Genomic DNA, 72,089 nt, shown 5'->3' on the forward strand with positions numbered 1-72,089 from the left:
CATCCTTCAGTCGTTACGCGACAAAAAGGTAATGTGGTACCTTCCACGATTAGCATTCGCTTAGTGAATGTAAGAGCAGTATTTTCGGCTGCAATTAACGTCCTGCCAATTTGCGGAATTGGTCCGCGTTTTCGCTTGTACGCAGACGCTGACAAATTAATACATTTTCTTAAGTTTTCAATGGCGCCTCTCTCGGGACAGAGGTGAAAAAAGTCCCGAGAACTCTCTGTCCTCTTTGTTCTAGATGTGCGACGTGAAGCTCTTCAGAGAGGCAACTTCAATAATTGCGACCGTAACTTATCATTGTCTTTAATTCGACTGCCTTCCTCCTCAGCTTCTTCGACTCTTCCGACGATCCGCAGGCGAGATTCCGTTCGCGAAACTTTCTTGTTCCTTGATTACGTTCTCTCCTTCTCTTTCTTCTCCGTGTTTTTGCGCGCGTGCAACTTGCGCGCACCGGAAGCCAAGTGTAGTCTCCAAATAGAATACAGCGCGTCTCTTCATAGAGATATAATTATTTGTTTGTCCACAGAGTCACGTCGTCGACGTTACGTCGGTTGTTACCACACCAAGTTATATTACACTTTACAGATCTCGTTAATCTCTTGCGCTTACGGTTAAAATAGCAGAACGGTTTTCATAGGATCACAATTAAAACTTTAGTGTCGCCTTTGAGGTATTTATCTTTTTTTATCTTCAGGTTTTTAGTTAGCCCGAAATTACATTCTTCCTTGTTGATATACCTACATTATTGTAGTATTTCACCGAGCATGCTCGTTAATGAAAATTATACTGTATCCAATCAATATTAACTTATTTGTACACCAACGGACTTTAAAGTATTCGGTGTTTATTATCGGACTTTATCGTAAAATAAATTTTTTCAAAATAACGCCCCATCGTACGTCGCACTATAATGGCCATTTTATATTTATATTTATCTGAGGACTGCAGTTGCAGATCTACGGTGCGTTTATGCATTCCTTTGGCATTCGCGTCTCGGTGATGACCGATAAAAATGTCCATTTGGAAGCTTACGAGCATTTCGTCCGACATTTTGTGTCGAATAAGAACTGCCGATGATGTATGCGCCGCTTAAAGCAGTATACGTATCAGCTTCACGTACGGGATGCGAATCCAGCATGTACTATGCACTGAAAATGCCAGCACCGCAATATTGGCGCGGCGGTTACATCGGGGAAGGCGGTCAGCGCGGCGCATCCACCAAGATTTATACGCGAAATTGTGAATTTGGTTCCGCGAGGATGCTCTGCGGATAATAGTGCATGTATCATAGGCCGTTGCAACTTTTACAGCGTCATACGTTTATCTTTATGACAATGCACAGCCCATTCCGCCCGCATTCATTGTATCTTTCTATTTCATGCTGCGCGATTTCAATTGAGAAACGATGCGCGTGATCTAATGCGATTTTGAGTATTTTGCGATGACTCGTGCAACTCGAAACGTTCAACTGTATATAAAATAAATTTATCACCCGTGTAAATTTACTCGACTGTTAATCCTCTAACATAGGATGTGATCTACTGGGCGCTCGTAACGCTCATGGAATCATTTCATCCTTGTTTATCAAATTAAACAAGGACAAATGATGCTCGCGAGCATTGTAAGCGCTGAATGGAACGTACCTATGGCATAGAGAGCCTGGGAACCGTTACTGATGACGTGACCATTGCAGGTATCCTGTGATGAGTCAGTTTCTTGTTCTCATGAACCAATGACTACGTTCAATAGATTCAACAATTGAGTGAGCGCTTTTTGCTATTGTCGTATTCTTCTAAAAGTCTGATTGGATGGTCTAGAAAAATACACAAATAACAGCGAGCGCTCACTGTTGATGATACTGAACGCAACCATATGGCGTAAAGAACTTGTACATTTTTTTCTTAATAGGCGCCAACTGATCACGTCATTCTCTATATTATTGGCTGAAATAATTTTTGCTCAGAGTGTGATTAGCTGGTCTTTCTCCTAGGTTTTCTACTTTAATGGTACGATGGATCTTCAGTATTTTACCAAAATAAGGTCGAATGCGGCTCGATGTTTTGTTTTGTTCATTTTTCATTTAATCGATAGATATTTAAATAGGTAAATAATAACATGAAATTTCTTTCTCTGTTTAGCTAAAAAAAATACAATACTGTTTACTTATACGTTAAAAAAATAATATTTTCGAACTTAAAATTTTTGCGGTAAAATAAAAATGCAGTGACTGACTAATCCGTGAGGTCACATCTAACACATCTATCATTAGAGGATCAATCTCATATCCAGAACAAGTAAAATTCCTATGTGAATCTTAACGATTCTTAATTTTATGTAAATTATATGTATATTTATAATGCGCGAGTGATTGAAATACACTTACGAAATGAAGTTAATTAAGACGTTTCGCTTCAGGTGCTACGCTTTGGGCGCTATAAGCTTCATTCTACCTTCCTTGTAAATGAACGCTTGTAACGAGCGATAAGGATAGAACGAAGCTTATAGCGCGTGAACGTTCAAAGCTAACGCAGCCTGAAATAGTTTTAGTTCTCTTAGTGCTGTTAGAAGGTCGAGTACAAACTGAAATGAATTTTAGTTTGTACTCGATCTTATCAATTATCCAGTCAAATGTCTGCAGTTAACTTTATTTTGGTAAGTACATTTCAATTGTTTATGAATTATATCTTATCGCCTTATGAATATATAATTTATATTATTAACAACCACTTATACATACACAGACATTTTTTTGTATTGAATTTATTCTTGTAGCCACAGGGTTGGCAGGAAAAATCCAGGGTAAATTCCGGATTTTACCGGTCCGGAGTTTATCCACTGGAATAATAAACTGGTAAAAACTATAAAACTGCTACTTTAAAATATAAGAACATGGAGGTGATTCGGTATCGATGCATCTCTCTTCTTTTACTTGATTTATTCATTTCACTCTTCCTGTCTGATTCACTTTTACTTGAATTATCATCATCGTTCTTTTCAAACTTACTACACTTTTGAAGATGTTGTTTCAGTCGTGGAGCTTTTCCACTAACTAATGTTTGACAAGCATTACATTTCTGCTTATTAATGTTGTCAACTGTACAAGATTCAAAGCAAGCCCATACAGGGCCCTTATGTCTTCCTCTTAATGTATTTTTATACTCAAAATAATCAAATCTATTTATTTGATTATTTTTAATAGAAAAGACCAGGTTTTTTGCCGGTTTTTCCCGGAAAATACCGGTTTTTACCACTGGCATGGACTTTATCCAAAAAATGTGGACTTTTGCCAACCCTGTGTAGCCACAAATATTATTAAATTATTTTAATCTCGTATCTCAAGCAGACCAAGTCACGTCGAAATGACGTTATAATGATTGAAAAGTGACTTTTAGTGCTTTTTTTGGAGTCATTTTGACATTACTTTGACTTCATGCATGATGATTCGTGTTCTGCTTAAAATTGTACGTACGAATGGATTTGAGTTATTTTCCGTTGTATCAAATTTGATTTGACAACCGCGTTGTGATCGGGAACAAAGACTGTGCGGTGTATACAGGCTTTGACACCGGAATGAGCGCGATTCTAGAGGAAGAGCGATCCAGTTACGCAGCTTGATAATAATAATGACCATTCCTCACCCATTTCGTATCGTATCTCGAGGCCGCAAAGTGGTATTTACACGAGGCGTATTATTTGGTCAAGTGCACTAGCTTTGTGCTATCACCCGCTTTTAGTTACACTCGGTCCTTCGCTTCTATGTTTGTACGGCTCATTTCTACTCAAATGCACCATTACGAAAACGCTGGTTGTTTCGGCTTGTCGTCATGTCCCTGCCTTTCTCGGTACGTATGCTGAAGGCTTTCGAGAGTTTAACAGGTATATGTCGTTTCGTCTTCTCTTCTGCATGTCTATCGCGAAAAGACAGTCGCTTTTGCTCATTAAAAATAACGTAATTATCATTATAATTTTATATATATTCACGACTTACCTTCCCTGTTTCTACCGCGCGCGTACAATCGAATATATTTCGAGGAATTTCCAAGCTAATAAAATTCGCGGTCGTTTTCTGCGGATTTCCATAGACGTAAGCTCTGTGATCAAAAGACGACGAAAAGGATTATCTCTTTATCTGAATTTGACTAATCCTCTTTCTACTGAATGATTATCTCTTTGTTTTACTTAAAATGATTATTTTTAAAATAATATTCTGGTTTTTTAAAATAAAGTCTCGATTAAATTTTTCAGTGCTATATTTATTAATTGCATGTTCTACATATTTAATTACTATAAATATTTTATTATCCTGTTTATATATATATAACTAAATGTATAAAATTTTTATTCGTCTTCTGTATTATATTTTTATAAATATGCGCTATAGTCATTAATCGATGAGGTCAATGAACTCACACTTTCCTTTTTCGCGCAGCGTAACGTTATAAAAGAGTCGATAAAAAAAGAAATGAAAAAAATATTCATCGATAATCGGAAATTAATGTTCAAGAAATTTTCTATACACAGCTGCAGCTGCTGTTATTATTCATACTTTTTTAATCTCTCAATACATGCAAATCATCGTCAGTTGTGTATCATCTATACGTGTAGTAAGATAAGCACACTATGTTTTCTTTTTATTTCAATAATATATTTTTATTGAAAGTTAGAAAGGCGAAAAATAACTTCGAGCTATAAAATACAAGGTAGATAGTCGACATGACGTGTTATAAGCTATTTTCTCAAGAAGTGTTAGCGAATACTTTTTTTTTTGATATCTTGGAGTTCGTTGAGGCTATTTATAAGACAAATGGGGTACCGTTGTCAGAACTTCCGGATGAATTTCCCTCGTTTTTTTCAATAGAATGACATAAATTTTTTACGTTCAATATATGATATAATGCGAGCTATATGCTGTAACATATATAAAATATCAACAGCAATAGCTTATATAATGAATTACGGTACATTGTATACATATCTGATTAATATAAGACAACACGCGATTTTTTGTTATTGGTAAAAAAAGAGTATTTTTGTCAGAACCTTTGGCTGTTCATGCACGATGATATGGATCGACTGTTGGGTCATGAAGTGTTATCGGGTAACGATAGGCGAAGAGGCAAAGAGGTAGATCCATGGATACGATACGCATAGCGGCGAGATGCAAATACGGAATAAGACAAAGGCGGCGCCACACAGCTGTATAGGTATATAAAATACCATTTTATCGGTTTTCATCGTCTCGGCCTTCGCGCTCTTTTGGAATTCATACCTGCGTTCCCCGTCGGATTTCCTCGATCCTTCCTTCCTTCCGCATCCGTGACGCCAAGAAACTCAAATTTCCGTTTACCTTCTCTTGCCACGGTTCGGATCCTTTGCGTTTGAGGAATCCCTTTCGCGCTCCATGCGCGTGCCTCTCATATCTGACACGTGGCACGTGGTGAAGGGGCACGTATTTTCAACGCGCCTTCCACCTTTGGCGTAGGATTATTGCAAAAGTTCAACCAGCAAGAACCCGCGAACTCGAAAACTTTCGAATTTCGAGAGTATAATGTTGCAAAAGCTTATGATTCTAAAAATTTCTAAGAATCATACAGAACGAAAATAGAGAGAAAAATTTGATAAACTTGAAGTTTAAAAAAAAACGTAGGAATTTATATAAAAGAAACTAAGATTCCCGAAAAATTCTTGAAAACTGTGCTCGAAAATTGGAAAAAAATTATATTGTTTTATTTGTTAAAATAAAACAATATAATTTATATCTAATAATATTTCGTAACATAAATTATACGAGCTATATTATATAACTATAAACTAAACGAATGGAATTTTTGAAAAATATAAATGTTCTCTTACGCTTATTCATACTATACATTTCGTGACTATTTTCCTCATCTAGTTCTGTATGAAAACGTTGAGTTTTGCAGCATTACTCTAAGATCCTAATAAGAAAGGACTATGCCCAGTTTGGGCCCCGGCTGAACAGTATTGAGATCTAGCTAGGATTATAGAGCATAAAAAAGGATTAAAAAGTTCCATATGCACAACTTTGTAAAATGAGTTGCTTAAGTTGCTACAGCTGTTTAAAGTTCGCTATTATGACCATATATTGTGTACCATGTAGGACTGGTTTTATTCGATTTCTCGAATCATTTAGTATCTGAAATATGTCCAATTTTGACGAAGACAACTAAAATCTTTTTTGGATCCCAAATAAATAATTATAAGTGATATATATTAATCGATGAAGAGAGGGGAGAGGGACACTCAAAGTATGAAACAAAAGGTTTTAATTGACTTGACAAAGAGGTTGCGGTTCAATATTTTTAACTATAATGTTTCCATCTCTCGTTTCAGTACGTTTTCTTTTATAATGGCACCAACAGGCATGACATATACAGGGTGATCCGTTTTAATCTATCGATGCGAATATCTCGGAAAGTACGCATCTGATTGAAAAGTTGTAAAGGGAAAATTTCTTTGTTTAGATGGGGGGACATCCGATGACACCAAACTCGGCCCCCCACCCCCACCCCCGGGGGTGGGGCGGGGGTCAAAATTGAAATTTTAAATGGGTATCCCGATTTTTTATTACAGATTCTGATTCTGCGTCGAAAAATATGAAAGTTTTGTCTCAAACATTTTTTTTCGATGCGATTTAATATTTCTATACAATCTAATTATGGATATGCAATTACGAAATGTAATTTAATACGAATGAATTGCATCGATGAATGCATAATCAAAATTTCTCTGAATTTTGTATAACTTATTTCAAGAAAAGTAATCTTACGCATTTGATTCAATCCGTACTCTCTCTCTCTCTCTCTCTCTCTCTCTCTCTCTCTCTCTCTCTCTCAGATAACTTCTTACAATTTTCCGTTCCTTTGAATGCTTTCACTTCGTTTCTGTCTACAAGTTGTCATCAAGGATAAATAAAATTGAGAAAATAAGAGGGTACTAATTACTGCAGAGCTTGGAAAGGTCCTACCTAAAGTTATCTTTCATTTTAAAACTAATGAGCAGACTCAAATAACACATTGAAAAGATCTAGAATGTTTGAGAATAAGAAACGAGGGGAAAACGATGCAAATGATTTAAATAAATCATAATTAAATAGTTTCTTGTTAATATATTGATAAATGATTTAGTATATACAGTGAAATCTTAAGAATTTGAAGAAAATTCAAGAATTCATGTTATCTAATAAAACCCTGAGAACTATTAAAAGTTAAAATAATATTGATAGAAAATGTGTATATGTAGAACAAAACGATAAAGAAACATTTTCGCTGATGTAAAACAAAGAGATATCGTTTACTATTTAATGATAATTTATGTTATGCTTAAATATAAGCAATTGTGTGGTATGACTAGTAACAGGGTCTGATAATAACATTTGATATAACATAACGCATTACCGAATGTTAAATCAGGCAATTATGCATCATTATAGCATGTGCCAATTTGTGTAATGATGTAGCGAGTCGCGTAATGAGTAGTATCTCTTCGTTAAAGTTGCTTGGTTCGATTTTCCACTCCGCGCGTTACCGTGAGTTTCATTGCTGAAATTTCGTTTCGTTATGAGGATTCCCGCTTTTGATCAAACAGTCTATCGTCAGAAACTGCTTTTATACATTAGCTTAATTATTTGCTTGTATGAGTATACGAACAAGTTACACATATACATATATTATATATATGTGCAATAGTACGTTTATCTAGGCTTTTGGGACTGTAAAGCCTTAAGGCGCTTAAGCGCCAGGGGTGCCACAGCTTTAATAAATTAGTAAATTAGGTAATTTAAATGATTACGTCTATGCGGTTTTGCAAATCGTTGAAATTATAGATAGCAATTATCGTTCACAGTACATTGCACGTATTTGGCGAGGTTGTCGCTTTCTTAACAAGATATGATTAATGACATGATTAACATAATATTTATCATCGGTAAGATTAATATCTCATCGATGTATTTATAAATCTAGTTATAATCAGAGCATGTAAAGAATTGTATTCATCAAGGTGGAGAGAGGAGGTGCTAAATTTAATATTAACACCAACATGATGTGGATTTCAATCCTCTTGTGTTTCAACATCAACACCATCATAGTGTGGATTTAAAACCTACGGTGTTAAATCCACATCATTTGTTGTTAATATTAACATTAATACAATGAAAGTTATATTGACACCGTTATTTTTTACAATGAAATAAAAGAAAAACTGGAACTGCGTGCAGCTTTGCGAGCAAATTTAAGTTCCATAAAATGATAAAAAATTAATTTCTATAAAATATTTTTAAATTTTTTTATCGACGTATATTCAGAAACTAAACGAGTGATGCATACAAATATTGTACATTTCAAAATAAGTGAATCGGCTGAATATTTTACTACTCCAAGGAACGTAATTTGCATTACGTTGCGTAAAAGTATATATCTCAGAAACTAATTATTTCACGAATTTTATATTTATATAAAATATTCGCGATACTTTTTATACATTTTAAAACATTGATTTATATAAAATTGTACGAAAATATTTATATTTATAAATATTTTCTCTTCTTTGGGTATTCGCAAGAGAGAATTGAAAATATTTTTTATTCTGAAAATGGAAATAAATGGAGATAAATTTCGTGAAACAGATGTATTGAGCGAAACATAGTAAAAATCTGTTACCAATAGATTTACTATCTGTTACTAAATAGAAAAAATCTGTTATCAATTCATGGGATAAAATATATAAAATAAAATAGACAAAAAGAGTTCTAACTAACTCTGTTAAAATTTCAACAAAAAAATTCAATTGAAATTTTAATTGGAATTAAATATAAACGTCCAGTGACCTCAAATAGACTTAGAATAATTGTAACTTATATTATAACATGTTTCCGAGAAAAAGAAGAAAAGATAAATCAAGAAAATTTCAAAGCTATAAGATAGATATATGTCAGCTGTCGGTAGCCCAGTTATGACAGTTGGACGTTTTACGCGGCTTTGACATCAATGTATATCGATTGGAAATGAACCGTATAAGCGTAGGGAGGAATCGTCAAATCTTCCTAACTCCACATGACAATTGGATATTCTCAAACAGAATAAGTTAGAACATCGCACTTTGATAGTCGAGCACTTGCGTAACCTCGGGAGCACACGTCAGGCGAATCGCCTGCGAAACGAGAATGTAAGGATCGTTCTCGTTTCGTACACTCGCTCTATTCTTGCTCGATTCTCGCACGGCTTTAAGGGACACGAGAAATACGGGCGACTCTGGGATCCCCGGGCTTAGTATAATCGCGAAAATGGAGCGCCGTGTTCGCGCGATATTTCTTTTCTTTCTTCTCTTTGTCTCTGCCACTAGCCGATCCCTGCGCGCGACGGTCTGGCTAACGTGTACGCCATCATTTCGAAAATTTAGAATTACAAGAGCGACGACGATGATGACGACGACGACACGTGTGTGACTCGCGTGACTCGCCCGCACAATTGAACGCGTAGTAAAAGATATGGCCGTTTCAAAAAGATCTCCTAATGTTTTAGCCAATGTACGCTACGTGAGTCGCATACTCGATCATTACATGATCTTTATTTTATATTCTTGAGAGTTCTCGAATCCGATTTCTTGTGCAACGAGGTCTTGAAAAATATGATGACATTGAAAATGTATAACGTACACTGAGAGAAAAGATATAGTATTGATAACAAAAAAAGAGAATTATTCACAAATGGCCGATTATTATTGGATTACTTTGTTAAAATTACAAAATACAATATTTTTTTGTAAGATGAACAACATTTTTTTATTTAAAGTACAAATTTATCCGGTTACTCACATTTTGTAAATACCAATGTAAAATTTGGTTGCCATTACAAAATAAGTATTCTTTTAGTAATTTCAACAAAATAATTTACTATGGTATATATTTTTGCTAAACTAAGGAAATTCAAAAACACCAAACAATAATCACTCTCTAGAAAGTGAGAGATACTTATATATTATTCATTTTATTCCGATCACAAAATGTTCTATTTCTAATTGCAAAAGATCTATAAACATACAAAACAGTTTTGTACCATTAAATGATTTTTAGGTTTAGTTAATAAATTCAACAAATTAATATTGTCGTGGTAACCAACGGTTTGATTGATCATATATCAAATAGTTTTGTGTCAGTAACAAAACTTTGGTTATTTGTGCAAAACATTTCTCTCAGTGTAATTGACCTGCAAAACAGTAGATGCTTGTTGACTCGGATGAATTATATTTTATTTAATGACTTTATTATGCGCTAAATTATATAGCGTGTTACTAAAAATTGAACTTTCATCAGCGATAGTATTGAATTATGCAGGGTTTATATGTATTAGAAATAAATGTGAACGTCTTGATATTATTAAATAAATATTATTAAATAAATATATCTAATCAAAACATCAGTTATCTCTTTAATATTAAAAGTATTGAGTGATCGTTATTAATCTATTTTTTTTTTATTTTTTAGATTAATATTATAATATATTCTCGCATATATAAAAGATAGGATTCTAAAATTTTGTGATTTTTCAATAATTATGCTTTTTGTATGATGAAATATTAAATTTTTCATCATCTTTTTACTTTTACAGTAATTTATTCACTCTCTCTTTTTTCTAGTGTTGACATTATTTCACATTTATTTCTAATGCATATATATGAATCCTGCATAATTCACAATCAGTATTATTCGCGATAGAAGTTAAATTTTGTAGTAACACGCCACATAATTTAACATAATGACGTCATTAAATAAAAATATGGCTCGTCTGATTCAACGTACAGTTTTACTGTGCGATTCGGTTATACATTTTCAATATCAATCTGAAAATGCGTTGATGTATGATTTAATCTATTTGATGGAAGCTGCGCAGAACGGGCAGGAAAAATTCACAGCATGGAATAATAAAGTCATGGAAGTAAAATCCATGCAAACTCTCAACAAGTTTTCGATAATTAAATTGAACATTCAGTTTTAGCCGGCAACTTATATTCTATTTTTACAAGTTATATAACATTTTACATAACAGTGGCGTTTAGATTTATATGTATATTTATGTTATGTTATATTTATTATATTTATTATTTGTTATTTTATATTATATTTATTTATATTTGTATTTATACTTATCATGGGGCATAGCATGGTTGTATCTATTATTGCATAACTTTTGTCGCATTAAATTGTCCTTACTTAAACGATTATTATCGTGAAAGCAAATCAAATTACCGCTCTTATCAACATATTGATATAAATGTAGAATATTGCACCACTTCATGCTGAATTAGATTTGCTATGCAGCTTGTCATCCACGTAATTGCAAAAGTGTTTGCACAACGTTTGCTGTGTGCGACAAAAATCCGTCCGTATGAAACGTTAATAAAACGTTGAGAATTCCCGCAAAAAGCGTTAATTATACACGTCTAATTTCTTATTTAACAGCACTTCCTAGTGGCTTGGATAAATCCGCGGTCGAACGTTGATAAATATAACATACTCACGCGGAGAATTGCATGCTGCTCCTAGCGCAGTGGAAACTATCGGTAGGGTCAGACACACGAGTGAAGCCGGGGAAGCCTTTCATCGGTGCGATTAGTTAAGTCGACGTCCACCTACATAAAGCGTTCCATGGTAGATCGAAGCTTTCAGTGGTACGACTCGAATTTCTGTTAGACGAAACGTGACTCGTTATTTTTGTCCAACGAAATATTGCACCACTTACATGATACACCGAATATTGTGTTACAATTGTCAGTGTATCAGTGTTCTCACTTACAAAACGTAGCTGAAAATTCAGGAATCAATTTAAACAATATGTTTATTTACGGTATCAGAATCATATCGTATTTTATTATTGATTATGTGCAGTTGAATTAACATGAATTGATAAATGAAAGATAAGATGAATAATTCGTGCGTCGCAATAATATTAATCCGCTTCTCTGCACATATGCTTTTTCTCTTGGCAATGATATAAATTTACGCTGGTAAAAACGAGAAATAACGTAGGCGGAAAAAACGAGATAGGTCGTTATCGTGTCCAGAGATTCGCTTCACCAGGCGAATAGCGCGTGCACGTGGAATAATGCATGAGACGGAAACAAATGATCGAAGTCTGAACATGCGTTGCGGAAGAACACTTGCACGAGTGAGCAAGTATATATAGTTCATCAAATGTTTCAGTATGCAGCTTAATCACATAAATGTGCAGCCGCTATTATGTTGCCATCTGCTCGTTTTTATTTATAATTTATTCTATACCGAATACAAAAAGTCCATAAATGCGAGAGAAACAATTTTGATAACATTTTTTTATTTATAACGTATTCTACTAATATTTTAATCATATAAAATATTGCTGGAAGATAGATTTGGTTAGTGCTTGCAATCATATTCACCATTTGTTGGACACAAAACAAATATTTTTATTGGATTTTATTTTGTGCAAACGTTAGAGTGTCGTGGTTCCGAAATAGCTATAGTCAGCAACAATAAATATTTCGACTGTTTTTCCACGACAAATATTCAAGCACCTGTCTCCGACAGTTACTGAGCGACATTCTAGTCCGGTGTTATTCTCCTTTATCTAAAAATATCTTTACATTGTACTTTTGTTGTTATCTGTTTTATACATTCAGTTATACAATTTAATTTCTCTGATTACATGTAAAAATAGTAAGATAATATGGAATATTTAGAACCGGTTAAAAAAAAATGTTTTATTTTCTTTTATAGATTCATCTACTTTCTTCGCGTAGTTTATTTATAATCTTTTTTATAGCAGAGAAGAAAATTGTGGAAAAGTTTTCTCTCTCTTTTTTATTTTATTCCAGTATATTTTTCTATGAATAATATTATAGATTACAATACTAGATAAATTGTATTATAGAATTTGCCTTTCAAGTTTCTGTTCTTCTCTTGAATAGAATACTTTATGTAAATTGTGCATTGGAAAAAGAGTACGGTTGTGCATTAATTATAATTCTGGTTGAAACTAGACAAATCAGAATTTTCGGTCGAATTTATTATAATTCTATTTGAGATAATTAGAATTCTAATTGATATAATCAGAATCTCTTGGTGCGTTCATTTTTAACCAGAAATTTTTCTTGTATGGAGAATATTTGATGAATTATAAGAAAATTTCTTTAGAATCTTTAGAATCAAGTTTCCCGAATGTCGAGATTTCTCTAAACGATTCCGTACCGAGCTGACTTCGTACTCACGTGTGGATGTACGGTTCATTCGTACGCAAAGCCGTACAAGATGCGCGGCAAGTTACTTGGAGTAACTCGCATTACGAGACCGCACTCTCAAGAGTACTGTGTCCAAGTCCAGTCGGTTTCGTATGTAACGTACGAACTATCCTGGGATCTTGGTATGCGTCTTAGAAATTTAAGCCGATGGAAACGGTAAGGGTCCCTGCAACAGGAGCATCTGTCAGTTGCAGTCGCCGCCGGTGGGGCGAACAGGCTCGAAGTGCATTCGAATTCCGGATGCAGTTGCGACGACGATGAGTGGAAGAGTCGGGTCGTCGAAACGGCCCCTTTGCCAATTTATGTTCTCGAGGACGCGTCCTTGTTAGATCGCGTTGCTAGAATTTAAGCCCCTTACACGTAAACGGATATACATAGGAGGTGAGAATTAGACGCTCAGTCAGCGCTAGTTGGACTACATTGATTATGTGCCATTGTTTCAACCACACTGTCTCGAAACTGAGCTATCCATTTGTCTGTCTTTTTCTCATGATTCTGTCGGATAGGTATCTCATTTATTATCAGCAACAACGGCTTCCAGCCGTTGTATTTCGCTCTTTTTAGTAAATGTATTTGATTACGTGTGCCACAATCAATTACATTTAATTTTTTATGAGCTTCTTTTGTTGTGATCTAATTTTCTAAAAAACGTTAATTGAGTATCAATAAATTTATGCAAACGTTATAGGTTTACAATTGCGTATATTGCATATTATCTATTAATTATTATCGCGCAGAAAGCAATAATAGATAATATTCACTATGATGAAATGCACAGAAATAATTATTCTTTTGTTAAATTAATCCTTTATTCCACAAAATTGATTCAGGTGCTTTTATCGATTGATTATTACCTTAAAATAAATTCGTTTCGGTTTTCAGCGATATTCTTGTTTTGTTTGACTATATAATTACACTATTATACTCGATTTATATTAGGCAATTCTATTGCATAAATGTAATTCAATCTGCCATTTCCCTTTGCTAGCGCATTAGTAATTCTATAAATTGATTCCATGATCATTATCTGTAAAGATTTGAATTGCAAACAAAAGGGCAAACTAAATACGTATTCATACGCAAACATGCATATTATACTTTTGACGATTTTCAATAATGGTGATATATGGAGCAAAAGGGAAACAAAAACAAAATGGCTATTGTAAACAATTCAAAAATTTATTTAAAGCTGTTACAGTTTGAAGAATTAAAAGAAATATACTTTAATAAACAATTAGTTTTTATTAGAAAAAACTTTTTATCGGTTAAAATGTTATCGTTGAAATTACATTAAAAAATAAGACTTTTTAGATTCATGAGATGTATACGCTTTGTATATGCGTATTTGTAACGAATAAATGACGACTGGATTCTCGAAACGACGATCTTTTCTACTCCATGGATAATTTCCTGACAAGAAATTATATTATCTTGTCATACTTTCATCACCGATGTCTAAAAGCTTATTCCAGAGATGTCTGACTCATTCGTGATTCGAGAGGAGGCTTTAATACAATTTTGCTCTACCACGATTACCAGCTAGCTCGTTTCGTGTCCAAATGTCCTATGTTTTCATTGTTTCCTTCTTTGTTTGTGACGTTAAATGACGTTTATGTAAATCACATGGCAATATTTTTGAGAAAATATTTAATTAAAATTTTATGAACGCGTTTTTAAACAACGAAAATGCTTTTGCTCTATATGAATTTTTACTGCGTAAATTTTAGATATTACAAAATTGCATTTATCTTTAATTTGATCATAAATACATAAATATATATTTTCACATTATGAATGCATTATTTATTTTATTATCTGATATTACATGGTATTTTCATGGAAATATTTTCACTTTACGTTAGTAATTGAAACAGGATATAATTTTTCATTAATTATGAATCTTATTGATTACACATTTACAGTCATTATTGTAACAAGTTACATTGCTACACAATATTGCACATATGCATGTTTAAATTTAAAATATAATAAACTTACTGCTTTTTATTTTTCGAAATTTTTGTTTAACTGTTTATTTGTTCAAAACAATATTAGAATTGTAATTTGCGTAATTGTCTGACAACGAGCGAATGTTTCATCTAAATACGCTGTGTTATTATGCGATTTTCTGTTCAATACAATATGAAAGAGCGACAGTAATATGAAATTCTAGTGCTACGTTATAGGTGAGCCCCAATTTCCGCAACGACTTCGTGCCATTAGGCGCGAGTGCATCGTGTTAACGGACCATCCAAAAGTTCGTGCCAAATTTTGCCGTTCGTTGCGCGACGGATGTCTATCCCGTTGTCAAAGAGATAAAAGAAAACAGAGCAAGTGAGATAGGGTCACGCTTGCGTGCGTTTGAAGTTACGTTGAATCTTTATATTCATTGTCGGCGTGATACACTATTAAAAATCTGTAATATCAAGTTTTTTTAATCTAATTTATTATAAGTCGCCTTTAAAATTAACACAAAAATATTATTCACTCTCTAAATCTGAATCAGTGGATAATCACTAATATCAGTGCCAAATATGCCACTGGTAATCAGTGAATTAAATTTGAGATCCCTAACCTAACTAAATCTTTATTATGTGATCTAACTAACTTTGTCTTAATGTTTAAATTCAGTGAATACGGTAGTGGAAGATTGAAATTAACGTGAAAATTTCAGTATTTTAGTTATATAGTGCTCAAACATTCTTCCTTTTTGAGTTGAATTTCACCGATTATCAGTGCTGAGTATGCCACTGGATAATTAGGGACTACCCACTGGTTCAGATTTAGAGAACACATTGAATTATTTAAGCATTAAAGATTCAGCTTCGACCGTTATAGGCATTTAATTTCTAGTTTATCGATTGTATTCACAAAAATATTAATTTGAACATTTTTGCATGTCTCAGAAAGTGCACTATATGTCTTATGTTAAAATTAATATTTTATTTTTTACAGTGTATAGGATTAAATTGATACTATACAGCGTCAAATTGATACTATACAGTGTCAAATTCAACCGTTGTTTTAGTATGAAATAACGATATATTGATTAAAAGCAGTGGCGACTCAAATTAGATTAAATTTGACACTATAGATTTAATAGTGTTATACACGTCGTTATCGCTGACCGTCTCGAGATCAAACATGGGTGTTTTGCGTCGTAAACCGTGAGTTGAAAGCAGAATCACGACTAAAAATGCCACGTAGATGATATCAGTCATGATCCACGCTGAATAATGCACACGACGAGCGGGAGAGATGTTACTTGAGAGCGCGTTTGATGAAACTCGCGGTCGTTTCCGGCACTTTGACCGCACCGGAAGACTGCGTAAGCGCGCATAAAACGTGCCGTGAGAGCACCAACGTTGGTTTAGGACCGCGTCAGTTTTACAGGCCTGTTTACCGCGCCTCCACCGAGAAATTCAACCATGTCTTAAAGCTTAGGTAGAAGGTGTCCGCCATGATATGTCCGGGATTTCCTTGGGGGATTTTCGATGCGGCACTGTTGAATCTCTCCCGGAAGCTGGGTGCAATCAGTGTGTTACAAAAGCACGCTGTGGAAGCTTCGAACATACCCGGAGGAACGTTTATAATGCATCGATATTCGTATAGGTACGCATAGCGATTATGTTTAAGCTGGAGATATTTTATTCATATAAAACATTTAAATCAAGATTAAAATGAATTTTTTAATTTAATGTTAATTGATTTTGCATCACAAACTTTAGAAAGTGGGCGGATTTATTTTTCAAATCTTAGAGTTCTTTAAAGTATATAAGATTTATTATAATTTATTATATTCCTTCCCTCAAACACTATATTAGACCCACTACAGTGATTTTCTAGCCGTTACAACGTAATGCCAATATTTAAAAACGGACAAATCTACATTGAGAGAAAATGTACTAAATTTTAATAAATATTTATTTAAATAATGTCTACTAAACAGTTATTTACAATAAATAAATATTTATTCAGAAATGATTGTTGAATAAATTAATGGTTTTTGTTCAAATAAAAAAATCTTTATATTTAGTAAATATTTAGTTGATATTATTCAAGCATAAAAGATTTATTAAAATTTAGTATATTTTATTATTAAAGATTTGTTATAAAGGATTTTTGTGGGTTCACTAAATTCAAATTTGGTATCCGAAATTTGAAATTCCAATAACAGTTTGACAAACGAAAAAATAAATTTTCGTGAAATTAATTAATATTTTTGATGTTGAAAGATAATAATCGAAAAGTATGTATGAAACTTGGAGAATGTGAATGAAATAAATCGAATAAGATATTATATGTATATAAACTAGTCACTTGAGGAAAATGCGGATGAAATTATTAATCTAGATAAAAATGAAGCAAAAAAAAAGTGATTATATTTGCGAGTAGGTATATATAGTATTAGTAGTTATCTATAACGGTTAATTTTAGTATATAATTTTAGGAGTTTGGCAGAACAAATATCAATACGAGCAAATATAGAAATTACAACAGCGGCACTATAATGCCGCTCCCGTCATGTGAAAGCTATATATTAATTAATTACATAAACATATAATTAATTTGCTTTTAAAAATATTATAACAAATTTATTCACAGTGAATGTATAGTATTTTTTACATTCAATTACAGAAAAAGGATTTATATATAAATATATTAATTTAAGTTTGATTGATTCGACTTGCTGTAGATATACCTAATAATACATAAAGAATAATACAAAATTCTCTTAATTAGTATCTAAGAGTTTCCAGCGGTATTAAAAATTAACATAAATGGTAGAATGTAATTTACATTACATAGCATATAAATCACATTATTATTACCTGAAAATGAAAGGTTTGATTCCCTATGGATAAAGTTCATTTCTGTTCTATATCTGTCGATTCACATTTGTTATCGCTGAGATGACTGATTCACGCAGTCATTTGCGCTTAGTAAATCCGAGCTCAATACACTGTAAATACTCATGTACATCATATCCATTCATATGCAGATATTTTTGTATTTTGGGCGATAGTACAATAAATTTTTGAGGGAAAGTGGAAACAAGTTACAACTTAATAAATATGTAATAATCGTAACGATAAAGAAAAAATTCATATACATGTTGAATGTGGGAGAGAAAGTTTTTTTCTATTTATATTATTTAATTTTAAAAAATTTAAACAGTGTTGCATAATAAATAATGATAACTGTCATATTACGCTACATAATAAAATTTTAATGGGCGAATATTTTACTGCGTCATTAGACGAAATTTATTTATTATCCTATTATGCAAAGTAATATTATATGTTATATAAATGTGTAATTCCTATACATTTTTATTTTTATATTTTACTTTGTATATTATTATATAAATACGTATGTGTTCATGTATGTGGTGAATTTTTTCTACTTATTTCATAGTAAATATTCGATTACTTGATAATTTGTGTGGTTGCTCTAGTAGTTGTTAGAGACATTTCTGAGCTATGACAATCAAATTATCCGATAATAAGTTTGACAATGTTAATTAAATACTTAGAAAAACTGCAAGTATATGATGTATTTTTTCCAACATTTTCTTTCGTTTATAGTGGGCTATTTGTATTCCACTTGCAAACATTATTCAACTTGCAAGCGCAAAATTTAAATTCTATACTTGAAAAATTGTGTGTAACGTTATATTATCTACATCAATTTAAAATAAAGACGGTTGTATAACGCAAGTTGACTCCAAATTATTTCGACAATGAGAGGTCTTACTTTAGGTGCATCGGCTGCGGAATTTCCGGCACTACACGTATCATTATTAAACCTTTATTTTATATATATTTCACTTTATCAGTTTTTATAATTACCAAAAAATTAACAGGTAATTACATGCCTTTAACTAAAAAATTTTTTGCGGATTTTGAGAGCGCATAAATAGCGCATTATTATATAATTTATTCATTAAGATTTAGTTAAGTGGAGGGGGGGGGGCAGCTAGGCAGACGTCAGATAATTGAATAGCAAAAAAAATAAATATTAGATTATCTTAAGTTTACTATTTTTCTTAATTTGCTTGTGCTGAGTTTATATAATAGTGATAAAAAAAGAGAAATTTGATATATTAAAAGTATACTTATGTATTTTTATTTCTGGATGCTTGTCCTTATATTTTATACGCGCATATTATATTATTATAACTTTTGGAACTGTGTGTTATTTGTTGGTCTGTTAGACATTGATTAATCACTCATTGGACATAATAATCTGTAGATCAATATCTTTGGTACTACTAGTATATTAGTCTATAAATACCTAGTAATGGAACTATACTTGTATATCTAATTGTTGCAAAATGTTTGGGAACACTTACGTCAGTTATTATGTAGCAATTATTATACGTAATTAATTCGTTTTTCATTTTATAAACTGTATGCAACAAATATATTCTCTTTCTCTGTAATATGCATACATCTACTTTTTCTAAAATATTCTAAAAATCTCAATTCTATATCTTCATATAATCAACCAAAAAAGCTAATATTAACAAACAAATTTCGTGAATACGTCTTGAAACTAAATAACTACGAAAACAAAACAAATTATTTATCTTATATAATGCTTATACAATTCAATGATCATTTTTTGCTGTAGTTTTATAATATATAAATAACTTTTAAACAAGAATAAGTGGGACCCTAATAAATATTTGTCCGAATAAATTTTTGGATAAATATTTATTAGAGTTTTATAAAAGTTAGTGACAAAAGTCGCTCATTTTTCCCGCGATTATGGAACTTAATTATGTGTCAAATAAAATCTTATGATGAGACATCAATCCCAAAAAAATTTCAAGTTGAACTGAAAATTGATTTAACAGATATGGGTGGCCAAAATAATTGTTTAAAAACGTTAGCCCATACGCTTTGAGGTATGAATTTTTATGTTAGTCTAATAATTTAATTAAAACTTTGTATCCCTGGGGGTTTTGCTAGCTGTAACGAATTTGAAATCAATTTTTGGAACTTTTAAATGGCCGATTTAACATAGTTGATCGTATATCATGTTTTAAAAAATGTTTTAATTTCTATGAGAAATTAAAACATTTATAGGAGGTTTTTTTGTGTAGCTAATTATAAATCTGAAGTCAGATCTTTAGAAAAAAATGACTGATCCAGTATGGTGAACGAAAATTAAAAAACTTTTCTGTTTTTATGAAGATCAATATTCAGTCTATTAAAGTTGGCCGACCAAATAATTTTTATCAAATACTATTTCTGTGGTTTATATTGTGATGCTGATTGAAAATCTCAATTCAGATTATAACAAATAAAAATAAATGAAGGTTGCATGCTCGGTCTACAATATATGATTGGCGATATTAATTATTTTTATTTGTTATATTTAAAAAAAACTTTTTCTTACGTAACTCGGAGAAATATGTATGACGAAGGTTTTACGCATTTATGCAGTAAAATGACCTTATTTATATACCTTATTATATTACCTACATTATATACACTGAGAGAAAAATATTTGATATTTGTAACTATTAAATTTTATAGGGGCGAATTAACTCAATGTGAGTCGCCACTGCTCCTATTAAATATATCGTTATTTTTTACTAAAATGATAATTAAATTTGACACTATATAATGTTAAATTGATACTGTATAGTGTCAAATATAATCATTGTTTTAGTAAAAAATAACGATATTGAGTAGGAGCAGTGGCGACTCACATTGAATTAATTTGACCCTATAAAATTTAACAGTGTACAATTACATATTACTATAATTATGATTATTACTGCTATAATAATAATAATAATAATAACAGTAACTATATAATTCTAGCAACAAATGTATATAGTTGATAACCTAAAATGACTTATGTAGTTATAGTTATTATAACCATAAAATAGTTGAAATTACCATAAAAATGATTCAAGTGACTATAATTTTATAGTTATATTTTGGGGCAACCATATTTTTTATGGTTATCACTTCAATCATTTTTATGATAATTTCAACTATTTTATGGTTATAATAACTATAATTATAGTTATTTTAGGTTGTCAATTATATACATTTGTTGCTAGAACTATACACATAGTTACTGTTATTATTATTATAGCAGTAATAATCATAATTATAGTAATATGTAATTATAGTTACAAATACCAAATATTTATATCTCTGTGTACCTATATAGGTGTAAAAAATTTCCGATTATCGCATCACAATGATCCCCTTTTTTCTACTTTTAAAGCAGACGTTTATTAATGTTATTAGACGAAGCTTTATTTCGCATGAAAATAAGAATCTTCTGTTAAATTCCAGACATTGTTTCGTGTTGTAACGTGATTTCCGCTGAAACGTGATGAGATACGACGAAAGTCCGCGCGGTGGATCTATCAATACAATTTAATTAACAGAATGGCGTTGTTACACCGAGGAGTTAATTTCGGATACGCTAAGCCAGTGCAATAGTTCGCCGTTTTAGCCGTCCGACCAATTAAGCACGTGATCTGCATTTTCTTCATGTCTACGGATGCCCTACTGTCGGTCGCGTGAATGTCCCGAGAGTCCAATAATGAAATAAACATGGGCGCTGTACACAGCGAATAATTTAATTCTACATGTGTTTAACTACATGTTGGTTCGCACTGACGACTAATGCCAATAAATTGTCTATAAAGCGTATGGCAAGATAAAATGTTGACATCCATACCTGTGCTTGAAGCGCAAATTGAAACATTATATGACTATTATATGTCGCGCAATTAAAATAATGGGACGTTATACGCATACGAAACAATTATTCGCTCATTTCGCGTTTAAATGATCGATCCTCGTCATTCGCATAAAACACACCACACTCCATTACTTCGACGTTGCTTGCACATCACTTAGTTTCAAGTAAATTTTCGCAGAAATTCAATTACATGATTTGACCCAGTATTTACTAGAACAAAGGTTATTTTTAAGTATTCTCAGAAATAGTCTATAGAAATTGAATTCTAAAATTGTATTCTTTCTTTTTTATCTCACGTAATTAATACTTCGTTTTAAATAATTGCAAATAAAAATCAGGTCACTTTAAAATTATAATTTACCTTCTTGAAAGTATCAAAAGATTTATCGTATGCGTAACAAAAGAATTTTCACCTTAGCTCGCGAAACGAAATGTCACATTTGCTCGAGTAGACACGAGCCATAGCTGACGTTGCATATATAGTATGAGGAGCGTCATGTAACACTTTAAACGCTCACGTAGCACTTGACAAGCAACACTGATATCGTTAACCTTTTGTAACTCGCTCGACTTTAACGTAACTTGAGAACTTTTGACATATTCTGTTAATTAACGATGCAATTTGTAATCCATCATTGCGACCAACAACAAATACAGTTTTCTAATGTGGCGTTTTTTTTTTGTTAAAAGTTTCTTTAAAAATTTTATATATTTAATTATTGCATATACAATATGTTTTTAGAAACATTACGATTCCTTCATAGACGCTTCTTCGCAAAATTCCGTCAGATTAAAAAGAATTTTCAAATTTTCAAATTTCACTTTATTCGTGAAAATATTTGTGTATACAATCTTTAGTCTTTCGAATCAATGGTTACTTAACGTTGAGTAACTTTTAGTACGGACGAGAGCACGCAGACTCGGATATACTCGATATTCATATGCAATGATCCGTGCATACCTATCTAACGGTACGTAGCCATTGGTGTTCAATGCAATCACGGCGGTACTGGCTGTGTTTGCGAAACGCATACCGCCTCTAACCATCTAACTTATCCATATATAATTATCCAGACTACTACATCTTGCTCGCGTACCTCGGATAACGTCGTAAATATATTTATACGTGTACGTGAGATGTCACGATTGGGATGAACGTGAGACCTGCGACGATCTCCAGTTCTCACCACGGAAATTCTCGATTAACGATATGTCCGTTCGGTATTTCAAAGAAACTGCTAATTCACGATTCGGATTACACACGCCTCGTACGATCGATCTGAGGAAAGTGTACAGTAACGCGAATTAAAGTAAGAGTATTATTATCTCAATCGAGCATTATTAACTGTAATCTCGATAAAATTTAAATACATAAAGTAAAATTCAAAATTAATGTAAACTTAGGTTACTTAATAGCGAATTCGATTAGACGCACTCAGTACGTTCTAGTATATTAAAGCTGTTGTACATAAATTGTCATAAAAATGTTTAATATAAATAGTACAGAAACTGGTTAAACACCGTTAAATCATAAAATCCTCAATATATTTTATTGTGCTATTAAATAAATATGTGTTTTATAATTCTAAATACTTGCATTTTACCTGTACATTTTTAATATGCATTAGTCCAATCAAATTTGGTGTAAGTTCAAATAAATACAGTCTTTATGATTTTGCACTATAAAGTGGCTTTTTAGGGCTTAGATCAATATTGATGATGAATTGATTATGATTATGATCAATATTTATTATTGCATAAGAAGTAATTGATTGCATAACATTACTGATTGTTTGAAGGCTCAAATAGTCTTCGGATAACCTATATTATTTAATATTAATTATTGTACAATAATATTCATTATAATCAAAATCATTTGATCAATAATAGTGATCTATGCTCTATAGGTCACTTTATACCTATCAAAGGCTATATTGAGCCTCTTGACCATTTGTTTGGAATTGCTTAAAGGAGATATCGATATTATCGTACAAGATAACTGTCGATAATAATGAGCGTAAAGAAATGTTATTCAATTAACACGTCTTACAAAACAATCTTTGTAATGAACATGTTTTACGTATGTATCTGATCAAGATATTTTAATTTTGAATGATATTTGTTGAGGAAGCGTTAGAATTTCCCAAAATACCATTTAAGAAAATTAAAAAGGAGAATGATAAATTGTATGGCTTTATATTTGGATGCACATAACTTTTCTACATTATGATTTCACTTGATCAGTTTACTTTTTACTTTGGTTTATTTTGAATGAGATAAGTCACGCTTATACATTAATTTCTTTATTCGGATGTTTACAAATAAATTAATTTTTCTGCCAAATGAAATATGAAAATAAAATAAAAATAACGCCAATAAAATAATACCAAATAAAAACAAAATAAAAATAATGATATATTTATAGAGATCACGCAAATTATACCGTTACTGAATTAATCACTGACATTGAAATGAGACATTAAGATACTCAACTGTTGAGACATGGAAACCATAATGACCGCAATGGTAGCAAACAATTAATTCTGTTCACAACAGAAGGATCACCACAGGAACAATTAATCCCGCTTTCAGAGAACGGACCGCAATGCCCATTTGTGTAGAAAGGAACGTCCAAGGTATCAATAGAATCATTAGAGAGAGAGAGAGAGAGAGAGAGAGAGAGAGAGAGAGAGAGAGAGAGAGAGAGAAGAAAAATGTCGTGCCTCTTTCGGCAGACTGAAACAATTTCAGCCATTTGTCTATCAATGACTACATCCGGTGCTGTATGCACATTCTCGTGATTCTTTCGTCCACGATCTCGCATTCCGTTTTCGCCGAGGTTTTCGCTTTCTTTCATTTTTACATTTTACTGAAACTGGCCCCGTACCAACTGAATAGCGCATATCCGGTGCATATCTCGCGCTTAGGAACAGGCCGATTATCTGCTAGATATGACTAACGGCTGCGGTCGTAGATGCAAAAGTCAATTCGTCCGCATATTTCCGCGCTATACGAATAGGTTAGCGCGATGACTTGTACCCCGACTGCAGTTTTACCAGTGCGACACGATGGCTCCGGGGTTTTCTTGAAATTCTCTCCACGGTGCACTATGCAAACGGGCTGATGTAAGCACAGCTTGCCAGATAAGTTCGCTCATATTGCAAACTTATTTCTTTCTGTTCTGATATATATCTCTCAACTGGACTGATAATTTAATAACGTATACGCCTGTACTTTCCATTCCCTCTGTAATACGTATTTATGAGGAGAATTATATATATTTGTAATGAAAATATTTTTTAATTAAAAATGGATCAATTACATTTATCATAACGTTAAAATTTTACATTATAGAAATAATGTAACTGAGAATGTAATTGAAATGTGAACCTTTTCGTAATTTTCATACGATCGATTGAATGAAGAAATGTTACTGTGTAATTGCGTGACAGATAATAGGTACATGTATCCCATTTAATGCAGTATACAGCATGATGAGAATGCATTCTATAATTTAGTTTGCTTTGTCAGTCTGTCATGCTTTCATATGTTGTTGTAAAGAGAAAATCCTATGAGCGTAACGTTTCATTGAACAGAAGTAAAACAGAGTTCTTGTATTACATTAGCAACTTTGTTTTAACATATATTAATATTAGAGAAATACACAGATTCGAAAAATCCGGAAATGTCATGTTATTAACATCTCTTGTATTTTTCTCGAACTATGTACACGTTTTCTTTTTTTCAATCTACTTTCCAACTGTCAATTTTCGTGTATTATTCGTGAACATACGAAGTAGATAACAATGAAACATGGAAAGCATATACCTAAATTATTATGTGAATTTTGAAGTAACGTCTGATTGATACTACGGAGAATTTCCATATTTTATTTTTTGCGTATTAATTACTACGTATAGCTTTGAAATAAGAATTATTACGTCGTGCATAATTGGGTAGCTTTTACATTAAAAGAACTGAGTGCTTTATGTTCAAAACTTAATAATAGACTGCTACAGTTCTTTTATTGTAGAAATGAACGCGATGGTATTTCTCATATCTATTTCCAACGAGACTCTCTTTTCATATCATATTTACTGAGACTGCCAATTATATCGTAATACTTCATCTTTTTTTATTTTCGACATACAGACGGTTTTTAATTTATAGTACGTCACAAACGTTATAAAATTACAAGCTAGCCTGGATTCATGGATATGAATTATTTTTCACCGTTCGCCGTCAACTATTGTGAACACTGAAAGCGTAAGGATCGCAATAAATCATCCGGTTTGGAAGTAACTGCCCGATTAATTGAACACAGTTGATTCCGGTGTAAATTCGGCGCCAGCCGTTTGGCAGGTTCGCGTGACCTACACTTGTCTCGTGGTTTTATCGTGCACGATATATGGATTGTACGGGTCGCGAGATCGCTGCTCGTCGGGATAACGTCGATAAAGCGGAATTGTCGGCCGAATAGGAAAGGGCAGCTCGATCGTTTCTAGAAAAAAAAAATGGCCTATTACTCCCTCGATTCATGATCGGCGGCGGATCCATGCTTCTCGATCTTTTACGGGCCGCTTACTCTCTGTACAACTGTCGAGCCTACGACTTATTGCCAATTTTGCAAGCAATGGTGTAGTTCATGCTTGACACTATATTCTGGATGACTTGTGATTATACTATTTGTCTCTTTCTTTCTCTTATTTATTTTATCATTTACTTTATTAACACTATTGCATAACAATTGAATATTTTCATTTCTTTTAACTTATTATAATTTTATTCGTGAACCTTTTGATGAAACAATAATGAAATTTAACAAATAATATAAAAAATAATGCTTGATTACTTGGATACAACATAACGTCTTAGGTTTTTTAAATTGGTTATTTTTTCTGGTTATGTAAAACAGTGTAAAATATTCGCGTTTGAAAACTTTGGCAAAAATATCTCAAGTCCAAAAGCCGTTGTGTCTTGTTACGCTGTTGCTTGTAGGATACGACCCCCAATAAGCGATAAGCATTTAGGACTCTTTAACGGTTCACGTAGGATGATGTCACCCCTGAAAAAGGCCAATGAATCAGTCAGCTGTAGAGAATGGATTTCTGATAGCGACGTTGATGGATAGGATTTGGAGTTGATGACATGTATTACACGACGGTTTCAGTTACACGGTAGACATGAGTACACACGTGTTGCCTAGAGTAATCTGGGGAAGCCATTCAATTCCAAGTGCGTTTATACGAAAATCATCTGGCTTGATTATACATATTGCAATTTAGATAATAATAAAATGAGAATTCTTAATTAAATTACCAATATTTTTTTATAAATAGATACATCTCTCACCACTTAAAAAAAAAAGCAATATTATTGGAGCAGTTCTTTTATAAATATTCTGATTTTAAACGAAAGAGATTTTGAAAGAAAGGGACCTTTAACAGAAAAAGAAAAATACTACAATGAGAGACTAGAGATTTTTAATTAAGATAGAGATTCTTTTTTCATAATGTCAAGAATGCGTGCTACCGTTCCGTCCAAACGTATTTCTTCACCGATTTCCATTGATCAAATCCACTTCCAATACTGGCAGTTTCGACTTCACTTTGACGGATTTTGATTAGCTCGAGCGACCGGTTTTCTGTAACACACCTGCAGCAGCCGCGGGCCATTGGAAAAATAACATTCGCTGGGTGCAACGTTCTGTCGTTCTCGCGACAGCTTTCGTTTCATTTAACGAAATTTAGCCAGAACGTGACACCGGTACATCGCGTCGCGCGCGGGTTACATTTCGCGTTGGGTCTACGCGTCCTGAATTCACAAATCCCCTTCGACGATCTCTTATTTCATCGACAGAGAAACAGCAGGTTTATTCCCCCTGATGTAGAATCGCCGAGATTTAATCAGTTGGACGGATTCGTGTCGGGCTGTCTCTCCGGCGCGATCTCCGAGACGGAGATGTATAAGGAGCCGGGAATTGGTTTAGACTACTCGGCGGGTACAAACGTTGAATGAACGCCGCCGTCAGCGGGAAAAAGGCCGAGGGACAGGGAATCTTGCCGCCGCCGCCTCCTTAAAATTCGTTGAGCGCAAAGAGGGAGCGCGCTAGTCTGAACCCCTTCTTCTTTATCTACTTGGCTTTGCCTCTTGAAGGCCGTCAGGAGCTGTAGCGGAAGGAATTGAATTGATACTGAGAAATCGTATTCGAGATGGTAGCCTGAGAGTGGAAACAATAGCTGAGATACACTTCCGATTACATTCAATTACTTAACGTCCGGATCTCTGTTTTCTTACAAGATGCAATTCCATTGCATACGTCGAACGGATCGCTTTAGCTTCATCAATATTATTTATTCATTCTATCGACTTATGCGTCATAAAATTTAAAATGATTGCAATATATTAATATTAAATCGCGTTTGTGGGCTCATCAATGCGAAATGGAACGATCCTTCAAAGTTTTGTGTATGAAATAGAATGCGACTTTTATGAACGATAGTATAGAACTTTGCATCAATTTTATATCGATAATTCGATATACGATTGGAATGTCTATAAAACGATGGTTACTTATTGGTCTGTCTTAAATCTCTCTCTCTTTCTCTCTCTCTCTCTCTCTCTCCTTTATCGCAAGACGACTCTCTTGAGATGAGAGTACAGTCTTTTGTATTATCTCAAAGTAAGTCACTGTACGAGAAATGAGACCCCTTTGTTCTTAAGATAAAAAAAATTCATGCAAGCTTGATCTAAAATATCTTTGTTTAGTTGCTTTGACCAATAAACCAACTTCAATGAAATTAAATTCTCAGCTAAATAACAGAACAATATATAAGTTATCACCAAAGGTATCGCTAACTCTCTCTCTAAAATACAAACATTTTTTTAATTTCTAGAATTTCTAGATTTTTGAATTTCACATATTTAAGTTGCTAAAAATCGACAAAGTATCACGAAGATTTAGATGATATAAATTTTGAGCATTGCAATTTTTTAAATTAAAGTTTTATTTATTATATTCTTTCTTTCTTTTAAATTATGAGCAAAGTTCTGATTTAGAAAGAAAAAAATTAACTATTGCTACAACATACTCAATCTCAAATCTTATATATATAGAATTGTTACACTATTATAGGCAATAATACGCGACAAACATATTATACTTACTCATATATTAATCAACAGACCAGAAGTTTGATTTTTCTATTATATACATATAATTAATCTTCCATATTCTCGTGTAATTTATTCGCGAGATGTAATATCTGATTTCTATGTCATTAAAGGGATTGTAATTAAAAAGTCCAAATGCAAATTTTTCCGTCTTATGCAAATTTATGCTGAAGAAGATCGAAAGCGTAAATTCCTTGAATTGGAAGGATCGTACCTGTGGGAAATAAAGCGTCGTTTGATATTCAGTCTGGAGGGCATAGAGTCCTTGAGATTTCATAAGCAATCTTAGCATACCTCTTTGCAATATCTTCCAATAATATCCGCTAGATTCTCTTTATTGGTTTTAGCGAGGCTAATGAAATTTATGAATCAATGGAGAAAGACTTTGATGTATCTAATGCTGATTTATTATTATTTTATTCACAGTCTATATACATAATGTATTAAATATTATATCCATGAAAGGATTTCTATGTACAGAAAATTTGTAGACTGATAGAAATGGAGTGAAAATTCTATTTTATTAAAAGTTTAAGAAAATGCGTGTTATTTAAAAAATAATTTGCATAATTTACACACTGAGAAAAATTTCCGTTCAAAAAGTAACAAACAGATATTTCCGATTGATTTTGATCGGATTTATAAGACTATCTTCATAAAGCCCGGAAATTTTTCTCAGTGCAGTTATTTATTTTTAGAAAGTAGGTATTGATATGTGAAATTGCTTAATTTCACGTAGATAATAATTTCATTATTATTTGATTATTATTTTAATATCAGAAAAGAACGAGTTAAGTGTGTAAAGGTAATGTAATTATACAATTGTCGAAGATATTGTTGAAATCTGATTGTACTGCACAGTGTGTAACGAACCGGCTTAAATTGGGTCGACTACAATGACCCTTTGGGAGTAAGTGAATAGCTTTGGGCAGTTCGCATGCTGTTTATCAAGGCTCAAGTGGAGCGTTCATCGATTTACCAAACGGATCGGCAGTATTCACGGTACATTAGGCTAACTGTAGAAACCACGTGTGATTCCGCAGAGAGTAAGAGACCTAATTACAACTGCGTTGCGTCTCAAATCACGATTTACACCTCGCTTCAACACCGTTTCGTGTATGCATCATTAGTGAGAGATATCCTGTAATAGAACAAAAATCTAAGGAGAATAAAAAGCCCTTTGCTGGAATTATTTAAATCGGAATTTTTACATTCTTATGTGATCGCGTTGAATTCGCAAGTAGATATTTATTTGCTCATAATAAAGATTAAAGTGAACGTTCAAACCAAATATCAAGAAATTAAGTGTGAATTGTACACATTACAAAAACATTACAAAGTATTAACGTATATAATGTGCACATAACGTTACAGTAGAATACATATATTCCTTTTTTGCATATAAAGCATATTTTACGCAAAATATAGGATAATTCCGGTATTTATATTGCGCGGGATTTACGCTGCAAAAGTAAAAAAAAAATAGAAAAAAATATGTAGGGATAATTTGCACGCAACCACTCTGTTATACGTTTTTATGTTACATTAGTAATAAATACTGTATTATGATTTTAGTTTTATCGTTAATATTACTATAATAAAATTATAAATGTCAGTTGAATCGATCTGTTAACGTAGTAAGTAATCAAGTTATTGTAGTAAATTGAAATATTTTTTATAACTTTTTATAAATTAAAAAATTTTTTATAACTTTTTATAAAAATCGTAAATAAGAATACTATCTTGAACATTAAAGATTTTTTTATATTATAAAACATATCTAGATTTTATTAGTCGCTTTAATTACCGCTTCAATTTACTCGCTTTAATTATGTACACCGAAAAAAATTCACTATAATTTTACTTTTGATACGGAAGATAAATTTATGGCATGTTATATAACTATTATATTTATTGATAGGTTTACAAAATTGTTTAGAGAGAGAGAGAGAGAGAGAGAGAGAGAGAGAGAGAGAGAGAGAGAGAGAGAGAGAGACATGTTTCAAGTTATCTCGCTTTTTCTAAACCGATAATGACAATTTCATAGGAATACGCAATCTATTCTTATTACATCTATGGTTATATCGTTGCAGTACAGACGAATGTAAAATAAGAATAATGTAATCTGACATCTGCAAATTCTGACATTCTCTCTCTCTCTTTCTGGTAATTTTTAAAATAAACATGTGGAACATTACCATTACATAATGCACTACAATATTTAGCTTTGTAACGTATGTGTAATACAGAGAGCACATAAAATGTATAAAACATGAACCTCTTTACAAATTTCTACATTTATAGATGTTTAAATATGTCCGTTGGTCCTCTCTCAATTAGAAAAGTTTAAACTTTACTCAGAGCATTACAACGTTAACGCCATATTTTTCAACTTCACCGTAGGTTAAAATTATCGTAGGTGACCATAGGTGCTCGGTCGTTCTAGTTCTTGCTGTACTATAATTATTACCGTCGTGATGTATTGCGGCAGCCAATGCGGGCACTAGTTCCGTTTCGAGAGTTTTTGTCACACCTGCCGATGTGTGCTTCTACAAGCGTAAGTTTTTTTGGTGTTGCTCGTTACGTCAGAAAAATTGCATTCCTCTTTTTCGTCCATTACGGTCGCTTTCTAAGCGCGTTTCGGCGCAAATAGGAATGTTGTACGTTCATTACTCTTCTCGTTAAGTGTTCTTACGTGCTATTTGAGGTAAAGACAATATATTATTTGGGCTACTGTGTTCCTAAAGCTCTGCTTCTTATAACTACCGCTGCGCAATGGAGTAATCTGAGGCGCTCATTAGTCGTTTTTGATGATGCACGAAAATTTAACCGCACAATTTAAAACTTACACGCATGTTCATAAACATTGCACATACATAACTGATTTAATGCTTTAACTTTTATCCTTTAAATAAGTGGGTAAGATGGCCACAGATAGTTTTCCTTAATACTTTGTTCTGGAAAATAAAAAGTATTGCTCAGAAACTTTCATTAAGTTCTTTATTTTTACATATCTTTATCTCAGAGTGTATAACTAATGTAAACTTAACGTAACATAATATGCTAGTAAAAAATTTAATTAAGGAATTGAATTTTATATATTGGGGTTGTTCTGAACTCTCTTACTAACATATGTATTATTAAGTTACCTACTTACTTAAAAGTTAAAAGAGTGTGTTATAATTATTTCTTATACTTTTATCACATATTTACATTGATTGAAACAATTGATTTCTCATTATTTATTATTGCGATTATTCTTAAGATGCGTCCAGATTATCGAACATTAAGCCGAATTTTATGCCACGAGTATTTCGGTGAACATTTTATTGCCGAGCTGCGATCACATGCTTACTGAAATGTTCGTGCACGGAGAGAATTTTTTCTTAGAGTTTACCCTGAACATATGATAGTTCTGGGACAACATTGTATTTCAAAGAATTTTATTTATTATATTTCTCTCGTTCATTAATAAAACTACAATAAAACTTAAAATAAGTTTGACTAATTATTTACTAAAGTTCATAATAAAAATCTTTAAAATATTGTATTGTACCACAACTATTGTTTTCATAAATTCAGGAATTTTAAAAGATAATTTTCTTCGTGTGGTTTAAGGTTTGGCTTGACAATCTGGACATACTTTTATTTCTCCTTAATATTGACATTGTGTATTTATTAAACCATGATTCGAAGTACACATAAATCCGTGATAAACCGAGCAGTACTTCCGCGGAATTATTTTAACACTTATAAACGTTGTCGGAAAATCGCACCAAGAAAATATAGATTTATTTTACACATTTCACTAGACGGGTAGTAATTGATCAAATTACACACCCTGTAAATCCCTCAAAACTATGCGAATAGTCCGCAGCTTCGCGGAAACTTGATCTCACACGTTGCGCAACTGGCAACTTTGGCCGGGAAGTTACTTTCTCGTAATACGCGCTCGTGGGGAGGTCGTCCAACTCCGCACTCGGAAAATCGAATCGTTTCGAGACGATATGTTTACGTGAGTGTCGGGTCTCGAGGCGCCGAAAACGACTGCGGCGTAATATAAAGTTCCGAGATGGATGTCGATAGTTGTCTTTTGATTAAAGAACTTTCCTCGCAAATTCAGACAGATAGGTATTTAACGTTCTCCGGGACGAATTTAGTATTAAACATAAAAATCCTAAATTATTTCATGTAACGTGAATTACAAAACAGCACATAATTAATAATAAATTAATTTGGACCGCTATATGAATAAATCAAATTAAATAAGAAAAGAGCCAATATTATTGAGACTAGATTTAGCCTAACAATATTTTTAAATGTAAATTTTAAATATTTCAGATATAAATAGTGGCGTTTGCAGCTTGAAACGCCATCATAAATTAAAGCTGAAATAATAATCGTAATTAAATTGATCATTGATTTGATAATAATGCTACATCTTAAGACACTGTAAAGAACTTATTGCGAAAAATATCCTGGTTAAGATAATATCTGTAACATAAGAATTTTAAATATATAACATTCGCAAAAACACCTGCGCGTGGCTGAATGCTCTTTATAATATTTTATGTTTGTAAGATAATATTTTTTCGCAATAAGTTCTTTACAGCGTTTACGAATGCTATTATAGTATCGTTATGAAATTAATTTTATTATTTCAGTTTAAGATTATATTTAAAGTGTGATGGTAATAAGGGTAGTTTATATAATTGAAAGATATATTTATAGATGTGTATATGAAAACATTATAGGCGCCATGCTCTCTAGCTTTGATCGTATTGGCCTTTCTCTAACTTATTTGATTGACGCACATAATTTTTATGTTAAATATCACGATGAAAACTTCAGCACGAATTTTTTAAAATTTATGTATCGATTTTATGCCGGCTTATACGGCTTTCCATCATCATGGTCGAGGCAGGATGCATCTACGGTTGACTTAAGTAATAAATGCGGCCGAGCTATGTCGGATGCAAGCCGCGCATATACTTGTATTCGCTATATTGTGGCGAACAATTGTGGTGTTATATCAGTGACCAAGAATACGAGACCTCGGGCCCTTCGTATGAAATACGAGCGGCGTCTCAACAAAATACGGACCAAAGAAGGATTTCCCAAAACTTTCCCTGCTGCAGTATGCTGTGAGTGCATGTAACAAACGAGAACATTATAACTTTTAATAGCCCGACATTTACATCAAAACAGATTACTGCAATCTGTTATACTGTTGGTTCGTAATCCTCTAGTGCGTTCAGATAATTTTGAAATTTACCTCCCGATTGTTAGCTCCACTTACACGCGTAGTTCGCTGTACCCATCCTACGGATGTAAATAGGATTAATTTTCCTATTATCACTGCTATTAAACCATTTATATATACTTCATCGCGTCTTGAGTCCCACACTTGTGTTTACGCTCGCCATTCGTCCGCGTTCCTGTGTACTGTTTTAGAGTATAAGTAATCAGCATCGCGATAACTTGAATCCTGAGTACACTCAGGCATTGTATACCAAGAAGCGGCAGCGGTAGCTTCGCGAGGATACATTACCGGAGATTATGGCGCCGTGAATACTAAATCTTCCAGAGAACGGCGAGCGGCTCAAACCGCGCTAACGAGAATCGTGATTTACGCGACGCTGACAGTTTTCGTCTCCTCCATGTCCTCCTCCTTCTCTTTCCTCGGTCTTACGTCCATTCCTTGTGTATCGTCGCCTGTATTATCCGCCTGTAGTGCCGATGTACACACGAACAAAGGATAAGATTTGATAAGCGCATTCGCCTCTCCGCAATCGAGTGAGGAAACAACAGAAGTCATTGACGTTACGAAACTCTGTTCCTGAACAAGCTCGAAACGTGTCGTGCATTCGAGAGCGTGCGAGGTCCAAGCGGACGAAGCATGAAGAACGTCGAGAACTCAAGATGGAGGTGCAAGGGTGAACTAGCGGAGTTAAAAAGTCACGTCAACCATCCGGGAAATTGCAGGATTTGTCGGACCAGGTCCGTGAAGACTATGGCGCTGCTTGTGAACCGAAAGAGGAGACAATTGGGAAAGATTGGAGACAATTTCCAAGTTCCGGATGAAGCTTACCACCGGGCCGCGCGTGGCCCTGCCTCGGTCATTTCCTGAGTTACTATCCTCGGGGAGTACGATGATTACATGAACCACCTTACTCTATAGCAATCAACACTCTCGCGCCTTCTTGCAGAGCGCTCCCAACGTGTGTTGCATTGAAATATGCATATATATCTATAACGAGAATCGATAAAAAGATATACGTGACAGATTATCGTAGAAAGATGCTAAACAAGTAGCATTCTTCTCTGAAAGAAAATATGATTGAATACAATTAAAGATAATTTGACTTTCTTAATTTTTGATCTTAAATTCGAATAAAACATTATTAAATTAATAAAATGTCGTAAGACCGTGATTTGTATATACAATATATAAGTAAATAATGAAAGCGCGTACACATTATTAAATTACCTTATAGACCAAGTTTTACGAAAATCGAGCGAGCAGTTTATAAAATATAAAAGGATGTGATCCCTTGAAAGGAGTCATCGACCCACAAAGGGTTACTAATTAATTATGAATTCGTAAGATAATTAATATTCAGATCTGTTCTATTGTTTTAAAACTTTATTGAAGTACGGGAAGATAAATAAATAAGCTAAGATCGTCCAATGAGTAACTTTAATGTAACGTGCATATAACTTCTCAAAACTATTCAAATAATGTGACATTTGTGAGAATGTATAATACATTGTAACTAATAATAAATTGAAGATAACATCGTGTTACTCGACAACGAGCTTAACGAGTTATAACTGCAGTATTATATATTTGCTCCGACTAATCAACTAATCATTTTACAAAGCATACCCTGTCAGTTAATTAACGAGTTGAAAGATAACCGGAGCAGGGAGAAACAAGAACCCCAAGAGATGTTCCATTAATCCATGTTCTAATTCACGGACCAACCTAAATCAGTCGATGTACAATATATTCACGACTGACCTACCTTTACATCGAACTCGAGGATTGTACACCAGAGGAAAGTACTAATTCTTTGAGCATGCGCTTCGCGTAATTATATCATGCCATGGCTTTGGTATAAATCTCCGCGAGCTAAATGTTCGCGACAGAAAGTCCGATAAAACCGAACATTTTTTTATTTCGATAAACGAATTGTTTACGAAGTTGTGAGGCATATATCTTTTCGTATTCTACTGAAAGCTCGATAATCAACTTTGGCAATAACGAGTGATATCACTGTCTCAGGACAATTTTATACACGAAGTACTGTAATTTAATATCCGTCATGGATGTTGCATGAAGTCGGAAAAGGTTTCTCGTTTTAATTACGGGATAAATTGCATCACAGATCCTTTCTTACGACAATATGCTTTTACACTGTTTGTACATTATTCTGTGAATTGTAATTAAATCCAACTTGCTTCTATAGATATTACGCAGCAAATTACTTTTATATATTGTTCTTGAGTATATCTAGCGTTACACATATATAAAATGTATTTTTACAATACTATTTTAATATCAGAGATAATCTTTTTACATTATCGTATCGTATTATTTATTAGAGTGAAGTTATAACTGGTGAAGTTAACTTATACTCTACTATTACTCGGCGAAATAAAATTACAGCTATAATTTTTTAGTTAACACATTACAGTTTATTTTTACTCATCGGTTATAAGCTATTGTTTGTCCGATAAATATTTTAATCTCTAAAATAAGATATAAATAATATAGGTAAATTAAAATAGTACAACCTTTGTCTTCAACTTTGCAATGTACAACATCAATTATCGTTAATTATATATATCTATAGAGGAAATATCCAAGAATAGAAACATTGGAAGTAATGGGACTAATATGTGTGTTATTAGGCGTATACTCGGAGGAATACAATAAGCCTCTCGAGTAATGGCCCACTTGTGGCAGAATTTCTGAAATAATAAGCATTTACACATGCGAAGTCTCGTTCCCGCCGAGCCAAGCTTCATCACGACTGTTTAACACGGCCAGCAAACTTCGTCGGACTATCGGAGGATTAGCGCAACCGTGAACCTGAATCTCATAATGGGCTAATATCAGTCTGTACAAGCTATGCAAATGAAATATCGGTTCAGAGACTCAATGTTCTAGCTCGAGGAAATTTCCTGCCGTGAAATCACCGGTTACGGGGCACGAGGGCATCGAGAGCAGCAGGAAGCCGGAGAAGAGCGAGGCAGGCGGGTGGGATTAACGTTGCGGCCATCTTTGGGACAGGTCCAATGACCCGACGGTATCACCATCGGGATTAATCGTGATTGATTTAGGTAAGGCAAGTGCAATCGGAAAGCGGCAGTTCATACAGTTCATACTATGCATTGAAGAACCCTTGCCGCACATGGAATATTAATTCTCTTAAGTTGGCTCGACTGTCTTCCATTTTCTTCTTCGTTTTCCTCTTACAGCTGATTCGTACTTCGCAAAAATATCCGTTTGTCGTATTATTTTTGGTACCAAAGGTAGGAAAATTTCTTGAAAAATAAACTAGAAATAGTTTTCAAAGAAAGAACATTGTCTAAAAATATTTTGTTTCTTTCGCAAATACACGAATTTAATGTATCATTTAACGAATTTTTTAGGAAGTCTATAAAAATTTTTACGGAAATTTGAATTTATGGTATTTTATGATAAAAACATAAATTGAAATTTTTTATTTGAAAACAGACATAGAAAGTTAAGTTTATTACAAGTATTTGTAGAAGAGAGTTATTTGTAACGTTTTGCAATTAGTACGTTAATTATACATTTAACACTAATTGTGGATGTTTGATTTTTATTTTATATTTGTCGTGAAAGCGATTTTGATATTAGGCAAGTGAAACATGAAATCCATTAGCTGTATTTAATGTAAAATGCATAACGGTAGTATTACTCTGTCTCTGTCTCTTCTCTCTTTCTCTCTATCCTCATCTCTCAATATATCCCAAGCATCTCATGGGATTTAGACGAATTGCCGCGGTGCGGAATCGTTCCGGTCATCGATTGGCAATAATTTTCTGCAGAATTGGGACGTTAATTCAAAATCACTGTCCGCAAGACAAGGATTTCCGTGATCCGATTTGTGTTATCTCTCCTCGAAGTTTCCCCTCGGAATCTAGCGCATTGGCTAGCCTTCGACTGTCCTTCAATTTACAGTAATTATCCGCGTTTTGGACACAGGTCATTCATTACTATTCATCAAGCAGGCGTGATTTACTGTTTATCAGCTTGTACATGTTTATGTAAATTAGTAAACCTATATCACGAGAGAATATAGTCTGTGAGAATAGAAAAGTATATAAGTTACATTCGAAAAAGCATGTATCTCTCTCTCTCTCTCTCTCTCTCACAAAAATAAGTATTTATAATAATTAATCTTTAATAATTAATTAATCTTTTATATTAAGATATTTAACAGTTGATGATAACTGTTAAGTATGCACATACACGGAGAGAATTTTTTCTTAGAATTTACCCTGAAAATATGACAGTCGTGGGACAACATTGTATTTCGAAGAATATAAATCTCTCTTATTCATTAATAAAACTACAATAAAGTATAAAATAAGTTTGATCAATTTTACTGAAGTGCATGGTAAAAAGCTTCAAAATATTGTATTGTACCACAATCACCATATTTTCAGGATAAATTTTAAAAGAAAATTCTCTCCGTGTAATATTTGAATATCTTGAAGTAGCAAGAACTGAAATATAGATAATAATATTTATGTGAATATATGTGTTGAATATATATTTAAGGAGAATTATAAATAGATTGTCATTGGAATTTTTTTCCTATAATTCTAACTTGCGAAGGACTTAACGCATACTCGAAGTAAAATGCAGCGATAATTTTTCGATTTTTTTCGTTTATTATACATGATAAGGAGAAGCACAGATTTTAGTTGACCAAAATAACTTGTTATTATCTACGTTAGCATAGTTCCCTCGAGCCATAACCGGATTTGGACTTCCTGCGCAAGTACAAGTACTAGCTCGCAGGCACTAGAGAGCCTTTCATGCGTTACGAAACTTGCGCGAGCTGTAATTCTAAACTTTTCGTGTCACTAGAGACGGTGCGAAACGCAGTAGAAACGGATATCTTCCTAGCAAGTTACATCACATTATTTTCACACCACACATTCGTGTATTAATAGATCGCTGACACCGCAATGCTTTTCTATATCGAACGAAAGAATATGACGCGACAGCAATATGGGAAATAAAGCGAGAATGCAATTCAGAATTCCTGATATTTCGTATATAGTTTATACACATTAATAGCTTTATTCTTTTAATTACATTTAATAAAATTTTGCTTCTGTTATTTTATAATAAAATATTTTTTGTAGAACAATATGCTTTATATAGCTACAATTTTTTATAACAGTTGCTTATTGAGATGTATTAATAAATAGTCGTGCACGTAATAAGGAAAGTGTAACCACTTCTCTCCGGCCTCATTATTAAGGCCATAAACATCATTAGGATCGATCTGTGCATTGTGCTATGCCTAAGTTCATTCCAGTAATTTACGATGCTGCCACGCTATAACGGATATATGCGAAATATTTTAGACCTGCAATTTTATTCAATTTTAGTAATAGTTTCTTTGATCAAATGTTTTTAATAAAATTGCAATAGTTTTTATGTAACAAAAACGCTCATTGATTTTTAAATCTTGGAAAAGCAATTAAACATTCGAGATTGACTTTTGGTAAATAATTCTGTGCACGATTCCTATATAGGGTATCATATTGATAAGGAATTATCGAATAACGATGTTCTTACATGACGTATCTATACGCGGAGGTATCTATTCGATTTTATGAAAATTTATTCATCTGTCTATAGCTATTTGGATGATGAGGGCGACAATTTTTTCAGATCTTTATCGCGATTTAATGACTTACATAAAAGATCCATTTAACTAACCATTAAACTAATCTTCATTTTCACATTCTTTCCAATTTCTTTCTTCTCTTTATCGAGATCTGGACTTGCAAGTTTGATACGATTTCTTATTACTTTATTTTCTCTGCCAAAATAGAAAATCATAAAAAAGTAATTATGAGAAAATGAGCAATTTTACGATGTAACTTCATTTTTTTATTATTACCTGTTCATATTTAGAGATTCTCTCTCTCTCTCTTTCTCTCTCTCTCTCTCTCTCTCTCTCTATCTTCCTATTTATTTAGATAAAATTGGAGTGATTTATATTATACATTAAAAGATGCGAAGAAAAAAGATGTTTAAATAATTTCGATTTATAATATTTATTCCAATAAAAATAAATAATTTGCACGGACCGATATTTTATTAAATATATTTCCGAAGTATAATAACCGTTCATTTTCAATTTTATTCCGTGTTTCGATCACATAAATCTGTAGTTTCTTAAAATATTTATGTTTAATTAGCGGAATATAATAGATGACTCGTAAGAAAAGTGCGCACCATCTGTGCCAGCTACCATCCACACTAACGCATGAAAGTTCGTAATTACATTCCTTTAGAATACTCTGTGTGCAGTGAAAAAAATTCCTAGTTTCTATCGTCCGTTTAACTTTGTTCGATTGGCGTACGCCACGTGGAAATTCAAAGCAAGGCCCTCGGCAGCGAGTCGATCGACTGGCAGTACAGTGTACACCCAAATCGGTTCCTATCAAGAGAAACGATTAAACTTTTGCTGCTAATTAATCGGAGCCATGGAGCTCGTAGCTTCACCGCAAGCGAAACCTACGCCAAGCCGAGTAAATAAACTTCCGGTCTAACGACGAGCCGAGAAAAGACGTGAGGGCGACTATACATCGTCAGAGTCACTTTTTACATGGCTATTCTTTTTACGGTCTCTTTACGGGCTCTTTCATTTCCGCCGTCATCCAAGAACGGAGATACTCTCTCCTCTCCTTCTCTTTCTAGCTGAATACAGTACTGTAGGCTTTCTTTCTTCTCCTTTGTGTACGAAAAAGAGAGAAGATTTCTTTGTGATCTTGGTCGATTATTCAGCACCTCCGTGAGACGCTGATGACGGTCCGACATAACGTCGTGCTCTATCCCGTCGACAAGGAATTCACTCAAGAGCGACGAAAACTTTAGCAGTTTTAAATCTCAGACAATTCGTATGTGTGTCATTTGTCTTGATTGTGTTGCTCGTGACGTGCAAGCTTGGTCCAAACAAGTTCGTGCAGAAAAGACAACGCCATAACTTTACTTCTGCATTTACTCTTGGAACGAATCCACAGGCTGCGAAAGCTCTGTCAACTGTTAGCACACTACGTATCTTCGTATATATATCGAGTAATTTGCAGTTGCTATTTGGATTTTAAAATTTAGAATAAATACAAAGAGTCAATGAAATCAAAATTAATTATATGTATATATATATATAATTATATATACACTCTATAAACAAAAGATGTAATTATTTCTCGTGAAAGTTCCATAATTACATTTCGTAAATGTATTAAGTGGTCAACTGCAATTCCATTAATTTCATGAAATTTTAGGATGTATTACTGCACGCATGTTCCATACTGGTAATTTATTGAATTCCAATCGGGGCAATGTCGATTTCGAAATTCAATGGAAGATATGTATAAACGAAAGATATGCGGACGTGTTCATTAATTAAACAATGTAATTATTTAATGTGATGCGTTGGTTTCATCCGTTAAATGATTATTGTAATCACTTGTTGCGAAGATTACACCTGTTTACAACTGTATATTAACATTAGAACCGTTGATAGTCCCATTTTAGATGCTCTGGTAATCATTTTAATTTGTTTTGTATTAGATATTCAGAATATTAAAAATATGTAAATATAAAATAAATAATTGTAACGATACAAATAATATCAAAATAATTTTGTATATATTAATAAAAAACAAGAATAGAAAATTATTAATTGACACAATCATTTGACACAAACAAAATTAATTAGCGGTTTTAGTGTTAATATTAGATCGGGGAAAAAGTTTCTTCGTATTTAAAAAAATTTGTTTGCTAAAGTTTTTCATTTGTTGCGAAATGTTCGTTACAATTATATCATTCTAGAGCAAAGTTTTAGCTTTAAGAATCTGTTTTTTAAATTACGATATGATGATTTTTATCGGAGTTATGAGAGCAATCGAAGTCAGAATGCTCCTTTACTTAACTCGCGAATAACTCAGGAACAAAAAATCATGATAACATTAACAAAAATGATTTTGTAGGGAAAGCTTCAAGCTTTCACGATGAGTAGTCGAAAATTTTCGTAAATTTTTTTGGGGCACGTGAGAGACTCCCAAAGTGAAAAGAAAAATTTTCATCTTTTTCAGTAGTTTTTAAAATATAAAATTCACCAAACTCACAGAAACTAAAAAAATATAGTAACGTTTCGAAAGTAGACATTTCAAGCTTTAAAACCCTTTTTTTAAATTTAAATTTCGTTCATTTTTGACGACGATATTGTATATACAATTTTAAATGAAAAAATACGAAGAAACTTTTTCACCAACCCAATATATTTCTGATCGCTTTGGAAACTACGCAATGTAAAAGAAAAAAGTATTATATCTTAAAATACTTTTTGAAAATATATTCCATCACATGTTTCAGACATTTATCGTAATAACGACGATGAAGTCCTCGATTAATGTTTAATAACAAGCTGTGATAAAGTTAATATAATTTCGCAACACTTTTGTAAAACACATGTGATTGAGATAGGTAAGTAAACATTTTTCCCTCGCATCTCTCTTGCGCAATAGCTTTGTAATGTCTGAGAAATGATTTATGATTTCCTTCAGCGATTATTTAGGTTCCCAATTTCTCTACCTCCGGTTGCGTTCCATTTTCTCTCTACACAACTTGTGCATCTTACATTTTATCCGTGTCGCCGGAAGGATTTATCGATCTATAAATCCTTAAATCAATGCACAGATATCACGCGCGGTATCTTTCTGAAATTCGCTGTTGATAATAAAATCTCTTTCGCCAACTGCGCTGCAAGAAAGATCTTTTTTACGGTTACATCGCGAAAATTCTTCGAATATTCTTTTTCATAAAATTCTCGTCGTTACTAAACTTCATACGGATATTCACGGCTTAAGTTAACTCCATTCGTTTCTGCATTTCTTCTTACTCTTTTCACAATTTATCCGCTGTCATTTATCTCGCGTGCTACTCCACGTGCATTTTTCTTAGGATACACTTACATCGTATTATTTTATTTTTGTTAAGATTTTCGATATTGATTATAAATTCATGTAATTATTGAAAATATCGGAATGTACGACGAATGCTGTTAACTGATTCTACTACGTCATTCACGATGCAATGCATTTGTAATGCTCGATCGGGCGAGCAATCGATTCCGCATTGAAAATATTGTAAAACTGTCGGTTGTTAGTATTCTATTTTACAAAGCTGTTTTCGTGGGTCGTTTGTTTAGATACAGTTGTCATGCACAAGCTTAATCGAGTGTACGATTTTACGCAGCGGCGTAATACGTAACATTGTGCATTTCTACTAGATACTTGTCGATACATTGAAATGAGATAATGCTCTCCTTCATCTATATATTCTGTACTATGTATTTATTTATGTGCACACACAGTACTTACCGTTCCACATACTGCCCATGGGTGCGATAAAACAATTTTATGAATCGACGAGGGTTCACGCCGTACGGAAAGAGCATACGTCGGATAACGGAGATAAAATATAAATTATGAAACCTATCTCTAACAACGATAACTGTTTGAATGAATGGCGTTCTTGCTTCCGATGAAAACGCGCAAAATAAGGCAAAATGACTACGATATCGAACGATGAATATGCCATGCTATATTTTTAAAACATAACATTATGTTATGACTCATTGTCGATGATTATCTTTTTTTTATATTTCTTATCTTCGTATCTTTAATTTACGAGTCATTTTGAAGAATGAGAAGAATTAATTTTCAATAAATCGATAGAAATATAAGGATAGAATTTCTACAGGGGTATATTATATGTTCACCTCTTTATTCGCTCTGCACTAAACTAATTTTACGCCGACCGAATATCGATTAAACTATTATTTCAAAATATCTTAAATTTTTTAAATAACATCGAAATTTCACTTTCAGCAAATATTTAGTGTGAAAACGTACATAACTCTTTCGTCGACGTTGTTGAGGAACAAACACGCATTCAGAACAAACTTCTTGAAGTCTTTCTGAGTGCCCACTTTCTCTGTTATTGGGCCGTTATAAATCCTCTCGGAATGTAGCTACTTCTCAAAGGCTCCTATTTGTATGCAAAATTTTGTCTTCCCACTAGAGCTTTCTGAAAGTGGATCGCGAACTTTACATAGTGAATAACTCTATTTTTTTTTCATTCAACAAATGCGTTGGATTCTTCCGCAGTTATTTAGATGTATTTATTCTACCGGTTTTGTGATTTTAGGGAGAAATTGACAATAATTTTATGATATAGAGAGAAAGAAAGATAGATAGATAGATAGATAGAAAAAAAACATATTTACTAATATATTTTAGAACAAACCTTTAAAAATATAAAAATTACAAGTAAAAAGAAAATGAGAGAGAGAGAGAGAGAGAGAGAGAGAGAGAGAGAGAGATATTACACTGAGAAACCCATTTAATTGAATCAACCAAGGATTTGTTTGCCCATATCCAAACAAGAAATTAATCGATGCAATAAAATAATTTAGTTGAAGCAAAGCATTTGGTTATTGTAACATTTCACTTGTTTCTGATAGACATTGACATCAGATAAAGTTGTTTACAATAACCAAATATTTGGCTTCAACTAAATTATTTTATTGTATCAACCAAGATTTGTTTGCCTATATCCAAACAAAAAATTAATTGATTCAACTAAATGGGTTTCTCAGTGTATGCAAACAAAAATTTTACATATATTGTTTATGATAAAATGCTTCTGTTAATTAATTATTAATACTTATTTTCTATTTTCTTAACTTGATTAACTTAATTATTCTATCAAACTGAAATAGGATTATTTTCCAACCAGGTTATATCATACGAATAATAATTTGAAGTATTTATTCGCTGTTTGCTCATTTTGTTTGTGGTTAATGCAAATTTGCGTTATATGAATCGAAATACAACGGAAACGCGGATGACATATGTTTACTCTTTCTATCGATAATATCGCTGAATCTTGTTGTAGCTATTGATTCATTAATCTTTTCTTTGAAACATGATCTTTGATATACCCAATAGAATGGGAGAGTTAATAGCGAGGATGTAAATTTAATTCCCGCAGGGAATGGAATGACTGATCCTCATAGTTATTTGAGTTTAGCAAACGCATGGATCCGATCTCAATACGCTATGGGCATTCACGTACATCACATACATATATATTACATATTACCACGTACATTTACATACACGCATTTTGATAATGTAATGAACATTTGACAGGACGTAGAAGCAAAATATAATCTAATTTAAAAATAATAAGAGGAATATGTGAGACTAAAAATAAGACTTGTCGTATTTAATACAGATAGAGCAAAATAGTGAGAGCTAAAGCTCGTCTTTTTTATTTATATCTTTTAATTTAAAGAATATAAATTTAATCTAATTAGTTTTGACTTTCACTTTAATTTTAATATAACTCTAAATGATTTTGGTTATTTGTTCAGATACTCGAATGAGACTTAATGGATCAAAATATCTCGTGGTACTTCTAATTTTACTATTTTTAACGATTACATGAAAAAAAAATTTGTTTCTCCTGATTATTGAAATCTTAGCATATTTTATATTCTTCTAAAATACTTATTTTAAATTGCAATACTTTATCGATATAAAATCAAAACATGTTTTATAATTTGTAAATTGTAAATTATTATTAAGATGATGCATGATACTGACCAGTACAAAATATCTATCTCTAATGTAATAATTTTTGTTTGTTTTTACAATTAGAGATTTTAAAACACATGCACAATAGGGCTGTCATTAAAAGCAGCTTCCTGTTAAGCTGCAATCGTATGCAAACACTGGAAAAAGCACTACGAGTGCACAAAAACAAGCGAAATAACCCAGAAAGCTCGCGGTTGGTAGATTTATAACGTACATAGTATAGGAAAGAAGGTGGACTCTTAAATGTGTTCACGGTCTACGAATTTCGCTATCTCTGCTGACGATTACATAGTCGGGAGTTGAGATTCTTTTATCCTTAAGCCGGCAAAGAAGAATGCACTCCTTTCGTTCCCACGAAGACTGATCGCGCGCTTTAAGATCTCGGGGCCGATCTCGGTTTTTAAGTACAAAACTTTTCGCGGCATTGCGGGATGAAAATGAAATAAAAAGAAATTAAATCGAGTTTTAGCGAAATAAAGAAAATTATTGTTCTCTTTCTATTAGTTTAATTTCCAACAGAATTGTTTTTTTGTTTACGATGACTATCCAGAATGCAAAAAAAATTGTCGTTCGAATAAAAATGTGTTAAAGCTGAGGAATATATGCATGTATGTATGTAGGTAAAACGGAGGGATATATGCAGCGTAGGTTGCATAATAGGAGTGAATATTTATCGTCGTGCAACGGAAATAACGTCGTAAATGCAAACGAATTTTATCTACAATTATAATGTCTTGAGGACAATCAAAGAGTCTTTTTATCTTGTAGTACGATTTAGACGAGACAGATTTATTTCAAGAGAATAATTTATTTTTAATAAATATTTATTTTAAGTATTAATAATTGTCTCCAACACACACACACAAACTGACGGCACCTTACGAAATATTATTTATTAAAGTCAAATTGTTCTCATTAGTTTGTGTGTATCTTTAATTATGACAAGAAGTACTATGATCCCTCATGTGCTATCTCGGAAAATGGAAGTACGAGATAATTGTTTTTGATACGATGACATGGAGCTTCCTTTATTGAAACAAAATAAAAGATGACAAAGCAGAAAAATGTGTTTGGTGTGAGAGAAACATGATCCTTCTTTTTTACTTTACTTCCTGAAAGGTGTTACTGCCAACTTAGAAGGACCTTTTATTGGGTTTGAGATTACCTCAGATTGCTTTCAGAGTTTACTTTTTCCTCCTTCAAACACTTCATTTTCCACTAGACGGTCCAACCAAAACTGTCAAAGTATCTACTTAAAAGCAAGATTTAATTTCATAACATAACTATTAATAATTTAATCTGATTTGTTAATTTATTAATACTATTATAATACTATAAATACTTAACGTTTGTTTTGGAAAATAACGAAGAGCGTTTTTTTGCCTATATTTATGAAGCTGGGGGTCGATTCTGTATCTTCAAACAAGGTGAAAATTACAAAAGTGAGCAAATTTACTAGGCATTGACCAATGAAATTATCAGTATTCTAGTAAATTCGCTCACTTTTGTAATTTTCACCTCATTTCAAGATACAGAATCGATCCCCTGTATTAATAATTAATTTAATTAATCTTATATGTGTATAAAAATTTATATTTTTTAAAGCTATAATTATGTAATTTCTATTAGTACTATTCGATTACGTAATCATTAATTAGACTATAAGAGTTAATAAAAGGTGTGAAGTTTGGAGATGATTTACATTTTATATTGTCTTCATTATAGTTACCTAGCTATTTTGAAGATAATCATTTTCCTTAAATCGTGAGAGGTACTTTATTTTCTTTTAGAACGAAATTTCTTGACGATTATGTATAGATAAATACATTTGATCAATGTAAGAAATGATTCAAATAATTAGAACGAAAAACTGCAACCATGAAGCTGAAATGAGTAATTAATGAAAGAAATACGAAAGTATGACTTGTGTAGATACTGTCGCACGTGGATTTACTTTTTCTTTCTAAACGTATTTATGTTCACAAAATCGCTTATTCAAAGTATTGCTCTCTCAATTCTTAAAAAGAGAAGAGTTGCATTTTAGATAATCTTTATTTCTTTAAAATTTTCGAAAATTTAATGTTTATTAAGAAAGCATTTATTAATTTTAATTTAAGTTATTTATTTTGCACGAAAGTTAGAGTTTAATACAATATGAAATGAATTTTATGTAAGATTAAAATTATTTATTATTTTAAAACAATTTACATGCTTTAGTTGTTTTTGCTTACATAAAAGTAAAGCCTTCGGAAAGCTTTTCTATAGGTCGACAGACTTAAGTCAGGGATAACAAGCAACATAACGACGTGTCACTCTGATGTCAATTTTATATTACGTTGACAAGCCAACGATACTAACAAGAAATGAAAATATAACATGACAGTTCATCTTGTACTGTCAATATCATGTATTCCATTGAATTGGAAAGTTTGCTTATAATACAAGCACGTTAAGAATATTGCAACTATTGATGTAGATTATAGAAAAATAAATTATATTTGTTATTGTAGGTACAAATCTAGTAGAATCTAGTTAGAACATTTGTAATAATTTAGTCGATATATAAGAAGAAAAGAAATAAAAAATACAGGAAATTGCACATAAAATTTTATTGAAAAAAATATACTTTATATATATAAACGAAGTGCATTAAATATAAAAAAAAACAAATTTTTCGTTCGCGTAATCTGTAAGAATTACAGTGTAATAATCTGGAATACCTAATATTTACGTTATCAATTTGCATAAGCCTTTCCTAAATTACAGCACATTTATAATACAACAAAATATATTACTTTATGACTTTCCAACATTTAAGTTTTTCTGCAATATTAATTTGATTAATTTATGGATTGGTATGCTCCACAAATATACACACATTTATATATACATATATATATTTGAATGAATTGTACTTTTATAAAATTCAGCGTGAGTGATATAAAAAATTGTGTAACGTAGGTACGTGAAACATTTGATTTTTATTTTTTGCACTACTGCACGCATATATTCATGTTACGCGTTTTGAAATATTCAGTGACATGGATCGCTGTCTGCCTCATGTCTTTTTACTAGTATTCCAGAGTATAGACTCATTCGATCGTCATTTGTATGTCACAAACAATAGAGAAACATCAATCTACAAATTCGATATAAATGCCAATAACTCTTTAAAATGTACCATTAAAATTTTGTTAATTATTTTTGACAATCAAATACATTTATTATAAAATCGTTGTTTTAAAAATTTTTAGAACTATATGCAAGTAAACATTAAAAGTTTTTTTATTTTTCTACTTTATTGCTATAATAAATTTAATGTTGAAATTTTGTGACAAATAAATATCTTATTTTTAGTAATAAAAATTTGTTCAGGTCATATCTCAATAATATTTAATTTATTAAAGAATTTCTTTTATTTAAAGAATAATAGTATTCTTTCGCAATATTTCCACTTCGTGTATTCGCTTGATAATTTTCCAAACTTCGAAAATATAAAGGAAATGTAGCCGTTTATATATATCGCGTTATTGTCATTCGTGTCTACGCGACAAACCGAGTGGAATTTTTCATGTTCCTTATCCCGGTTGGAGCGATTTTCTCATCGTCTCTGGATGACGAGGAAGTTCAAGGTTTTACGAGAGACGGCGCGGCGTCGCGACGCTGCCAAATCAGTGGCATGACGTTACTAAGGCCAGAAAACCGTAAAATACAGAAAAGGGGAACGAATCTGAACGGTAGTCGAAAACGTGATGTAGAAATTGTCGATACCCACGAGAATTCAGCTGCCAATTGAATGTGGAGGGACTCTGGGCCTCAATAACGATTTGTAAGAATAAAGCTTCTGATTGAATCGTCCGTACAATCATCGCATCGTTCGTTGCAATCAAGAAAAAGGGAAACATTCTCTATAAACACCATAGTGAAACATGGTTTATAATTAGGAATATCAACGAAATAATTATAATCTTTGACTGAATGGCGGATAATGAATAGAAGAGTCATGTATAATCTTTAATTAAAAACACAATGGAGGAAAAATAATGTGTATTATCTTTAATCTACTAATACCCCCCCCCCCAAAACCGCTCTGATCCTCATATTGTGTACCTACAGATAATAAAACGCTATTTCTGTCCGTTATTTTTATATAAATCGAGATTGCATACAATTTGTCAAATCAAAAAAAAAAAATGATGAATATAAGCTCAACAAAGCATTTTGTTGATGTTTACGTTGACTTTTAACTTTTTGTATTACTTTTTATTATCGCTTTTTGTTATAAAGCATAATCGTATCAAGCGAGATTCATTTCATATAAAATTATAAAAAATTTTATAATAATATTTTATTGTGATTTTAATGTTTATTTTATCTGTTTTATCAACGAAATAAATAAAATAGATTTAAATTTTTTAGAATTTAATTTTATGTCAAAGGTTTCGATTTAAAATATCATGCTGTTTATATTTTTAAATATAATTTTTCGTTATTATAATTTTCTTTCGAAAAGTGTAATTATTTATTTTTTTTCCTTATTTCATCGGTTTTAGGAACTAAGTATTTTTACGCATAGATCATAATTTGTCACTTGCTTATGGATCGATGGGTTTTCCATTTAGTGGAACATCACGCATTTAATTAAACGCAGTTATTCATTACAGTTTTGAAATATAATATTCACGGTTTATTGATCAGATGGGACACGCTGCCAATTAATTATGATTAATAATTATTATTGTGTCTGAGTATTGACGTCGCGATGCTGATAAATATGAGAATGCGAAAAAACTTGTGTCAAAATATTTAATTCATATTTTATGTTTCAACGGATACATATGTGTTCGTAAATTGGAGTTTATCCGACATTGCGGTTCCGCCATGGCAGTGTACTGATTGCTAGCCGCACATTTTGTTAAACAATCTCACTTAATATAAATATGTATGTTTATCGATCGGCGCGTTACCGTGAATAAATTTAATTCAGCTGTATCTGTACACACCTTCGCATTCACAAGCACGGCCGATATCGAGTATCTTTATTAATACTGCATATCAAAATCGAGTTTCCAATATACCACATCCGGTTCGTAGATAACATTGTGAATAACGAACATTCTAAATTTATCGATATTTCTATGACATATACGAAATACGTTTCCGCGCTCTTTTTATTATACAGTATTGTTAGCATTCGTTCCACATAAAAAACCGTTGCTTAAAATTACAATACGTCATATGAAATTTTTTATCGAGATGTAAAAGCGCAAATGATACGTAAAGTTATTTTATAATACACCTTTGATATGAAATGTATGTTACAAATTATCGAATCACTCTTTAGTAGTCTTGCTATTTGCTTTTCATCGCATAAAAAGATTATTGTAAGTCCGCTTACCTTAAGGGTCCTCACTAGTCGCTACGGCCACGTTGAAATTGTAACATCATAAGTAAGAAATGACACGTTGATGTTTCTTGCATGCCATTTGTAAATAAAAAGAATTTGGATAAAACAGAGTAATGAGATCGCTTTAAAACATTTTTTTAAACGGGCAGAAGCTATTCTTATCCCCCTTTTCTCTTGAAAAGTCAATAAATAGACGTAAAATAAGTTTTAATCCATTTTTATATCATGTGCCTTTTACGATTGGCAGACTATTTACTGCCCATTTTTACAAATATTTTAAAGCGATCTTATTATTTTATTTTAACCAAATTCTCTTTATTTTGATATAGCATGCAAGAAACTTTAACGTATTTATGACATTACTCGTTTATGACGTCACAATTCTAATATGGCCGCAGCGACTAGTCAGGGGCTTAATAATAATTAATTGATTGTCTTGAGAATCACCAACGAATACGCGAATTCAAAGCGCGAAGTAATAAATTAACTCTGGAGCCTTAGTCTCACTTGGAAAGCTACCAATCGGCTGTAACTAATTAATTATAGCGATGGGAATGCGAGACGCATAAATCGATTGTCGCAGTTCCGCACTTTCATTATTGCCTCGGTCTTTTAGTTTGCATCTAAAACTACCGCTACATCAATTTCGAGAGCTTAACTGACGACGGCGTGTGTAATTAAAAAGTATCGGAAGCAACTCCGATGAGTAACCGATAGGAACTTCAGAAAAAATCTATGAATTGCGAATATAAGTAACAGTATATATCGATGCGGCGATATTATAACTCATGAGAAATCAATCGGTAGTATTTCATTTTAAAAATACATACTTCTCTTGAATCATATCCGATAAAGTATGCATCTTTTTAATAATTAAAAATAAATATTAATAAACTATTTTGTTAATTGAGTACTTATACATACATTAATTAAGCACTTGTACATACATAATAACACGATACAAAATAACGAAGTACAATAATAATTAATTTACAACTTTTCATTTTATATTTATTTGAGCATATTTTTAAATATACTTATATATTTTATACGTATTATTACTTGCATATGCAAGGAATAATACGTAAATTTTTTTATAATATAGCCATAATATTATAAGCGTAGATCAACCTTAATCCAGTTGAGTGTTGATATATACGATTCGGCACATAGATAAATGATATCGCTCATGTGAAACAAAGCTGAATCGTCTCAAGACACATAGCGCTGAGATAACGCGAATTTGCTGTGTGCTACTACTAGAGTTTCCCTCTGTTTAGCCGATTTTGCAGGTGCGGAAGAAAATCACCGAGAAACACGAAGCGCTAACTCAGATGTGTAAGCATCTGAGAGGAAACAAGGTTAATCGCTTGAAATGTAGAAACTGTGCACACTTCGTCAATGAAAAATGCTCCATTTTTTTTCGATTGAAATAAAATAGTAATATTAGTAGAGGAGAGAGCTCTGAGAATAGATCTAATATAAATAAAATACTTATGGAAGCCTCGCAAATAATGTTGGTGCATATGTGAATTAAATATTCATAATACGATAGATATAATTCGCAACTAATTGAGATGTATTACTTACTAAATTAAGTTTAAATACTTAATTTAAGTTAAGATAAATACTAACGTTTTGATTCTAGACTTGAATTCTCTTTAGTGCAAAAGTCAAGTACAAACTACATTTCATCTGTTTTATTAAAATTGATGAAAAGTGCAGATTGTAGAACGACAAGAATAAAATACATTTTAAAAGAATATTATTTCGATACATAAGCAAGTCAAAACATAATATACATTTGTTTAACAGATCTATAATGATGTATTTCAACTTTAATATATTCTACATTGAATGTAGATTTATTGCGAATAATAACTGAATTTTTTATAATTTGATAACTACTACGCTTTTATTTATCTCGCCACTAAGTAAAAATGTAAAAATATTATGCAGTTGTGGTGAAACGCGCGTTCATTTTAATATGAAAGAGTTCAGAATGAACATCGTAGATTTATTGAAGAATTCTGTAATGACAGCCGCACGACGGAAGCAAGAAAATCTTCGATGCAGCACGTCGCCGGAAATTTAAATTCATCTGATAGAACGTTAGAATAGAAAAAGATAGATAGATAAATAGAGAAAGAGATAGAAAGAGAGAGAAAGAAAGAAAGAAAAAGAAAAAAGATGGCAAACTTAGTTGAAATTAAAACGTTCCTTCGTAAACGTAAAGCGTAATTTAACTTTCTGAACGGTGGATCAAAGTGATAGTCGCTCCGTCTAATTATGGATTATACGGAAGACGAAAGACAATGGGGAACAGGTGTTCACCGTGAATAATCTCGAAAGTGAACAGTTTCTTCGATTGTCTCTTATCTCTCAAGACCGGAAAAATCTACGAGCAGGATAATATTCCGATAATACGGCCAATCAGCTTGCAAAAAAGCACTGTGCAAGATGTAACTTAATAGCCGTTCCATTGGTGTCTAATAGGCTTTGAGGCTCTTATTCACATTCTGTAAAAGAGAGAGAGAGAGAGAGTGTACGAGAATTTTTATTAAATTGTACGGTAAATGGAGGACTAATGAATGGGATTTATAACGAAAAGTCGAATAAAAGTAAAAATTAAAATATTATGTCCATTTGTTTTTGTCGATTATTTATTTCAAAGTTAACTCACAGTAAGGAGAAAATTATTTATAACGCGGGGAGAGAGAGAGAGAGGGGGGGGGGGGGGGAAAAATAAACTTTTGTTTTATAATATGTATAAACATATAAGCGATAACTTATTTACAATAATAGTAAAATAAAATTAAAATTTATCAAGAGAAGATCACAAGAAGCATTTCTATGAATATACATTTTTATATCTTATTTAATTAATATCTAAATACAGTTAAAAGCACACAAGCGAATATCATACGATGAATGAGAATTCAGGAATATATTTTACTTGGATGAAACTCTTTTTAATAACCGCGAGCTATATCATCTATCATTAAATGGCAAAGAACATTCCGAAGCGTATTTCTCAGCATATGTCGATCGCTGGTCATTGATTAATCAACCTGTTAAACGAAGTAAAGAAATGTCTGTCGTGGCACTTGGACGATCCGGACAAATAAAATACGGCGCAGGGTTCGACAGGCTGATCTCATCGCCGAAATGACTACTTCTTCCACACCCCGCCCGACAATATCAGCCTGCTAACCCTGCCCACACTTTGATGAAATTTCATCCTCCATATTCAGGATGCATACGTCCTTATTCTCCCGTTGGTATTTACATATTACATAGTAAATAGCAGTTATGTGTTAATATTTCATTGTATATAACTACACAGCCGCCGGATATTGACTCTCACATAAATTCTCGTAGGAAGCAAGAAAGGAAATAGACAGCACAATATTTTCGTACTTGCGAACGTGGAAGTCGAGACAAACGATATCTCCGAAACCGAATATGGTGAGGTTGATATTTGTAGAAGTACCGTTGTGCGCGAATTTTACGGAGTTAGCAGAAAAATGAGATTGGTTCGCTGTCGTTCGTTGGTGATACTTCATCGAGATTTTTCGGCAAATTTGACGCATCCCTGTGCAATTTCCGGTAGCCTATTTTTCCCGGAGCTGCAATTTTCAAACTTCCATCGTTGTCAGACGAATCGCAATAGTGATTACTTTGGAGTATAATCCAGGTATTTTTCGTTCGTTTTTGTATATAAAATCGTTTATTCATACGCTCAATCTATCGATATTTGCAGTTATCTCTTGCGGCAGTAAAGCACTTCCAAACACAAACGATCCACTCGGAAAACGGACGAAACTTGGTCATCTGGAGCACTTCCTCTTCGGTTGAGCACTATAGTTTGATGTATGCGACAGTCTGTTATAATTACTAGAAATTCAGGGACAGTGCGCAACTGTATGATTTGCGTTTCACACGAACAACCGACCTCTTTGTTTATCAAGGTTCTGCATATTTGGTGTATTAACATCTGCGTGATCTTCATCTCAATAATTTTGTTAACAAATTGTTAACAAATATGTAATTAGTACGAAATGTTACCTTTATATTAGGCGGAATAACAACCAGAGCGAATAATTTCACTTTAAAATAAAATGAAAATTCAGGCTATCGTAATTTTGTTAAAAGATACTTAATTAACATATTGATTCGGAATTTGTATGTAACTTGTTACAAATAGAGTATTTATCAAAATTAATCGAATGATGCACTGAGAAAAAAATATGCTGTTAATTCAATTAAAGTCTATATTACAGGCTGTCACTATAACATAAGTGATTAATTCATGTATATTTTTGTTGACATAAAGGCCTTGATTATTGAAATAATAATTTATGCCTTTATGTCAATAAAAATATACATGAATTAATCACTTATATTAGTGACAGCCCGTAATATAGACTTTAATTGAATCAAAAGCATTTCTTTCTCAGTGTGAGTAAAGTTTTATGTAGTTTTAAGGAAAAATGAATTTATTTATATATAATTTAACACTATATCTCTAAACCTCAAAATTTAATAAATATGAATAAGGAATAAATTTACAACGACGTTGAGTGTAACGGTTTCACGTCCTGCTACATGTTATAAACGCGACTTTGTTCTTCTTTGTAATGCTGAAGACACTCGGGTCAGGCACGTAGCCAGAAACTCGCAGTAAAGAAAAATGGATAGTTTTGAAAAGTAGTTGGCATTTCTACGTACTTTTTTATAAAGCAGTATTTTCGTCGTAATCAGTAACGTTAGTTTTATATAAGAATTTATTTATATAAAAAATTTATATAAAATAATATGTAAGAAATTTATTTTGTTTATAGAGAAAAAATATCGTACGTGCACAAAGAATACTTTAACATTATGTTTTATAAAAGTTATCGCAAATAATACAGTGGTTCTTAACATTTAAAGCTCAAATATATCAAATACTATTTTCTAAACATTTAATATAAAAAATGGCTTCATATAGTAGGTTCGCGTTGCATGAAATCCCCAAATAATTTTGCACTTAAAATGAGATAGATATATATTTGACTTTGAAAAGAGAGAAAGCGAAGATGGCGAGTGCAAAAAATGCGAGCAACGTGAACAGACCTATTGAAAGAGTAACATTTATTTTTCTGTCGTAACAATTGACTTGTTTAATCAGAGGGATAGATTCAATGATCCTTTTATTCATGTTACGTCAATGAAAATTTGTACAATTGTAGCAAATCTGTAAGCGCGTTTCGCAGGGATTTGCAAATCTAAGAGATTCCCCTGAAGAGGAGGATTACGTGCGCCCGCATCTGGTTATCAAGTTAGGCTGGATTCATAGTATTATCCTCCTTTTTTCGCTGATATTTTATCTCACCACCATTTTCGCCATTTCTCAAGATCTAATAGCTTTCACAGTTTGATCAAGCTCACTACGTGTATACAGACATGTGCCAGATAGACATTTCACGCAAGCGGACACGGATGTGTGTACATCATGTACACATCCGTGACTCATGGCATATCGCGAGTTTTTTCCACGTAAAAGTCAGTTTTATCGGATTTGTCGCGGGGCAGAAGTCACGGAAAAATTTTTGACGCTATATAAGATTTATGGTCTCTATCTCGAAGGGAACTCGATGAAACGACGAAAAACAATGAAATATTTATGCAAATAATAATAATTTTTAATAAAATTAAATCTTTAATTTAAAATGAAAATATAATCGGAATTTATATTTTATAGTAACATCAATATTACAATACTAATCATATTTTAAATAATTTTAAATTTAAGATTTAATTTTATTAAAAATTATTATTATTATGTAAAATAATATTGTGAATAAAAGTCACTACTTAAATGTTAAAATTAGAAATCGTAACTTTTCAAAATAAAAACTGTGCTTTCTCACAATTTAAAAACTTTATAAAATTCACTACTTAAATTTTAAAATTAGAAATCGTAACTTTTCAAAATAAAAATTGTGCTTTCATAATTTCAACTTTACGTAGAAAAATTTACACTTCATTGCGTATAATATCTTATCAGTACGAACCATTTGCTTGAGTATTGCCATCGGTTATCGCGATAAGCAAAAGGAGCTTAAATCACGACAAATGTTTCGGCTGGCGATGAAACTCTTGGCGCCATCGTAGATTTTGGCCAAGACATCGTGACCCTTAATGTTACGAAGTAGAAGTCAAAGTATCTGCATTGGCGTAAGATACAATGTAAAGCAGTACGCAATCGCAGCGTGTCGTATTAGGGGACATTTTGAATATCGCATGAAAATACACGAAACAAATGTAGGTCGTTATCGACGAAAAGCTTTTCTTCCTACTCGAAGAAAAAGTCGCGATACTTGACAAAAACATCGCAATATTTTGTTGAAATATTTTACACGATTCAAAATATATGTATTATTGATTGCATATATTTATTGCTTCAATTTTCTTATTTCACATTTTCTTATTTTACTCTCGATTGTTGAAATACATAATTGCGAAAAGTGACAAAGTTACAAAAGATTTAGTGAATTATTTAAGTTTTAATGTTACATACACAGATGTATATTTTATAACTTGTCTTGTTTGATATATTTAGATTTTTGACAACCATCGGAAATCAACGTGTAATTAATGTATTTGTCTTAAATTATAATTTTCTTCATTAAATAATACAATGATATTTGTACAAAGGATTTTCTATTGTCTGTTTATTTATTAACATCATGTATATTACATGCATTTTTATTGAGAAATAATAAAGGATATCCACCTTCAGTTGTGAAATTGAAAATTTTAATATTAAATTTTAATTAAACAGAACTGATTAATTAAATTGTTAATTTATGGATGGTTGAATCATTGTTTGTATTATCTTTAATCTTTTTCTATATTATTCCGACTTTAAAATACACGTGAATTATACCTAATTAATGTTTTAATTATTAATTTAATTAATGTTTTATCCGTATATCGTGCAACCTATTTTGCAATTTTGTAATCTCTTTACTGCGTGTAATTTGTTTTATTGTCACCAACAAAGCGTTATATAATACGCGTTTTATCAAAAGTCATCCATTGATATTTAAATATTATTGCAAGCTATTCAATAATAAAAGAAAAATTTTACATCATGAATTAGGAAACTCTTAATAAGACTGAACTTCTCAAAATATTAATAAGTTCGACTTTTCAGTCAGAACGATCAAAATAATTTCATTTGCAATTAAATTTAAGATTAGAGAAATAAAATTTAAACATTAAATACAGAAACGAACATAAAACGGATCATCATTCAATTATGCAAATAATTAAAACGCATACGTGAAAATAACTTAATCAAATACTGTATACAATAATATACTTCTTTTTGTCTGTACAAATCGAGAGAGAGAGATTCGAATAATTGTCCGATTTATTTTTTGCCAAAAGTTTAAAATTCTTGCTGCAGAAAAACAAATCAGTTTTTGTCGCAAAATACTCGTCCACCATTTGTATACGCAACTATGGCTTTGAATATCAGTTTCGCGCGTATCACTCGTTATAGAGAACAGCGCAATGCAATCAAGCGCGTGCAGGATATGGATCAAGGCCCGATGCGCCGATACTTGCTCGCCAAATATTCCAGTATTGCAACTCAGCGTTTTACACTTTCGTATCGATTCTTTTATCTTTTCCGCGTTTACTCACATATACATAGCATATGTACTATCATGTACACATTTGTATATTATCGAGAAAAAGTAAAATATACAAGTCGCTACGAGATTCGATAAAAGGACGACGTCAGCAAATCATGCAAGAAGATATGGTATTTGCATGAAAACTATCGCATGTTTGATTACCGGGATTCTAGGTCAAAAACTGAATTATGTATCGTGTTACTTTATAGAAATATTTAGTCATGCATATATATTTGAATTTTCTCGTGTCTTCTACGGTTTATAAAATGTTATTTAATATGTGCATAATTAATAATCTCTGTTTTCACAATTTGAAAGTTTGTTCATTAGAGTATTGTCCATAGTATCTGTGAGAATAAGTCCTGTGATATCATTGTACCATTTGTTTCATATTCTCTTTGAGTGCAAGGGATTTGATCGTAATTAGCAAATGTATCGTATGGATATCATCATTTAATAGCTGCATAGTATCGATCAAACTCATTGCAGCTAATCGGTTATCTGCATCGCTCGATTTGTCAGTCAATATTCTTGAATAGTACACTGAGAGAAAAATGTTTAATATTTGTAACTATATATATATATATATATATAATTACTGCTATAGTAATAATAACAGTAACCTGCATAGAATATTTTTTGGGATCAGATTAAGTAGAATACAGTCGGATTTCCTAAAAAAATTATAGATTCTGGTTGGGAAATCTATGAAAATTCCGATCAGAAGTGTAATGTTTTGTAATATCCCATTCTATTTCCATATAAGAATGACACAATTTATTTCATGAAAAAAAGGAAATGCAAATTTCTATAGAAATATATGTATATTTATATTGTTTCTATTTCGATTTTAACCAGAAAATCCAAATTTGAGATAAAAATAGATTTACTAATTGATATCGCGGTGCGATTTACTTATTTGGGCATTCTAATCAGAATTTAAGATGTATTTGGGAAGATTTTGGAAATTTCTATGCGGGAACTATGTGTATGGTTCTAGCAACAAATGTATATAGTTGACAATCTAAAATAACTACAATTATAATTATTATAACCATAAAATAGTTGAAATTACATTATTAAATTCACGAAATTCAACTATGATTCTTATGATTATAATAACTATAATTATAGTCATTTTAGGCTGCCAACTATATATATAGTTACTGTTATTATTATTATAGCGATAATAATCATAATTATAGTAATATATAATTATAGTTATAAATACCAAACATTTTTTTCTCAGTGTAATAGATATTTGTATATTATGATTTTATATTTATTTTTCAGTTTCTGAATTTTTGAAAAAATGACTGCTCTACAATTTTCGTTGTTATGTGATAAATTGTTTACAAATTTTTAGCACTATATTGAGTGATACTATCGAATATAAAAAATATAATAAAATATAATAAAATTATTTTTTGGTGTTTTTGAATAAAAGTAATTGACAGTATAAAACAACAACCACTATATGTTACAAAATATATGTACAGTTTCACGAAATGTCTAAAGCGTGAATGTTTCGTGAAATTGATTGCAATATATAGGGTAACTCCGGCAAATACGCCTCGCTGGGATTTACGCCGTAAAGTCAGAAAAAATAGAAGGAGTGAGGGTAATTTTTCCGTAACTACTCTGTTACATGTCTTTATGTTATATTAGTATTGTGTTATGATTTCAGCTTCTTACTGTTAATACTAATGAATTTATTGTGAGTTGAATCGATTTGTCACTGTAATAAGTAACGCCATCATAAGTTATAATCTACATAAAATGATTAATTTAGGATGTGTAAAAGATTTAGTGGTTATTTCGTAATACATACGTATAGTGGAATAGTAAAGCATGTTTGTATTATTAAGCATGTTTGCATTATTTATAAATTTTTCATGAGCCGTACATACTCCCTTTCCCTCTATAAGCAGCCATATATCCCACCCCTATGAGATATGCGGCAAAAATACAAGTTTTCAAAAAGTTTATTTTTTAATATGAAAAATAAATATTTTGGATTTCTAATATTTTTTTCATAGTAGTAGACAGTACAAAGTTTTTACTGATATGGTTCGTTTAGTATAAACATAGTAAATAATACTTAATAAATTAAGTTTTTGACAGGTGCGGCATATACACTGGAGTTACCCTAGTTCCAAAATTTATTATAATAACCGTTTTTGTGTTCAGAAAAAGTGAAAAAAGTAAATTTTTAATCTGCATTTACATGCCTTAAAAATTTATTATTATTCTTACGATCATCTAAACATATATTCTGCGAAACTAATTTTTCGTCTGACATGGTGCCAAATTAATTTGATGAAATTTTTATTTCTCTTTAAAATGTCCAATATCTAAAATTTTGTGAAATATAGAAACAGCACCCTGGTTCATAAGTCGAAATCAAGTTAATATCGATTGATATTTCGGATCGTTTGATTTGATATCGACTATACTTTCTATTGATCTTCGAAGAAGATCGACATTTTATTAACGCTGCATTGAGAAGATTGATGTTTTATTAATGCAGCATCGATAAAATATCGATCTTCTTTCGAAGATCAATAGAATATGTAGTAGATATCAAATCAAACGGTCCTAAAAATCAATCGATTTCAAATCGACTCTTGTGAACCCGGGCACTTACATATTTTAATATATTTATATGAAAAGGACCTCATATAAATATCTGAATAATTTACCTTACAATAGCAAATCTTATAAAACATTCATTTCTTTAAATTGAAAAAAAAGTTTATTGTGGCTCCAAAAATAAATCAAATGAGAGAAAATATCTATATGTGAGTTTTCACGATTGTTGATGTATAAACATGTTAATTCGGAAACTAAAAGTAAATAAAAAATCCAAATTAAAATATCGAGTTTTATAATTTTCAGATTTTTAAAATAGCTGTAACTAAAAAATTTACTTTCGTGAATTGTGCTCATTGACTTTTCATCAATGGAAGGAACTATTGAAATTTCATCCAATTCGATTTCCATTTCCATAAGGATTTGTGTACGAGGTACTTTCACTCGAAAGCAAATGCAAAAACTTTTTGTTATCAAAGTGTTTGTTAGAAAAGCGTTTGCAATATTATTAATGGATTTTCTATTTGCGATATGACAAAAATAGAAAAATACAATAAGCGTATGTAAATACAGTTTTCAACTTTGTTGCAAATTTTTTCATATACTGAAAATAGCACTTATTTTTTTCTGTAAATTTTTCAATATTTATAATTATAATTTTTGCTTTTTTTAATCATCGCATTTTTGGATTTAAAAATTTTTTATTTTTAGCTCTCTGAATTTTTTACTTTTTAATTAACGAATAATAAACTTTTTCCCAAGAATTCCTATTAGAATTGTTTACTTGTAAAGAATCTTGCATACACATATCAATTTCGATCAGTAAATAATGATTTGAAAAGTTGCAAGGTGTAGTTGTATCACAAATGTTCTAAAGTAGCATATAGTAAATGATCGTAAAATGCACCCTACTAAGAAATGGTAGATAACTGCAAACGACCGCGAAAACTCTCAGTTCTCGCTTGCTGCATTCGTTTATCGCCCTCTGCATCATTCTAGTCTATCGTAGCTCATCTCGTGACGATGATAAATACGTAAATAAAACGTGCATGTGACACGGAGTTTACGATGCGATGTTTTACATAAGCACCACAGATCGCAGGCCAGCAGATATTCTGCGGTCGTCTTACGGTCGTGTTTCAAATTTATATTGTAACCTATATTACCGCTCGTTACAGGAAATTGTAGCCGGTCGTGAAGAAGAGTACTATGCGTGCGTGCATGCTGACATCTCGAATACATGCGCATGAATCATCATCGATCTTGCTGTGTACTAAGTTATCTCGTTTCTCTGTTACGGTCAGAACGGTGCGAAAGTCTTATTGTTGCAAGCATTTGGAGTAGACATTCAAGTTGAATGGAAAAATCGATACTCAGACTATTCCAGCAATTGGAAAAAGTAATGATATGACCCAGAAATTTTGGAAGCAAAAGAAATTTGTGAAAAAATTTAAGATGAAGTCTGAGCTTTAATTTTTGCGAGACGGACAGTAAACAATTTCTAATATTTTGTCAATTGTTTAAAAAGAAATAGATGTTTGTTTATATTTCTATTTAATAAGATTAGAAAAAGCTTTCAACATCAAATTTTCTGATAGTTTTCTTTAAATAATACATAATTTTTTTATTTTTGTAAATTTTTAGTGGATTAGTATTTTTTAACATTATGTAGAATTTAATTTTATGTGACCCATGTATTTTTGCATTTTTATATCATAATACATGTATGTACACACACAAACAATAAGCAAAATGCTTCTTCAGAAAATAACATTTTTTCATTTGACATAGAAATGATGAAAAACGAGAATGAGTCAAAGCTGTTGTCTAGCCTGAAAAATCTGTTAGGAAATTGGTTAATTCATCATGTTTTCAAATAATTACGCGAAGGATATTTCCGTTGCAAATCGAAGAAATATTTGCTTTAAAATCCCCAGTACGGGATCGTTATTTCTAGCATACTTAGCATGTTATGCATATATATTGCTTATTAATGTATCAAAGCAACAGATAAATACATAAAATGCAAAAATGCCTCAACTGTTACATATACGTAACATCCGAAGCACAAAATAAAGCTTAAAGATGAAGAAGGGATCTTCTGTTACTAATAGGTATGTTCGTTTAATTATCTATCGAATTACCTCATTAGCTCGATAAAACACGCTATTTCTTTGTCATTTTTCACTTTTCCTTTTATCGCTTCATTGAAGCGATCACGTTGGTTATTTTTTAGCGACACTTGTGAGAATTAGCTTGCTGCCACGACACAAAAGTGATGCGTAAGTGGGAAGAGAATTAAATACGATGAAATTATTGATAGCACGTTTCCATGCCAGGCATAGTCGCAGTGCACGAACCGTTATTGTACTCCGGGGAAATTGAATGTGATGGTCGCCGAGAAAATAGGATACGGTTAGAAAACTCGTTACACGACATGAAAAAAGACCCCTTACAAAATATTGCATGTAAACCGTGAATTTCCCGAGTAGAAATTGAACCTCATTTATAGCTAACGGTTAGCTAGAAAAGTTGTGTCTTAGATAACTGCTGTCTGGTATTTCTGGCTAGTTAATTTTTTCGTTAGTATAATGAAATTATATATAGTAATTATAGAGAGATGAGATACTTTTTACGTAATATGACATTATCTACGAATGTTTTTGTCAATCCATTCAGTTTTGAAAATAGACCAAAAAAAGGATCAAAATTGATAGAAAATTTTGTTGCATATTAGTATTTTGATATTGTTTCGGACTGTACGCGGCCGAGCGAATTATATTGTGAATTCTCAGCTTTGGAAGTGCGCACGCAGCGCATTTCACAGCGAGCGAGCGATATTATAGCACGATCTTATCGTTGCTTCATAACGCGGATTAACTCGAACGTATCTCGTCGCATAGTACGGACGCATTAGCGCCATAAATTATGTCTTTCGATTATTCCAGTTTATGCTTATATGTACAATGAATAATATCATCTAATTTACGTCCGCTGCTAATTATCTTTCCTCATCCTTCTCAATTCTCAGTTGCAGATCTTTTAAAACGCCTATAATTATTATTAGAAAGATTATTATTTTAATCTATATGATTGTGTTTCAAGTCCGAGTCGACGCACAGTCTATACAACTGATAATTGTATTTATATATTCATATATACAAAATATTACTAAATACTAAGGCTGATATTCATAATCATAATTTTTTAATTTGACATTGTCTTAAGTACAGTCTTAAGATATCATAAGCCAATTAAAACTATATTAGCATCTTAAGATATTACTTAAGACATCCTTAAGATGATCCTGAAGTAAGAACCGACCGTGAATACCAAAAATGGCTTTCTTCTTTTTTATTTGTGTTTAAATACTTTTTCGTCTATTTCACTTAATATTGTCTGTTAGAATTTTTATTCTGTTAGAATTTTCACTTAATATTGTCTGTTAAGAATTTTTATCTTCTAACTAAGACTCAGCAAGAAATATCGTTCACGCGCAATTTAAATTGCATATTAAAAAATTCAGAATTGACAACTTCATTTAAATAACAAATTTCTTAATGCAAACGATCGTTAAAAAAAATACGATCACTTGACGAAAACTTGGCCGGTAGATAATCCTGATGATCTTCTTCAGATGTCTTAATTGATCTCACAACTTTCTAGCGATTGTTCTTCCGTTTCGTAAGTGCGAAATCGAGCGTGGCCGTTGGTGAATTGAGCCCTAGCCGGAAGCATTTACGTCCATTGAAGTTCAGACGAGAAAATTCACCCGTTGCCTCCCCATCGATTCTCGAGTTCGATTATTGACGAGCGTTCGTCCGAGGACCGGAATAGAGAAGTCAAGGGAAAAAGCACCGGAACGCGTAGGACGAGGATGTGAGAATTCCGGTTCTTTATGAAAACTACTTAGCCAAACGATAGGATCTTGTAGAGTCGCTTCAAGTAATTTTCACCAGGCTTTAATGGAAGAACCGGTGCTGGCTGCAGATAAGGATGCCTTATCGACCTGTTCGTAGAAGCCTGATGACTTTATCGCCACGCTGTTGTCGATACCTTTCAACGTGCGTTAAAAAAATAATAAAATTATTGCTGTTTCATAATCTCTTTACCGTACACGTTAATCATTGTACCCAATTAGTATTATTATTGTAGTGTATTAACATGTAATTTATTAATTAGAATATTTTCTAATGACACGCGTTGCGATGTTACCTGTTCCATTTAGAGAATTTAAGCTGTGCGCTTTGTAAAAAAAATATCTCAAAATCTATATTAATTTTTCAATAGCTTTATCTTAATACTTTTATATGCAGAATAATTAGAGGAATCATATTGTACAAAAAATAATCATATAATTTCATTTAAAAAATTATATAACTTTTATACGACCTTAAAAAACTGATTAATTAAAAGCTTTTAAAAAATTGATTTTACTATTATTTACGCTACTTTTATTTATGCTACTTTTATTTATAAAAAATAACTCTTGAAACGTTTTCCGTATCTTCCATATTTTTCGAGATATTAGGACCATTACGTTTGAAATTGTTTACCTTTTATTAGAAAAAATTTTCATCTATAATACGATATAACTTATTCCGCTTACAGGAAATTGAGCGGAGCAGCATGCTTTGATGAAAAAAATTGTATCTGCCACGTTCGCTATTATCTCTTCAGGTTTCAATGTGACGTGACATTCAATCTCTGAATAAATTCTCAGTGACGGATTTCAACTGCAATTTTTTAATTCCCAGGGATGCGTGATAAAATACGCATTATACAACATATATTTGTGTGTGCGAATGTAGGAAAAGTATTAAATCAGTATTAACGTCTAATGTTTTTATATTCGCGGAAAAGCTAGCGAGGAAACAATTTAATTATGAAATGTGTCTGCAATAAAATATTCTTTCAGTCTTACTGTGCTGTGGAATTGTGTATGAAACCATTCCTGCAATATCATACTCGAAAATTTATCAGAATGTATGTTTACGAGCGATGGTGAGCAAGTATATTTGACTGCAAGCTTCCAAGCACATTATGATTCTTCCTTGCGCGCGCGAGCAAGTTATAAATCTTTAATGCTGTCAACGCAATGGCGATTTACTTCCTGCTAGAGGTTTCGTGAAGTTTATTAAGCTCGTTTATACTCGCATTTGCAGGCGTAAGTTTTTCTTCTCGCCGTAAACTTACTGGCACGCCCCGCTCTTTACATAGTTCTTTTTGATTTAAAAATTTTCGTCATGTCGAGGGAGCAAAGATGATAATACTTTCGAAGTGTCACATGTACCGCCAAGTGGCTCTGCATTGATAATTCTCGAATATACGAGCTTAACGATGATTTATTAGCAAAATACGTGGCATAGTTGCGGAACGGATTCATGAACTTGCTATTCAAGAAATGCACGCTTTGTATATACGTCTTGGATAAAAATAGAAGAAAAAGTAGTCGTGAAATTGCAAGCTCACGTTTCTACTGCGCATTATTTTGTAGAATTCTTATTAAAAAAAAAAATACTAGGAATTTTAAGGCGCTTCTCGTACCATAAATGGTTTACGTTTAGCGCGAAGATATTGTGCTCCATCTTGCTGGTACACAGAAACGTGATAGTTTTCCCGAAATATTTATAAATTTAATTAGAACGGATCTGAAAATAATTGTTGGGGATCATTAAAATTATTACGCAGGATGCTTAAACTGCTAGTAAAAAATGTCAAAATGCAAAGTGTTTTTTTTACATTGTATACCATGCTTGAGATTACTAACATTTTATTTTTAGATCAGTATCTAATTAAATTTGTAAATACTTCAGAAAAATCGAATTCCCGTGTAAAGCTTTAAATTCGTCGTTTAATTTTCAATTGTATAAAATAGGAAGAACGTTTTACTTGCCAAAAGCAATGAATCGTAAATTATCGAAATTATGAATAATTCATGTGCGTTAGAAAATTTATTATATTTGCAAGTAAAGCACTTGTCGAAAAGTGCAAATCTTTCACAACGGCTGAGTTAGCGTTGCATGCGCAAATCACATGTCACGCTGTTACCGCCTCTCGGAATACGAAAGCGGCTGGCATTTACGGTTCCATCGTTTCTAGTGCGGTGTTTGCCGAAGATATCTTGATCGTTATCGAGTATTCGCTCCCGTAACCTTTTCCTTTCACCGCATCGCCCTGATGCCACCAAGGATTACATTAATCTGTTCGCTTTGTACACACCCTGTGTGTTCATAAAATTTGCGATCAATGAAACTTTTTGCGGAAGTTACGACAATGGCCAGCGGTTAATGAAATGATGGCTTCACTATATATGTGATGTGACAATAAAGTTTGGTAAATATTATGAGAAAATAAACACTAAATTAATGTATAAATGACCTTTATTATTCTTCAAAGTAATCCTCCCTAGAGACAATACATTTCTGATAACGTTCGTATACAGCTTGCAGAAACTCTAATATAAAAAGTCATCTTTGGATATCGTTTTAAGTGTTGTTGTCACACAGTTCTGAATGTCCGAAATGTAAATCGAGTTCCTTTCATCACCTCCTTAGAGAATAAAAAGAAGTATGTAAGAGCAAGATCGAGAGAGTAGGAAAAGTAATTCGAAGTGATAATACAACGCTTTATTTGATTCAAGAACTGTCATACACGTTTTGAATCAGAACTGTATGTTAACAAGACTTACGGTGATATCCAAGGATAACTTTTCACGGAATTTCCGGAAGCTGTACAAACGTTGTCAGACGTATTGTCTCTAAGGGAGATTACTTGAAATAATAAAGGTTATTTGTATATTAATCCTTACCGTACCATCTACAATTTGGTGTCTCATCCATACCATCAAGGGTCACTTCAAATCTTTTCGTTTTTTCACCTCTTCAAAATAATTTTAAAAATCTCCAAAAATTTACCAACATACTTTCAACTTTCTAGAATAAGTATTGACTCTTTATTTTGGAAAATAATAAAATGTAGTATAATTTATAATTACCGAAAGACTCAATAAAACTTGCACGAACAGGAATCGCTCGGTCACTAGTTACCCATATTAGTACGGTAAGGGTTAATTGAATGGTATTTATTTTCTCATGATATTTTTTTTTTTTTTATTGACCACCTTTATTGCCAACTTTATTGCCACGTACGTATCTGCATACTAAAATGGTATTTATTTTCTCATGATATTTTTTTTTTTTTATTGACCACCTTTATTGCCAACTTTATTGCCACGTACGTATCTGCATACTATTTACTGCACATAATGCTGGTGCCAGGAGCCAGGATGTTCTTTCTGATCCCGACAAAGAACCGAGCGTAAATGCAACGTAACGATTGTACGTTGCATTGTAGACCGCATCGACCGGATCGAAGATCATGCGCGCGAGATGTAGATGTGCACGTGATAAAATTTATGATCACGTCTGCTTTTGACGGCTGGTTTTTAGCGCGACGTTAGGTGACTTGCATTTTAATCGAATACGATGCACGAGAAGGATACGTAACACGAGAAACTCGCGCGTATCCCGCAGGGATGGCTGATCCGCACAGTCATTTGGGTTTAGCGAACCCACGGACCCGAGCTCAATTCACTGAGAATTCTCACATATATTAGAAATTATATATTTATATTCATATTTTCAAGTTTTTGTGAGCGATAATGTTAAATATTAGAAAAAAGTGAATGGCTATGATACGACTTAATTTAAGAAGAATAGGAATAAGAATAAAAAACATACATATTTGAGAGAGAGAGAGAGAGAGAGAGAGAGAGAGAGAGAGAGAAATAATGATAGTAACAATTAAAGTTCATGTTTTATTTTACTTTTTTATTTTTTAACTCGAAGAAGCTCATACGTAATGTATCTATATTGATTGCGCAATTATTTTTAACAAGCTTCATTTTCGCAAGGTAACAGCTAGTAATAGTTTTCGCTCGGGCGAGTGCTCGTTTTCCGAATGGATTATTGATAGCTTGCGGTTGTTACTCAATATTGAGATAATTACTGCATAAAATTGCATGTGCGAGTACAAGTCAATTAAGTATTAAATTTGAATAATGTTACGAAACTCTGAAAAATTAGATAGTTACTAGATCAACAATTTTAATATAGTTGTGAAATTGTTTCTTGCTTTGAAATTTGATTAAATACAATTTAAAAATATATTTCATAAATTATCAGATCATAATATTTTTATAAAAATATTATCTTTAAGTCCTTTCACTTTTTTTGTTAACATGGCCGGAGACATTACTGCGTCTCCTGATCTCAAACGACGCAGCAATACGGAAATTTTTGTATAAAAAACCATGTATTGTTACATATTATATGGAGAACTAATTACTAATTATCTTTTATCTCGTCGAGAATTAACATGATACATGTTTTATACTGTTATAATTTAAATATTTCTAAATTATACATACACACACACACATATATATATATATGTTTGAAAGAAACGAATTAATTTTTAACCACACGGAAAGAAAAATTTAAAAATAATCTTGTTGACTCAAAATAATTATTTTGTAAAGCACCTAAGCTGAGATTGCCAGAATATCAAATTTTTTACAGCATTGCTCATTATTCTTGAATTTCCTACATAATTATTTTAATAGTCTAAAATTATTTTTAAATTTGTAGCTACATTTTTAGATAGTTCAGTAAAATCATTTTTTCCGTGTATCATCTATTAATTCTAGCCATTTATATTTCCATTATCATTACACATGTACTTCCGAATGCACTGTGCGAGTGACAGATATTTCAATTATAGTGCTGTCCAAACACGAGGAAGATTATTGTTTCGAACATGAATACGCTATATCCTCTATATTTTCTTCGTGGTCTGGAAAAGTTTCCGCGATTTGAGATGCCAGAGTCTTCGTCCTTCGGGGACGCCTTACTTTCTTTCGGTCCCCCATTCGTCTTATATACGTGGACGCTCACGTCCCATCTTGACAAGCCTGCTCGCCTTATCGCCCTCGCTTCATTCTCGCCGACATCATAGGAAATTGCGGACAAGTTTCCCCTGAGGCGGTGGCCTCACAGAGAAATTCAACAAATTAGATCGATGGAAAGCTTTCCTATCGCAAGGCTTAACCGGTAAGCAAGCAACCTCAAGTCCTGCTCTGCTCCACTCAGCTCTTAGCGTCGTTGACGCGTGTATACGTGCGTGCGTGCTCTGAACGGATGGTGTGATACGCACGGCCCGAAGTCGAAGCTCGGCATCCCACGCACGGACACGTCTGTTCTACACCCATGCGAACGCTTCGGGAATATCTAATGAACCCTATATATACTGATGAAGACGCGGTGAAGATTCGATCTCTACGCGTACTTATCGGCGGACTCTGTAATTCCAAACCGCGCGTGCATCTACCCGCTACAGCGAAGTGTAATCAAGCGGTAGAAAGTTTCGGACAAGTTCTGCGGTCCGCGTAGCGGAAGAAGTTAAAGACGATTCTCTATATGCGCCGAAGATCGTCGCCTGGAACTGATTTCCAGCTGCCGCTCTTGACAACTTTGTTGAATATAATGCGCGAGAGAATACGAAATTATTATTGTTTTACAAGTTGTCTGAAACGTGAAATCGCGAAATAAAGTTTGACTGCTAATTCTTGCAAATATTATGAGTAATTCTTGTAATTTCGAAGGTGTATTTAACATATTAAAGGAAATAATGTCTTCGGAGGTTTTTTATAAAAATATAACTTTTTCTAAATATTTAAGAATGTAGCTCATGTGTATTTAACTAAAATTTTTAATTAAATACAAAATTAATTTCATTATTTAATTGATGGACGTGTTTTTTACATGAGTAAAACAAAAATGTTTGCACGAATAGTTGAACTAATTGACAGCTTACAAGCGAACTATGCATAGTATACATCGTACAATATTTGTGTAGGAATGCTTTGTATGAATTAATGACGTGCATGGTAAACCATATAAAATTATAGGAAAATAGCGAGAGCATTATATAATTTGATTTGAAAAAAATATTTTTACATTTGAAAATGTCCAATGCAAAAATAAAAAAGAGATAGAAATAAGATAGATTAAATTCTTAATTATAAATTTTACATATAAAATAGCAAAATGGATTTTTAATTACAATTTTCGTTTGAACATTTATTGCGTAAAAGGAAATAATAATTCATCTTCAATTATAATATTTTATATAAATGCTTAATCTAAGTAATGTAAAGTAATGCAAAATAATTT

The sequence above is a fragment of the Trachymyrmex cornetzi genome, unplaced genomic scaffold, assembly GCF_001594075.2.
Source record: "Trachymyrmex cornetzi isolate Tcor2-1 unplaced genomic scaffold, Tcor1.1 scaffold797, whole genome shotgun sequence".
Taxonomy (NCBI): domain Eukaryota; kingdom Metazoa; phylum Arthropoda; class Insecta; order Hymenoptera; family Formicidae; genus Trachymyrmex; species Trachymyrmex cornetzi.